The 63577-nt window shown below is 40.4% G+C and overlaps 1 protein-coding gene and 1 pseudogene across 4 annotated transcripts; both read right to left on the bottom strand.

Annotated features, from left to right (window-relative positions):
• Nucleotides 1-35112: 35112 nt before the first annotated feature.
• LOC308649279 (claudin domain-containing protein 1-like) lies at nucleotides 35113-36098 on the bottom strand (annotated as a pseudogene). The gene has a single exon. The product of its transcript is annotated as a claudin domain-containing protein 1-like (transcript).
• Nucleotides 36099-38664: 2566 nt separating this feature from the next.
• Nucleotides 38665-61464, bottom strand: SERPINB6 (serpin family B member 6). Of its 3 annotated transcripts, none has more exons than XM_081294680.1 (7): nucleotides 61129-61464; nucleotides 53549-53723; nucleotides 51491-51643; nucleotides 50561-50678; nucleotides 49164-49306; nucleotides 39549-39704; nucleotides 38665-39232 (listed from the first exon to the last, which is right to left on the bottom strand). In XM_081294680.1, the coding sequence occupies exons 2-7, from the start codon at nucleotides 53711-53713 to the stop codon at nucleotides 38828-38830; spliced, it is 1140 nt and encodes a 379-aa protein (XP_081150806.1). In that variant the 5' UTR covers nucleotides 53714-53723; nucleotides 61129-61464; the 3' UTR covers nucleotides 38665-38827. The 3 variants fall into 3 exon arrangements, with proteins under 3 accessions (XP_081150806.1, XP_081150807.1, XP_081150805.1); XM_081294681.1 differs by lacking the exon at nucleotides 61129-61464 and adding an exon at nucleotides 60910-61104; XM_081294679.1 differs by lacking the exon at nucleotides 61129-61464 and adding an exon at nucleotides 60767-60896.
• Between the last annotated feature and the right edge of the window lie 2113 nt (nucleotides 61465-63577).

Genomic DNA, 63577 nt, shown 5'->3' with positions numbered 1-63577 from the left:
GGAATGTGTTCCTTCATTGTACTGGGGCCTTTTGTATTATACTCTTGATATTAAATTAAATATGCCTTGGGGGAAAAAAAACTCTGGAGATGTGGCTCAGTGGTTAAGTGTCCCTGGCTTTGATCTCTGTTTACAAAAATAAATAAATGAATAAACAAGCAAATAAGCAGATAAATAATGCTTGCTAAAAGATGAATATGTATACCATAATATTGATAAGAGAAGGGATCTGAGACATTCTAAATTCAGTTACCAGCATGATGAAGGAAAGAAAAGAGATTAACTGATAGATTAAAGCTAAACCAACAAAGAAAAAAATAACTGCAGCATATTTCTTTTCCATATTTTTAAGATCAGCCATTGAGACAAAATTTTATTCTGCTTATAGACTCAACCAACCAAGAAGCTACAGAAACATGTCTCTACTGACTCTCTTCCTATCCCAGGTCATATCCCTCTTCTCTCTATCCATTGTAGATTTAATGAAAGTAATCTGCACCTCCTACTCCCTGGATTTTTATGACAAAATATCCTTAGGTCTAGTGAACATTTTTCCAGCTGCTACCTGGTAATGCTGCTAGTGACTTAGGGAATTTGCCCTAGGACCAGGCTAGCAACATGCACAGCTTGACAAACCCATGTATTTCGGAGATCTCTCCACCTCAAAATTATAGTTTAACAATATTCACCCCTTTAAATCCTACAATTCAGGTTGTTCACAGAGCTGTACAGCTGTCACCACTGTCTGAGTCCAGAACATTTACATCACTTCAAAACAAATGGGATACTCATTTATAATTATTCTCCAGTCCCTCCTCCCTCCGCCCCCCAAGCTCTGGCAACCACAAGTTCATTTTTTTTCTCTAAGTATTTGCCTATTGAGAGCATTTCACATGAGGAATCATACAGTATGAGGTATTTTGTTACTGCCTTCTTTTACTAACCTGATGTTTCCAAGGTTCAATCCTTGTTGGTTCAAGGTATGGGCATTTATCTCTTTTTGTGCTAGAAAAATACTCATAATAATATTGGGTGCATATATGTTCATTTTTTTTGAAAATGTAAAATGCTAATTTTATTTTTCTGCCTAAAGCCTATCAATTTTCAGGTCTATATACTCTTCCCTGTAGATGAGGGGAAATGAACTCTGCATGTTAACAGGAGTAAAGAAGACAGATTTTTTTTTAGTTATCATTTTAGAGCTATGATATATAATCACATTTTATATCACTCACTTTTCTATTTTATATAGTCTTCACTGTCTTGATAAAGTCACAAAAAGTACTGTAATAAAATACTAAGCCGCTAGATTAAAAAAACAACAACATTACATTCTACATCAATTTTTACCTGCTATCATTGTTGAAATTAAACCATCTGGATTTTAAAATAAGGATGTAAACTTCTGTTCTAAAATGTGACTAAAGACAATAGGCCCTTTGATATTTCACTTTAAAATTACATTGATATTGGATGGGGAAAGGGAAATTTGGCATCTATAATTTTTATTTAGGGAAACAAACTAACAAACCAGCATCAGCAATTAATAATTATACAATGCTTACCAAGTATATGTTCATTTTTAAATTTCATCAATTGGTAGGCAGTTGGATTGTTTCCATAATCTGTCTGTTATGAATAATGCTGCTGTAAACATTTGTGTACAGTTTTGTGTAAATATGTTTTCTTGGATTTAACTTGAATATAAACCTAAGTGTGAAATTTCTTGTTTATATGATAACTCTGCATTTAACTTTAGGTGGAACTACCAAACTAATTTGCAAAGTTACTGCACAAATTTAAATGCCCACTAGCAATGAGAGTTTTAGTTTCTCCATGTCTATTGTCTGATTGTTGCTATTCTAGTGGGCATGACGAGATGTTTCACTAAAGTTTTCACAATTGTATTTCACTGATGCGTCATGATGTCGAGATTCTTCTCATGTTCTTATTGGCCTATTATCTATCTTTCTCAAAGAAATGCTTGTTCAAATGTTTTTGCCTAGTTTTAAGTTGGGTTACTATTTATTTTACTATTCAGTTTTTTAACATCAAATTATTTACAACATGATTTCTGGTTACTTCCTCATCTCTGTGTTGAGTTCTTAATTTTACCAAGGTTAAAATACTTATCCACTGTGTAACATTTCAGGTGACTTCACCATCTCTGTGAGACAAATTGATGGACCCAACTTTCTCCAACTCATGAACTTGGCATGTCCTTCCTAGAGCTGTGTCTCTTTTCCTACCATCTTTACATGTTAAGGGGGCTGCTTCTTTTGTTTTGCCGATTTAAGCTCCTTTAATTGGACTTGATATAACTAGATTTGATAGATTAACTGCAGACTCTTACTCAGGATTGAGCAGTTCTGCAGACTGAAAACACTCTCCTTTTGAATTTGAACCTTATTTGTTTCTTTCTCAGAGAATAACATGTTCCAACCATGACCCCCAAGATTAATGATGACCTGATGTTTGATTTAGATGCTTCTGCATCCAGTTGTAGTGAGTACCATGGCTTAGTTCAACTTCTGTTGCTAATAACAAAATACCACAGACTGTGTCTGTTATGAAAAAAACAAGGGGGGCTTTATTTTGGGTTACATTTCTGATCAGAAGCCAAGGGTTCATATCTGGTTATGACCTACTTGCTGACAGAGTCCCAGTGCGATACAAAATATCACAGAAATAGCCCCAACATATATGATAGATTGATGTTTGGCCAAGGTGCAATTGCAATTCAGGGGAGGAAAAATATGGTCTTTTCATCAAATGCAAATACAAAATATACATAATTACAAAAATCTAATAATTATATTTCTTTTTTAATTTTGCTTAAAATTTATTAATTATTATTAGGAGATATGGAGAAATAACAAAATCATTGTAAATATTGTACATCCAGAATGCAAATAGCTCATCTTTGAAAGGATACAAATTTCTTTCTCTTTTTTTTTTATTAGCTACACATGACATTACAATGATCTTGGCAATTCATACATTTGAAACAATAGGGGTATAATTTCTCATTTTTCTGATTGTACAGATTGCAGGATCACACTGGTCATACAGTCACCTATATACATACAGCAATCATAATGTCTATTCTATTCTGTGGCCCTTCCTATCCCCCCTACCCCTCCCCTCCCCTCCCATAATTTCTCTCTATCCAATCTAATGTGACACACTTCTTTTTTTTTTCTCCTCACAACATCATACATGTATTCTGTTAATGATGAAGGTCTCCTTCCATCTTCCATGCAACTCCCCTTCCCCCTCTTTTTTCCTCCCACCTCTCTTCCCTATTTAGTGGTGATCTTCTTCTCATGCTCTTCCTCCCTATCCCATTTTGAGTCACTCCCCTTATATCAGAGAAGACATTCGGCATTTGTTTTTTAGGGATTGGCTAACTTCACTTAGCATAATCTGCTCTAATGCCATCCATTTCCCTGAAAATGCCATGATCTTGTTATTTTTTAGTGCTGAATAATATTCCATTGAGTATAAATGCCACAGTTTTTTAATCCATTCATCTATTGAAGGGTATCTAGGTTGGTTCCACAGTCTAGCTATTGTGAATTGTGCTGCTATAAACATTGATGTGGCTGTATCCCTGTAGTATGCTCTTTTTAAGTCCTTTGGGTATAGTCCGAGAAGGGGAATAGTTGGGTCAAATGGTGGTTCCATTACCAGCTTTCCAAGGAATCTCCATACTGCTTTCCAAATTGGCTGCACCAATTTGCAGTCCCACCAGCAATGTATGAGTGCACCTTTTTCCCCCCTGCATCCTCGCCAGCACTTGTTGTTGTTTGACTTCATAATGGCTGCCATTCTTACTGGAGTGAGATGGTATCTTAGAGTAGTTTTAATTTGCATTTCTCTGACTGCTAGAGATGGTGAGCATTTTTTCATGTATTTGTTGATTGATTGTATATCCTCTTCTGAGAAGTGTCTGTTCAGGTCCTTGGCCCATTTGTTGATTGGGTTATTTGGTTTTTTTGTTTGTTGTTGTTTTACTTTTTGCGTTCTTTGTATACTCTTGAGATTAGAGCTCTATCTGATGTTTGAGGGGGTAAAAATTTGTTCCCAGGATGTAGGCTTCCTATTCAAATCACATATTATTTTCTTTCTGAGAAAAACCTTTTTTAGTTTGAATTCATCCCATTTGTTGATTCTTGGTTTTAACTCTTGTGCTATAGGTGTCTTATTAAGGAATTTGGGGCCTGCCCCCACGTGATGAAGATCAGGGCCAACTTTATCTTCTATTAGATGCAGAGTCTCTGGTTTGATTCCTAGCTCCTTGATCCATTTTGAGTTGACTTTTGTGCATGGTGAGAGAAAGGGATTCAATTTCATTTTGTTGCATATGGACTTCCAGTTCTCCCAACACCATTTGTTGAAGATGCTAGCCTTTCTCTATTGCATGTTTTTAGCACCTTTGTCTAATATAAGGTAGTTGTAATTTTGTGGGTTGGTCTCTGTGTCCTCTCTTCTGTACCATTGGTCTACCAGCCTCTTTTGGTGCCAGTACCGTGCTGTTTTTGTTCCTATTGCTCTGTAGTATAGTTTAAAATCTGGAATCGTGATACCACCAGTTTCATTCTTCCTGCTTAGAATCACTTTAGCTATTCTGGGTCTCTTATTTTTCCAGATGAATTTCATGATTGCTTTTTCTATTTCTGCAAGGAATGTCATTGAGATTTTGATGGGAATTGCATTGAATCTGTAAAGTGCTTTTGGTAATATGGCCATTTTAATAATATTAATTCTACCTATCCATGAACAACATAAATCCTTCCATCTTCTAAGGTCTTCTTCTATTTATTTCTTTAGGGTTCTGTAGTTTTCATTGTACAGATCTTTCACCTCTTTTGTTAGGTTGATTCCCAGGTTTTTTTTTTTTTTTGAGGATATTGTGAATGGAGTAGTTGTCCTCATTTCAATTTCAGAGAATTTGTCACTAATATACAGGAATGCCTTTGATTTTTGGGTATTGATTTTATATCCTGCCACTTTGCTGAATTCATTTACTAGTTCTAGAAGTTTCTTGGTTAAACTTTTTGGGTCTGCTAGGTATAGGATCATGTCATCAGCAAATAGTGCTAATTTAAGTTCTTCTTTTCCTATATTTATGCCTTTAATTTGTTTTGTCTGTCTAATTGCTCTGGCTAGTGTTTCAAGAACTATGTTGAATAGAAGTGGTGAGAGAGGGCATCCCTGTCTTGTTCCATAATAATTATATTTCTTTTTTTGTTATAATAAAAACACAATGAGAAAACAAAAAGTTTTGATAATTGGAATTCAGTAAAATTATAAAAGAAGGAACCAGAAATCCAAATGCATGCCTCACTTTGGAGCACCTACATTTCTTCTCCTTTTGGGTGTGTATCCTGCTCTATTGTTTGCTTCCTTTGAAAAATATTTTCTACTTGTTTGTCTTGTGATGCATCCTGAAATTTCTTTCTGTGGTGTAAGTCAAGAACCTACGTGACCTGAGTTGAGGTCCCCTTCCCCCTGCTGGGGAAATCCTCAGGGCTTATCTGTGACAGATGCATGATTTTGGAAAGTATGTGAGTGGAATGATGCAAAGAAGGTTGAAGAAATGGATTTCAAAAGAGGAATGTTTTGAGTGTAATAAATGTGCTTATTATCTTGATGGTGGTGATGGTTTTACTGGAGAATACAATGTTGAAATTCATCAAATTATACAGTAATTATATCAGTTATGCCTTAATAAAATTTTAAGAACCTATTTTAAAAATTAGAGGAGAAAATGAAACAAAAACTTTCAGTTACAAGCTTTGTGGTTCTGTGGATTTTTTTTTTTTTTTGCCAAATTCACTTGGCTGTCTTCTCTAACTGCTTGGAATGTGTGTCCCCTAAAATGAATGTGGTCTTAGGGGGAACATGGTCTATCTTGGTATATTTTGAGTGAAAGCTGTATTACAAACAGCATTTTAACAGGTTGTAAACTGTGAGTCCAAAATAAGAACCAGGAGAAGAAACTGTGCAGCACAGTTCATAAAAGTAAATCAGGCCACTATTACCAGTGTAAATGGTAGTTTCCATGGGAGTTAAAAGTGGCATAACATTTTAGAGACAAGCTTGGAAGAAGCTTCAAAATGTACTCAACTTTTATCTCCACAACACCATTTTCAGGAATATTATTTTAAAAATACAAAGGATATGAGAAAATATTTAGGATATTCATTATAGTCTACTACCTAACACAAATCATTGTAATCATCTAAGTTGTCTATAAGTAACTAAAAAGATGATGGAAAGTAAGAAGGAATAGAGAAGAAAGTGGGAGGAGCCATGAAGAGAGCTAGGAGGTCCACTGTTTTCTTTTGTCATTCCTGGTGCCTGCACCAGAAACCTCAAACATGTGCCAACTAGTTGTTAAAACAATGTATTGCTATTAAGTTCTAGGTGTGCAGAGACATGACTCACTCAAGGGTATCTAAAAGGCATATCAGAAACTGGCACTAATGTGGCATCCAGAAAAAAAATCCTGAGAATAAAGGGGATCCAGAGAGCAAATTCCAACAAGTGGCTGAGACATATGAGGAATTTTTCAGATGCTAAAAATGGAACAAGTATCACATATGTGGCAAAGAAGGACATGGTATAAATCATTTTCATAGTCCATTTGAATCTGAATTTATATTCCAGAATCCAGATGATGACTTCAGGCAATATTTGGGTTCATGGGACCCATTATCATTACACTCATTTGAAGAACATTTAGGGGGACCAAAAGGGAGCCCTGGAAAGCAGAGGCCAAGTTGTGGCTGGTTTTTCTCTACTTTCAGGGGATTAACACCATTTGGGTGTGGATTTTCTGGATATGATACAGCCTATATTTCATTTGGCTCTCTAGATCAGAGGGTACCTCATTCATTTCCTTCCATGTCATTTTGAGGGATGGGATGGGCAACTTCTAATTCACATAAACTTCTGCAAAACTAATAAATGACATAAAAACCACCACAAAGAGAATTGTCCAGAGTAGTGAAGAAAGAGTAGAAGTTAGAGAAGATGGCCAAAGTTCCTAATGAGCAATAATAAGGAGTAGCTGTTATGCAGGATAACGTAGTTCAACCCACACATGTAACAGAAATGTGAAATTATCACCAGCACCATTTGAGGATTAACAGGAACTCTTTTTGGAAGATGTTGTTACAGGACACTGGCTTGCTGAGAAGCTGAGGGAGTCTCAGAGTCCCCCTCTTTAAACCCCAACTCTTACAATTGTGCCAGAAAGATTTCAGACATGTCTCTCAGAGTAACAGGTATGAGTTCATTAGAAGGAACAGAAAAAGGGAAAAGGAGACACTCTGTCTTGTGAAGGGGGGGCCCCTCAGAAAAGAAGGATGGCACTCTTCTCTTGCCCTCCAGTTATATTGTGGGATCTCAGGGAAGTATATGGAAAGTCCCACCCAGGTTTACCTCTTGAGTTTTCACTGAAAACAGGATGACATCAGATTTTAAAGTCCCCATCATAACAACTCTAGGTCACTTTGGTCCAGATTTTATGATTAGAAAGAATTATCCTTATCTCCCTGAGTTCTGGAATCTGGTCTGTATAATGATCACAAATGTTCCCCTTTAGGGAACCTTTATTTTCATTTCCTGCCTGTATTTCTCCTACAGATAACAGATAGTATGCTGAGGAATGGAACATAGTCTGATAACTTAGGCCAGGAAGGACTGGAGGCAAATTGATTTTTAAAAAATAAAGCACTTGGCAGTTGGCACAATGGACACAGATAAAAGAATTATTCCCTTAACCTTATATTCCTGCTGCTCACATCTCTTTGTTTCCTATCAATTTCAAACAAACTTGACTTTTATGTAATTATACCTAAAGTATTTATAAGCATCTCATCAGAGCCCCTGCTGCTATCCCTGAGAAGCTCCTGAGAATGTGAACATTAATGTGCATAGCCTGGGAAGGTTGGTATGTATCTTTTAATTACAAAAAAAATCCAAAACCCATTGATTAAATTTGTATTTTATTTATATATATATATATATATATATATATATATATATATACATATATATATATACACATATACATATATATGTAATGTATATACCCACATATACACAATGTACAGTGATGGAATACACATCACTGTAAGTAGAGAGCTAGTTTGGAGAGCAGAGACAAAGGTCACAGATCAAAATTCTGCTGGTTGAAGGAGAAGAGTTCAGCAATCCTCTGAACAGGAATGGAACCATGTTTCTGGGGAGAGAACAGAAGAAAGATGAGAGTTTTTAGGTCATTGCATCAGCATCCCTCTTTGCCACCACACACCAGGCCAACTGCCTGCTGTGGAGCTGTCGTCAAGTCCCCTGAGATCTACGTTCATTCCATTCATACACAAGGAAGAAAGGAGAGAGAGGAGGCTTCCACTTGCATCTTCCCCTCCCCTTATCACCTGGGCCTTCACACTGCATTACAGTGACAGCTTCCCAGACATTAACTCTATCCCCAGCCTCTCCTAATTCTATTAAGTGGCAGATCTCATACTTGGAATGTGGCAAAAGCCTTTTGAACTCATAGGAGAAACCAGGTAAATCAGGCAGCCCCTACTTCAGCATCTTGTGCAATGTTATGCTAGAGCCGCCTCTTCTCAGTGGCCAGAGTTGATTCTTAAACTCTCAGGAGTTGGTTGCTCCAGTTGTAAAATGTTTAGCAATCGAACATCAGCCATGGTGGGAGCACTTTCACCACAGGAATCAGTCATCATTATCAATCAGGGCTTCCCCTTCACCCGGAAAGCAAGTTGGTTAGCACATTACACTGATCCACTACCTCCCACCTCACAAGTTTACTATCACCCTAAAAAATCTTTCTTTTCCATTGTGGAATAGGTCTTTCTCTTCTCAGCAAAGAGGGATATCTCACATGTACTCTAGACCTTTCATACTCAAAGTGTGGTCCATGGACCAGCAGCATCTGCACTATGTGGAAACTTATTAGATCAAAAAACTCAGGCTAAACCCCAGACCTACCAAATGAGAACTTGCATTTTCACAAGACCCCAGGAGAATCATGGATAAGTTTCCTAGGGTTGCCACAACAAAGCAGCACAGACTAGATGCTGGCTTAGAAAACAATTTTTTTTTCTTTTCAAAGCTCTTGAGGCTGGATATCTAAGATCAAGGCGTTGGCAGGGTTCCTTCTAAAGGCTGTGAGGAAGGATCTGTTCCATGGTTCTCTCCTAGGCTTGTACCTTCCTGCTGTGTCTATACATCGTCTTCCCTTTCTATTGTTCTATGTCCAGTTTTCTCTTATTAAAAAGACAGCAGTTATACTGGATGAGAATCCATCCTGCTGACCTCATTTTAACTTACCTCTCTAAAGACCTTATGGCCAAATACAGTCACTTCCTGAGGTACTACAAACTAGGACTTCAATATATAAATGCTAGATGGTGGAGGAGGCTCCAGGGTCCTTCAAGGCCTGAGCTAGCTAGTGCAGGCCTGTGGAAGCTCCTGGTGTCCACAGGGCAGAGGTGGAGGACCCCAGAAGGCCCTGGAGAGCAGGCAATGCTCTGATTCTCACTAGGCGCTTTGCTGGAATACATGGACCGCTCTAAGCCCACAGGGATTCAAATGTACATTAATGTTTGGGAAACAGACTTGCTCAACTCATGCCTTCTCTTCCAAGACTCATGTTCATTAATTATTGGACTCCACACTAGCCTTTTGCTTCAGAATAAAGGATAATGTTCTGGTATATTTGGAATTCTTTCATAGGCCTCATCAATATTCATTCTGACCAACAATTCCACAATGAGACACTCTACATACACAGGCTCACTGAAGACAAAAGGTATTCAGCCAGTACTATAGTTTGAGCATTCCCTCTCTGAAATCTTGAGATTTTCCAAATTCCAAAACTATTTAAGCATCAACATGGTACCATGAATCTGATGATTCAATGTGCATAAATATTGTTTCTTGCACAAAATTATTAGAAAATATCATATAAAATTACCTTTAGGCTATGTGCATAAGATGTTCATGAAACAACTGATTTTCATTTTTAGACCTGTGTCCCATCTACAAGACACTTCATTGCATACAATAAAATATTCTAAAATCAGAAAAATATCTGAAATTTGTAAAACTTCTGAACACAAGAATTTCAGATAAGGAATATTCAACATGTAATAATCCTAAAATGGAAAGTCTTCCAATGCTTTTAGGTGGATAGACTTGAGCTCAGCTGGAAACCACACAGGGACCTATTGCTCAGAGCTCATCACGGCAAGATGGGTGTTGTCACAGAGACAAAAAGCAACCATACTCAGTTTTTCCCCACATGGGGCAGTTCCATGACCTGGTGTATACCTGTCTACATGCTCCACTTTAAATTCAGCTTCAGAATCATCTGTACTATATATTTCTCCTGAAAATATGAAATTAAAATCAAACTACTGAAAAATGAGCAGTTTGCCAATAAGTATATCTTTATCTGTGGTTTGGATATGAAATGTCCCCCAAAGGCCCAGATGTCTAAGTTTTGCTCCCCATCCTTGCAAAATTGGAGTTTTGACAAGTGGTGAAAACTTTTTCTTTCCTTTCCTTTATACTATTTTATTTTTATTTAAAAGCTCTCCCTGTTCCCCAGGTTGGCCTTGAACTTCTAGATGTAAGTGACCATCCTGCCTCAGCCTCCAAAGAGCTAGGACTATGGGCTCCTACCACCACATCTAGCTTCAGGTGGTAGAACATTTAAGAAGTGAGGCCTGCTGGGAGGAAGTTAGGTCACTGGGGCCATGCCCTCCAAGGGGATAGTGGGAATCCACCCACTTCCTTGCTATTTCCCAGCTGCCATGAAGTTAACTACTCTCCTTCCCCATGTATTCCAGCAGAGTGCCTAGTGAGAATCAGAGCGTGGCCTGCTCTCCAGGGCCTTCTGGGGTCCTCTACCTCTGGCCTGTGGACACCAGGAGCTTCCCTGCAGAAGGTGGTAAAAACTGGCTAGCTCAGGCCTTGAAGGACCCTGGAGCCTCCTCCACCATCTAGATGACATGAGGGTGGCAATGACTTGAGGCACCCAGCACCCCACTGACTACAGGTCTCCTGGCCCAATCCTGCTCTTCCCAGCACAAGCCACTGGTGAGGGCTTGGAACCTTTGGTGGCAGTTGTGGCAAGGCGTGGCGTGGGTGGTTCGGAATTCTCAGAGGGTGGCCAGGGCTTTGAGGAGGCGTGTAGACTCTGGAGACCTTCGCCACACACTGAGCAGTACAGCTGCGCAGACCTGGGCCCTTGGTGACAGCTCCATTCTGGCCCCCAGGTCCTGCACCTTGTCAGACAAGGCAAAGGCCTTAACTGCCCTAAAAGGTGAGTGAAGACCCTGAGGAAGGGAGGTGGAACTCTTAGAGACCCTGGAGCAGTGCCTCTTCCTTCTATCCTAAAGGACCACCATGTTTGGTCAATGGGAAATGCCCACTTTGGGGAAGTTGGGAAAATTTAGAGCCATTTGTAGAGGCCCGTGTTTATAATAGGAAAAGGCTGTACAGCTTGACTCCCAACCTTTTAAAATTTTCGCTACATCTGAACATTCCAGATGTCAGAAGGTTGCCGAGGTATGGCAGAGTTAGATTGGGTGGGTTTATGCAAATACCACACCCTTTTGTATAAGGCACTTGAACATCCACAGATCTTGGTATCAGTGAGGGGTCCTGGAACCAATTCCCTTTTGGATACCAAGGGAGGACTATGCTACTATCACCTCTGCTGCAGCTACCATTACTACCACTCTTGCTCATCCTTCACACCAGGCTCCATCCTCTGAGGATGGCTGTGTAGGCTTTACCAGACACAGATTGTTCTCACTGGGACAGTATGGGCATATTTAGATTTAGTGTGCATATACAAGAATAGTTCCAAAATTGTGGCTTTATTTTAAAAATTGACTAAAAGCAAAACCAGAGGTTAAAGTTCCCTAAATCCAGTTATTTCTACCCATTGGTAAAATTTTTGAGCACATATCTCTAATTCATTCTTATTAAATTATATATGGTAACATTTTAAAAAAATATTTATTTTTTAGTTGTAGTTGGACACAGTATCTTTATTTCATTTTTTATGTGGTGCTAAGGATCAAATCCAGTGCCTCACATGTGCGAGGTGAGCACTCTACCACTGAACCACAACCCCAGCCCATGTGGTAACTTTTTGATATTTTATAAAGGTTGTAAAACATAAGTGTAAATTCAAAAAAATGAAAAGCAAGAACTTTTTAAAAATATATATATATACATTTCTGTGATTATAAAAATATTAAAAACTAATAAGTATAATTGAATAGGTGTTTATCTTAAATCTAGGTTCAGTGCTTTGAAAAAACAGTAATTTGAAGAACTGATTTTAGGTTTCATTTATTTCCACACTTGAATTAATGACTATCACAGAGAAAACCATTCTCAGGAAGATGAACTTATTAAACAGAAAAAAGACATCTGTGGTAAAGGTTTACTAAGCCTTGATCCATGTGCTAATTATGTAGAGGGTTTGTGGATGAAATCCAGCAAGGACAGATTCATTTATCTTCATGAATATCTGTGTTATTTAGCTTTCCTTTACTATAACAAATACCTTGGGTAATCAATTTAGAAAAGGTTTAATTTGGCTCAGTTTGGGAGGTCCTAGTCTATGATTACTTGGGCCTATGGCTTTGGGTCCATGGTGAGACAGCATATCATGGAGGAATTGAATGATAGAACAAAACTGATCACCTCACGGCCTGAAGCACAAGAGAGAGGGGCAGGCTGGGTTTCACTATCCCCCTTATGGGCACATCCCCAATGACCCAAAGACCTCCCAGTAGGTCTCACTACCTCTCGATAGTACCACTCTGGGACCAAACTGTTAACATATGGGCCTTTTGGGGGACCTTTAAGATCCATATTATAGAAATATCAATTATTTGGAAGCTAATTTTTAAATGTTGTCTTTTTCCATGTTTTAATTGTTTGAAATCCACCAAGCCTCTTATTTTCAGGTTCATGTGAGTGTGGGGGTGAAGAAACCCAACATCTACAGAGTAGGCTGACAGAATGGAGACCCAGGGAAGAGCTGCTGTTGTGGTACAAATCCAAATCCCATGGGGAGGCAGAATTTTTTTTTTAGACTTTATTGATTTATCGCAGTACTGTGTTAAATCCAGGGGTTCTTTACCACCAGTATACATCCTAAGCCCATTTTTTATTCTTTGAGACAGGGCCTCACAAACTTGCCCAGACTGACCTCAAACTTGTGATCCTCCTGCCTCAGACTTCTGAGTTGCTGGGATTAGAGATACTGACTGAAAACTTTATTTTTTTAAGAGTAGTTTTAGGTTCATAGCAATATTGAGCAGAAGGAACATAGAATGTCCACATGTCCCTCCTCTCACACCTACACAGCATCCCCATTATCAACACCCCCCATCAGAGTGGTCCATTTGTTACCATCAATGAATATATATGGGCACATTGTTATAACTCAGATTATACCTTAGGAGTCACTCCTAGGGTTGGACTATCTATGGATTTAAATAAGTGTATAATGACAGGTACCCACCATTGTAGTATAATACGGAGTCAATTCACTACCCTAAAAATCCTCTGTACTCTGCCTCGTCATCCTCCTCAGACCCAAACCCCCTGGCAAACACTGATCTTTCTACCATCTCCATGGTTTTAATTTTCCCAGAGACAATAGACTATGTAGCCTTTTCAAATTGACCTTTTTTTTTAGTAATATGTGTGTAAGTTTCCTTGATGCCTTTTCATGGTTTGACAAGTTATTTCATTTTAGGGTTCAGCAATATTCTATTATGTGGTTGTTGACCTCAGTCTTTTCCTCTTAAGGACTTCAGCTGATTAGATGAAGTCCATGCGCACTGTGGAAGGCAATCTGCTCATATAAATGTTAATTATATCTAAAGAATACCTTTACAGAAATAACTAGATGGGTGGCTGACTGACTTTCCGGGTATGATGACCAAGTTGACACATAAAGTTAATCACACAGAAGGTGGGTCTCTGTTTCTCCTCTCTCCTGTGGTCTCTGTGTGACCACCAAATGAATCTAAAGGGAGAGAAAAAAAATGATCACAGCTGTGTTTTAGAAAGGTTCCCAGGCTGCATTATGAAGAGTACATCATGGAAGACCGCTGTCATGCGCAATGGTGAGAAAGAGGAAAGATGAAATGAGATCAAGGCAGGCAGGATGCAGAGACCTCAGCCACCAGTGAGAACACAGTCCCCAGTGAAGTCCCAGCTTCTCTTGTGTCATTCATAGGTCTTCAACCAAGACTTGAGAGTATCTGTGTCAAAGATAAATAAAGCCAGTTAGGGTTTTAATGAACAATATACTACACAATACAATAGTTACAATAGTGAAGAGGGTCCAGCATGAACCAAATTCAACTTTGTACAACAATGACCGGGTATTTTAAAGGGAGAATTGAACTAGTGAGGAGGGAGGACGTGGGAAGGGCTGAGGAAGGAAAATGAAAAATTACAAAGTTAATGGTCCAAGTTCAGGTTCTGTCCTCCCACAGAGACTGAGACAGAGGCCCTGTCCTTCCTGATGATTGCATTCCAAAGCAATGGCTTTCAGGTCCTTGAGAAACATACTCCTGGGTTGTAGGAGATGCACACTTCTATATCCCAAGGGACAGAGGAAAGACTCACAAAAGTAAATCCCTCAAGAAAGGGAGGACAGGCCCTCTCATCAAATGTTAGCTGTAACAAATGGTGAATTCTTTGAGCAGTCTTGAGTTTTCTGAGGTGGGTACTATAAGGGGATGGGCTGGGTTCATCCTACAGATATGGCCTTGAACGGTTGGAAACCATGTGAGTGTTTGTTCAAGTCTTTTAATGTGGAAAGAAGACAGCAATAACCAAAATCACATGTGCAGTTTTTATAAGCCATAGTTGAGGCCTAGGTGAGAAGGAGGTTCAGCAGAGCCTGCCTGCTTGGTCCAGAATAGAGTCTGTATGATTCACTGCTGCTCATCCCTCAGTCAACCTTGGACATAGTTTTGCCAATTCCCTCAGCTTCAGATTTTGCAGATCTAAGGAAACCCTCAGGCTGGGCTTCCAGCGTCTCTACCTCAGACTTCTGCTGGCCCAGGGGAGGAGTGGAGCCAGATAGCATCTGAGTGCCCAGGATGGGTTGAAATCCCATGACTCCCTGTGGTGAGATGAAGAAACCTCATGCCTGAAAAAGAACAGGTAGGACTAATCATGAAGCAGCATATGTGGCTTCTAGCTAGGTCCCAACCTTTACATTCAATAACTGGCCCTGTTGTTCAGCAACAGTCACTCCCTATATCCCTGTGTCTGCTCTCCTCATGAGATTTCCATCAGGCTCTCATGGTTTTGAGGAAGCATGAGGTAAAAACACATTCACCATGTTAATTAATCCCAGGCGAACATTACAAACTGCAAGAGTTATAATGCGTGCTAAGGGGATGGTTGACTGTGCTCCTTGTACTTCCCAGAAGAGAGGGAAGGTGGAGGAGTCTTTGTGATTTAATCAGGCTCCCATGGAGAGTCCATGGAAAAAATAAGTCCAAGGTCCCTATCCTCCTTACTAGAACAGACCTTTTTCTTTCAAGTCCTGTGGTTATAATATTTTCCCAAGACAACCAAAGTGTTCTACATATTCAGTGAGGGAAGAATATAATTATGATAAGATATACTGATAAAAATCAGGGGCCAGAGTAGAGACACAGCTCAGTGGTAGACACATGCTTAGCCTATGTGAGGCCCTGGGTTTCTTCTCCCCTACCCCTGGAGGAGGTGGAAGATGAGTAGGAGGGAAAAGAGGAGGAAGATGTTTCTTGGTAGAGAATCTTTAAGGAATGGAATTTTCATTTTCTCCAAGAACAGCCAGGCTAAATAGCTCATTCTACATAATCTGTGATGCTATTTTATAGATGTTAAATTGCTATTTCAACTTGAAATAATATGGGGTGTTTGATGCTGATTTGATTGAGTTCAATACACCTGTACTAAGATATATATTGAATTCTCTTCTCTCATCATACCATTTCTCTCTATTCAAATGGTTATAGAAACTTCTTAAATTCCACCAGGCCAGTTCATAGAGTTGATGCATCATTTATTTATTAACTGCTGTTCTTTTTTGTTCTCTGCCACAATTAAGTTAATACCGTTCAGCATCAACACAGTCTGAAAGTTGAATCCTCAGCTATAAAGTGGTCATGTAGATAATCCAAAACATGCTAATATAAAAATGTTTACAAAGTTCCCTAAATGAGAGCATGCTGTTAGAGAGAAATGATGGGAACTTATCACTGACATAGGAATATGAAAAAGAGTGGGTTCCTCAATTTGAACGCATCATATAGTTACTTCATTGGATTTTGTACCTGAAGGAAATTGTGAGAGAAACAATTCTCACGTGACACCATGAGATGTCTGTCATTGTTATTCTCTCTATTAATTCTAAGAAATACCTGGAGGTGTCAAATGACAAGGTGTTGGATGCTAAAAAGAGGAATCTGTTTTATAAATATGTCCACTACTTTGGGGGTGCCTTGATTGGGTGTATGTACTATAGATAGAAAATTTAAACAGGAAATGTAATCCGCACATTCTCTTGGAATACAACATATCAACAGGATGACCATACAACTTGGTTTGTCTGAGATCTCAGTTGTATTTATGACCATGGTGTTCTTCCCATTTCAGCACTGGACATGGTTTTTCCATTTTTAATGAAGTATTTTTTATTAATAGCTACAGGAGACACTGTGGCAGATCTTTACAGCAGTCCCCTTATCCATCAGAGGGATCCCAGGATCCTCAGTGGATACCTGTAGCCACAGATAATATTGAACCCTATAGATACCATGTGTTTTCTTTAGGTCAAGGATTTCCATCTCCTCACTTAAATGAATGACTGTAGAGCTTCTCTTTTGTGTGTTTAACTATACAGTGTGGATCCCCTGGACAAAAGGATGATTCACATCCCAGGCAGGACAGAGAAGGATGGTGTGGGATTTAACATGATACATAGAATGGTGCTCCAGTTTAAATTTAAGAATTGTTTATTTCTTGAATTCTCCATCTAATAATTTTGAAACCTGGTTGACTGCACATAACTTAAACCACAAAAATAAAATCCATGGATAAGAATTACTACTATACTTGTGCTTCAAATTTCTGCCACAGTGTTTCCTAAGTGCATATGAGATACTGGTGCTGCACACCAGCCTGCATGGGACCCAGGCTACAATAGGCTCAGGGCCAACCCTCCACTGGCAGGGCAGACACACACCAGAGCCCAGCCTCTTGCACAGCACTGTCTCTTCCACCACCAGACTACTGCGGGAGCCCAGACCTGGCCCAGATCTACCCACACTGACTTGTGCAGGACCCAGATCCAGGGTAGATTCGATTTTGCTCCCCACCCCCATCCCCACTCCCTGATGACCTGGGAGCCTAAGCCTAACCCACTTCCAACTTGGAACACTGTAGTCATCTCCATAGCCTTCCCCACACAGTAGCTTATAACTTTTTGATAGGAGACAGGGTCTACGAGCAGCTGCATCTCAGAGCAGGCGTCCCAAAGACAGTGTGAAGCCAACCCTTTCAGCCCCATCTCTGTAAGACATTGCTTCCATCTTGGGCCACCTTAACTATTATCTTGATTTACCTTGGCTATTGCCATCACCACGTTTAGCATACATTGAGGGACACCAGCAGAGTCGGGAAGCCCAACATAAAGGTGAGGTACAGACAATCTGCATCGGCACTGCAAGAATATAAGGAAGAAACTGTAATATCTCAGATCCATGCTGCCAGAAAGGAAGACACATACACAACATGCAACATGAAAAAAAACAAGGGAGGAAAGTGCCCCAAACAAGCCAGCATACTATAATAACAGAACCTGTGAACAGCAAAGATGATGAAATGTCAGAGAAGGAGTTCAGAAGGTTCATAATTAAAATGATCTGTGAATTAAAGAATGACCTAAATGAGCAAATACAGGCAAAAATTGATCACTCCAACAAAGAGATCAGAAAGCAAATAGAGGTAGCAAAAGATTACTTCAAGAGGGAGAGACTCTGAAAAAAAATAAATAGTCAGAAATTCTTGAAATGATGGATACAATAAAACAAATAAAAAACTCAATAGAAAGCATCACCAACAGACTAGAGCACTTGGAAGAAAGAACGTCAAATAATGAAGACAAAGTTTACATTCTGGAAAATAAAGTTGACCACACAGTGAAAATGGTACCAAATCATGAACATAACATCAAGAATTATGGGACAGCATCAAAAGACCACATCTAAGTGTTATTGGGATAGAGGAAGGCACAGAGTTTCAAACCAAAGGAATGCACAATCTTTTCAATGAGATAATATTGGAAAATTTCCCAAGCATAAAGAACAAATAAGAAAACCAAATACAAGAGGCTTAGAGGACACCAAATGTACAAAATTACAACAAATATACACCAAGGCACATTATAATGAAAATGCCTAGCATACAGAATAAGGATAGAATCTTAGAAACTGCAAGAGAGAGGAATCAGATCACATATATGGGGAGACCAATTCATATCTCAGCAGACTTTTCAACCCAGACCCTCAAAGCCAGGAAATCATGGAACAATATATACCAAGCTCTGAAAGAAAATGGATGCCAACCAAGAATCTTATACCCAGCAAAACTAAGCTTTAGATTTGATGAAATAAAAAACTTCCATGATAAACAAAAGTTAAAAGAATTTACAAATAGAAAGCCTGCACTACAGAACATCCTCAGCAAAATATTCCATGAAGGGAAATGAAAAATAATGACGAATATCACAGAAAGAGGGATTACACTAAAGGAAAATCTAATCAGAGGAGAAACCAAGTCACATTAAACACCAAAAATAAACAAAAATGACTGGGAACACAAATCTTGTCTCAATAATAACCTTGAGTATTAATGTCTTAAAATCATCAATCAAAAGACATAGACTAGCAGATTGTATAAAAAAAAGACCCACCAATATGCTAACTCCAAGAGACTCATCTCATAAGAAGAGACATCCACATACTGAAGGTGAAGGGTTGGGAAAAATTGTACCACTCATATGGACTGTAGACACCAGCAGGGGTTTCCACTCTCATACCAAATAAAGTAGACTTCAAGCTAAAGTCAATCAAAAAGGACAAAGGAGGATACTACATACTGCTCAAGGGAACCATACACCAACAAGACTTAACAATTATAAATATATATGCCCCAAACAATGGAGCATCTATGTTCAACAAACAAATTCATCTCAAGTTAAAGAGTCAAATAGACCACAACACAAAGATTTTGGGTGACTTTAACACACCTCTTTCATCATTAGATAGATCTCCCAAACAAAAGCTCAACAAAGAAACTATACAACTCAATAATACCATCAATAACTTAGACTTAACTGACATAAATAAAAAATTTCAGCCTTCAACGAGAGAATATACCTTCTTCTCAGCAGCACATGGACCCTTCTCTAAAATAGACCATATATTATGTGACAAAGCAACTCTTAGCAAATAAAAAAAGTTGAGGTACTACCCTGCATTCTATCAGATCATAATGGAATGAAATTAGAAATCAATGATAAAATAAGAAATAAAACCCACTCCAACACCAGGAGACTAAGTAATATGCAAAACACATCAAGGAGGAGACTAAAAAAATTAGTGGTGAATGAGAACACAGATACAACATATCAAAATCTCTGGGACACTATGAAAACATTCTAAGAGGAAAGTTCATTGCATGGAGTTCATTCCTTCAAAGAAGAAAAAGTCAACAAATAAATGACTTAACACTACAAAGCCCTAGAAAAAGAAGAACAAATCAACACCAAAAGCAGAAAATAATTAAAATCAGAGCTGAAATCAATGAAATTGAAACAAAAGAAACAATTGAAAAAATTAATAAAATAAAAAGTTGATTCTTTGAAAAAAAATAAATAAAATTGACAGACCCTTAGCCATGCTAACAAAGAGAAGGAAAGAGAAAACTCAAATTACTAACATACATGATGAAAAAGGAAATATCATGACAGACACTACAGAAATACAGAAGATAATTAGAAATTATTTTGAAAACTTATACTCCAATAAAATAGAAAATATTGAAAGCACCAAAAAATTTCTAGAGTCATATAATTTGCCCAAATTGAATCAGGATGATATACCCAATTTAAACAGATCAATTTTAAGCAACAAAATAGAACATCAAAAGTCTACCAACCAAGAAAAGCCCAGGACCAGATGGATCCACAGCTGAGTTCTACAAGACCTTTAAGGAAGAACTAATACCAATACTCTCCAATTTATTTCAGAAAATAGAAAGAGGCAGTACTTCCAAACTCATTCTATGAGGCCAATATCACCCTGATACCAAAATCAGGCAAAGATACATCAAAAAAAGAAAACTTTAGACCAATATCGTTAATGAACATAGATGCAAAAATTCTCAATAAAATTCTGGCAAATTGAATACAAAAACATATCAAAAAGATCCTGTACCACAATCAAGTGAGATTTATCCCAGGAATGCAAGGTTCCTTCAACATATGGAAATCAATAAATGTAATTCATCACATTAATAGACTTAAAGGTAAAAATCATATGATTATCTCAATAGACGCAGAAAAAACATTTGGCAAAATACAGCATCCCTTCGTGTTCAAAACACTAAAAAAAACTAGGGATAACAAGAACATATCTCAACATCGTAAAGGCTATCTATGCTAAGCCCAGGCCAACATCATTCTAAAGGGAAAAAAATGAAAGCTTTCCCTCTAAAAACTGGAATAAGACAGGGATGCCCTCTGTCACCACTTCTATTTAACATAGTTCTTGAAACACTGGCCAGAGCAATTAGATGAAAGAAATTAAAGGGATACACATAAGAAAAGAAGAACTCAAATTGGCACTATTTGCTGATGACATGATTCTATACCTAGAAGACCCTAAAATTTACACCAGAAAATTTCTAGAACTAGTAAATGAATTCACCAAAGTAGCAGGATATAAAATCAATAAATCAAAGGCATTTCTGTTATCAGTGACAAATCCTCTGAAAGGGGAATGAGGAAAACTACCCTGTACAATAGCCTTAAAAACAAAAAAAATACTTGGGATCAACTTAATGAAAGAAATAAAAGATCTATATAATGAAAATTACAGAATCCTAACAAAAGATGTCAAAGAAGACCTTAGAAGATGGAAAGATCAACCTTGCTCTTGGATAGGCAGAATTAATATTATCAAATTGACCATACTACAAAAAGCACTATACAGATTTAATACAATTCTGATCAAAATCCCAATGGCATTCCTCATAGAAATAGAAAAAGCAGTCATAAAATTCATCTGGAAAAATAAGAGACCCAGAATAGCTAAAACAATCCTTAGCAGGAAGAGTAAAGTAGATGGCATTACTATACCAGATCTTAAACTACAATACAGAGCAATAGTAACAAAGATAGCCTGGTATTGGCACCAAAATAGACTGGTACACCAATGGTATAGAATAGAGGACACAGAGACTAACCCACAAAATTACAATTATCTTATATTAGACAAAGGTGCCAAAATCATGCATTGGAAAAAAGATAGCCTTTTCAACAAATGGTGTTGGGAAAACAGGAAATCCATATGCAACAAAATGAAATTAAGACCCTATCTCTCACCATGCACAAAACTTAACTCAAAATGGATCAAGGACCTAGGAATTAAACCAGAGACCCTGTGTCTAATAGAAGAAAAATAGGCCCATCATGTCGAATTCTCCATCATATCATATTAGGCCCCAATTTCCTTAATAAGACTCCTTTGGCACAAGAATTAAAAATTAAGAATCAATAAATGGGATGAACTCAAACTAAAAAGTTTCTTCTCAGAAAAAGAAACAATTTGTGAGGTGAATAGAGAGCCTACATCTTGGGAGCAAATCTTTACCCCTCACACATCAGATAGAGCAGTAATCTCTAGGGTATATAAAGAACTCAAAAAGCTAAGCACCAAAAACACAAATAGCCCAATCAATAAATGGTCCAAGGATCTTAACAGACACTTCTCAGAAGATGACATACAATCAATCAACAAATATATGAAAAAATGTTCATCATCACTAGCAATTAGAGAAATGCAAATTAAAACTATCATCTCACTCCAGTCAGAATGACAGCTATTATTACGACAAACAACAATAAGTGTTGGCAAGGATGTAGAGGAAAAGGTACACTCATACACTGCTGGTGGGTCTGCAAATTGGTGCAGCCAATATGGAAAGGAGTATGGAGATTCCTTGGAAAATTGGGAATGGAACCACCATTTGACCCAGCTATCCCTCTCCTCAGTCTAAACCCAAAGGAGTTAAAAACAGCATACTACAGGGACACAGCCACATCAATGTTTATAGCTCAATTCACAATAGCTAAAATATGGAACCAACCTAGATGCCCTTCAATAAATGAATGGATAAAAAAAATGTGGCATATATACACAATGGAATATTACTCAACAATAAAACAGAATAAAATCATGACATTTGCAGGTAAATGGATGAAGTTAGAGAAGATAATGCTAAGTGAAGTTAGCCATTCCCAAAAAAACAAATGCTGAATGTTTTCTCTGATAAAAGGTGGCTGACTCACAGTGGGTAGAGAGGGGGAACTTGGAAGGAATAGACAAACTCTAGATAGGGCAGAGGGGTGGGAAGGGAAGGGAGGGGACATGGGGTTAGAAATGACAGTGGAATGTGATGGACATTATAGTCTAAAGTGTGGGAGACCATCCTTTCACGTGACTAAGTTTCCTCCCTGGCTGGGTGTGAGGCGCTCAGTCACTTTTAATGTGGCAGAGCTCTCTGCACCCTTCTTGAGTTCGAGAGCTTGTCCATGTGGAGACATGTCTCACCACTGCCCCAAAGATCCAATCATTGCACCTGACCTTGCAACACTGCCCCCCTTGACCTTCATTGGATGGGATTTCCCCAGAATTCTTTGTTCCCCAATAAAAGCCCTCTCCCTAGCATGCTCTCTTTCTCTCCCTAGCCTCTTCAGTAAAATCTCACTGCCCCCCTGGGGAGCTTGAGGCTGAAGATTCAAGGAGCTGTCCTGGAGCTGGTTTAAAGGTAAAAATTGTGTCTGTGTCTTTAATTTAAACTCCCTGCGGATTTTCCCACGATGCCGAACCATTCACACCATCTGTGCTGGCCACGGACTAAACTAAAGTACATGTATGAAGACTCAAATTAATGTGAATATACTTTGTATACAACCAGAGATATGAAAAATTGTGTTCTATGTGGTGTAATAAGAATTGTAATGCATTCCGCTGTCATATATTAAAAAATCAATTTAAAAAAGAGAGAGAGATTAATGCTGACCTTCAGGCAGGGTCCAATCAAAAAATAAAATCACATCAGTTATTTGACCAGAGGAGATTTCATATAAAATTGTTCTTTAGGGAAAGGAGAGAAGTGGCATGTGAAAGGGGGAGGCAGCTGTAACCTCGAGGCCACAAACAAGTAAATGATGAAAAGTCTGGGGTCTCCGAAGACCAACATACACGCACGTACAGAGTTCAGGCTGATGAAAACCCTTTTGAAGAGGACAAAGCTGCCATGGGAACAAGAAGATGACCACTGGCAAAGGCATGGTCAGGTGGGGCAGCTGGCCCACAGAAGTTGTCTGTCATAGCAGCAGGGTGTGGGCTGGCTAGATGGAGCTGTTTTGTACAAAACAATTTGCCAAGTAGGCATACAGTTGCTTGAGGTTGCAGCCATTGTGACTACAGAAATGGCCATCACACAGGGACCACGTGAGGGTGTGGCTAGAGATGGTCATCATGGATTGCTGGGCTTCAGCACTGAATAATCTGGGCAGGGCCAGAATCTGGAAGGGAAGTGCTTTTCTACTATGTCCTCACAGTGTCTCACTAGTGCCTTCTATTGACAAAACCCTGCATTGTGACAGCTGGTAAAGTGAGAACCTTCCAACTCCATTTTTACAGACAAGCCAAGGAAAGGTGGACTTAGAACTGAGAGACAATAAATTGATGACCAAAGCAACAGTGCACAGGGTCTCACTTTAACCTGTGGTTGAATACAAAAGGTAATCAGATAATCTGTTTTTACCTCACTGACACTTTCCTGAAATCCCACACTTCAAAGTCAGCATATAAAGAATGAACTCACTGATACAAAATTATATGCTTGGTCATGAGTGTCTGAGTACAAGTAAGTCTTCTAGACTCTAGTACTGGGAAGAGAATCATTTGATGCTGCCTTCCTGGTCAGCCACTTGCCTGTGCTGTTACTCATGCTGTGGACTTGTTACAGAAAATACAGAATATAGAAAATTATGGCAGTGGAAAGAGACAAGCAGCACTTGGAGATGTAAAGAGCAAGGTTCATTCACCACCAGTGTGAACTTAGTGGAGTCTCTTCCAAAGGCTGACCACTGCCCTTTGTTCTCAGCATCTTTTATACAGTATACACTTCCGAGTTTCAAGACTTTCTCATGCAAGTAGCCTTGAAGTCTCCTCCTTTCTCCAGGCAGCTCTGGTTCCTTCCATAGCTGCTGAGCAAGCATGATTACAGAAGCAGAAACTAGCAAGTTGCAGCTATTAACAGAGATAAAAGGAAATATCTTAGGTAGGAGTTTCAGCTGCATTTTCCCCCATCTTGATGGTCAGAATGCATCTGCTGCCTGTAGAAAAGATCAGTTTTACCACTTGTTGGTATTCTCTCATGAGTAATAGATGAGAGGCTGTCTCTCTTATGAACAACCCACATGGAGGCAGAGTCCACTCACACAACTCCAAGGACAGCATGACATCCAAGACAGCATGACAACTCTGGAACATGCCCATTGGATAAGTAAGCATCCTCAGTCCCATGATGAGCAATCCCACTGGCCCCACTGTCCTCCTTCCAAAGATCTTCCCTCATCCCTCCCTTCTCTGCCCTCCCTCCTCGGCTCCACTTCAAGATGCGGAGTTTAGTGAACATCTTAGTTTCTGCCTCCCAGAAAATTTTCCTGAGACTCATTCCTGTTGGTTTAGCTTCCCACCTTAACCAGACAAATGGAAATCAGGCTTGTTTTGCCCCAGATAATTCTTGTCCATAAGAAATATGTCTCGTTAACAAATTAACATAAACCAGTGTTTATTGTGAAAAGCCAAGTATGGTTCTAGATACAGCCTATAAGGTCCTTGCTTAGCATCTGGACAGCCATCTTAAGTGACAGCCACCATTTTAAGAAAATTTCACTTTCCTGCCCAAGGGCATTTCTGAGAAAGGCTCACCACTCCCTCATACCAACCCAACCCTTCACCGCCCTCATTAGGACCTCCCTGGCTCTGATCCCTGAGCCTGCAACATAAAAGTCCAGAACCCCAAGCCTGTTTTGCCTCTCTCCATCTATGGAGAGACGGCCTCTATTTTTCAGTTCTGACAAATAAACTCTTGAGTGTATCTCTGCCTGGTCTCCGCCTTTCATTTCTCGCTCACCCATCTCCCGGTTCCTCACTTTCCTTTCACAGCCAATAACAAAGTGCACAGAAGAGCAGAACTTGCTCTTCAGAAGTTTCTATCCATAGAATATTGCTCAATGAGTCTAGGGTGGTGGACTGGGGTCAGGGCATCAAGACAAAATCATGCTTTATTGTTGTGGGGTCAACACACCTGCCTTCCATAGCAAGGCGATGAGAGACCAACAGGACGTGTCCACCCATTAGATAAACAGAGTTGACCACCTCAGAGGCAGCCCAGGAAGCCATGTGTCCATAGTGCATCATGCGGGCCCAAGGCAGATCATCCCAGCCTAGATACCAAGTTAAGGACGGTGGGTTTTACTCTGAGCAACATGGGAACCTGCACTAGTTTTCTAGGTGGTGATTTGAAAAAAAAGGACCACAAAATTGAGTGCCTGAAAACCAGTAAAATTGCATCCATAAGAGGGATTGACATCTGCACTCCTGAAATCCTGCGTACTCCCTGTCCAATACTTTTAGCAACAGTCATGAGATGATTTTGTGTGGGAGGCTGTGCGGAAGGTGCTGAGGCACCCACCACTGCTGCAGGCAGGCCCACCCCTGCCCACCGGCTCACCTCTTTCTTCTCTACACACAGTACCAAGAAGATGATGCCATAGAACACTGAGGCCTCCCCCGCCTTCTCAGATGTGATTTCTCCAATCGTTGCCACCCACCCAGTGCACAACAGGCAGGGAGGGATTCCTCCTGGCCAAGGTCACAGCTAAAAGTCATGTCTACACTGTCTCCAGGGGAGCTGGCAGCTCTCTCTTAAATCACTGCTACCTTAGAAGCCCCCATTTCCTTGTTGGAATTAAAAATGTCTTTTTTTCTAATGTTAGAATTTACACTTGGGAAATCTGTTTTCCCTTAGGGCTGGAAATGTCACAGTGATCATCTGTTTGAAACCTGAAAAGTAAAGCAAATAATCACAGTGGCAGAAAATAAGCTGGTACTTATTATCAGGCATGTGGATGTTTCAAAATATTTAACTTTGAACATTTAGCATGGAGAAGAATGAACTCTAAACCCTGGACTCCATGTGTCTCTGTCTGTCCTTAGGATGTTGAAGTTTTACTGCTCACCTCTATGAAGGTATATTTCTATTATCCCAAAGTTAGGGCTTTTTACTCTCTTCTTTTGCCAGATGGCACTGCTCAAATAATTTTCAAAGTGAATATTTTAGCCTTCAAAAAGAATAAACATGAAATGGCATGGATGGAGAATTATGCCCATTTCATTTCATTCACTGTTTTGTTAGATGTATAATTAGAATACGTCATCAATCTGGACATTTTCGCAAATATTTTTATCAATCTCCATGTTCTGATTCACTGAACAGTCTGCTCACTGTGGTATGACAATGTTTTTTAAATTCTTTTCCAAATAAAAAATAATCTTTCAATGACAATGTGCTTAGATTGTAAAATGCACATACTCTCTCTCGGGCTCTTTTCAATAATACAAACCAGTAGTACTTTTGCTTCCAAATGTCTTTAATCTTCAATGTTACTAGAACAGTATTTGTGTACTTGGGGACAGAGGATTTTTAATTGAAACCCAAGCCCCACCACACTAATAAAACATTTGTGTGATTTGGCAATTGGAAGGTTATTGAAAGGAAATTCAGAACCAGATCTTGGTTCATTTTAGAAAGTTAATAAGCCTTAGCCTCATTTGAGAGATAGGAACCTAGAATAATTTTAAAATCATATACTTTTACATTCTATGTTCCAGGTACTATTCTAAGGGATTAACTTGGAATAACTTCTGATTCTTATAATCTTGGGGATAGGTGCAATTATAGTATCCATTCTGTATATTTAAAAAATGAAGGATAGAGAAGTTAAACAACTTTACTTGTCTAAGGTCACATCAATCACAAACACTGGTGGCAGATTTTGGAGCCCAGGGTTCTAGGGCCAGAATCAGGATGAAATGCAGCCATTTGCTCTGAGATCCCAAGAACTTCCTGGCTTAGTTGTGACAGATCTTAATCCCATCCATTTTCTACTTCAACTAACGCTTTAGAGAATCACAAGGATCTTCTTGGATCTGCCTCTTCCCAAAGCATCCATCCAGTTGCCCCACTGGTTGGGCTCTTGAAGCTTCCCTATTCTGCATGTGTTCACCATCCCCACCAGCTGGATTGTGACAGGCTGAGGAACCCTGAGGAGTCTTATAGATCTTCCATGTGCCTGCAGAGTTGAGTTTGGGAAGGGTACCTTGGGTGCTCAGGAGGGCCCTCCTCCCAGTGTTTGACCAGGTCTGTAACAAGCACACATAAGACTTCTCTTAGGCCTCTCCTTCCAACCTCCCAACTTCCCCATCAAAGCCCAGAGCCACTTGATCTGGCAACATCTGTCTGTCCTCCAGCATTCCTTCTTCATTACTGTCCTCTTTGAAGGGGGGAAATGAGGTAGCACACAAAGTGCCACCATCTTTCTATCTTTCCAGAAGCTTTCTCTCCCAGCTGACCTGACTCAAAGCTCTCCAGTCTGACACCTTTCAGACTTACCCCCTCTTTATGTTGAATTCCCATTCAGTTAGAGCACACCCTGTCTCCTGGCTGTCTATCTTCCTCTTATCTGACATAGGTGCACAGAATCATTTAGACTTTTAGAATTTTGTCATCAGGAACAAAAGCTGTTACAGACTAGAGTAGGCTTGGTGATGGGATAAGACAGAGTTCTTCCAGGACCACATGGATGGGGGAAAATGTAAATAGTTGTGAGCAGTTTTAGATGTGGTTCTCAAAGTGTAGTCCTAGCACCAGTGGTGTTAGGGAAAATATGCAAAAATAGGGAACACTGGCATTGGAAAGAGAAGAGCAGCCCTTGGAGATGCAGAAGAGCTGCAGGCTCAGCAGAGCCTCCTCCAAAGGCTGAGCACTGCCCTTTGTTCTCAGTATCTTTTAAACAGTACAGACTTCTGGGTTTCAGGACTTTCTCATGCAGGTAGTCTTGAAGTCTCCCCCTTTCTCCAGGCAGCTTTTGTTCCTGCCACAGCTGCTGAGCAAGCATGATTATAGAAGCAGAAACTAGAAGGTTGCAGCTATTAACAGAGATAAAAAGAAACATCTTAGGAAGGATTAGCTACTTCAGACTATGTATGAGAAGCTATCCTTTGGTAAACTCAATGGAAAACTATAGTTTAGACACATAGAAAATACATATAGGGAGGGGCTGAGGTTGTGGCTCAGTGGTAGAAGGCTTGCCTAGCATGCATGAGGCACTGGGTTCAATCCTCAGCACCACATAAAGATAAAATAAAGATATGTGTCCACCTAAAAAAAATACATACAGGGAAATAGAAGTGGAAGACTAGTAGAAAAAGAGACCAAACTCTTCTGCTACAATGGTTTTTTTTTCACTCATTGTATAGTAAACAATCTCTAACCACATATTTTGTTTAAAATACGAGGAAATAACAGCAACTCCTTTAAAGATTAATAGTGTTTTGGTTTTAGCACCGGGGATAAAACACAGGGCCTCATGCATGCTAAGCACATGCTCTACCACTGAGATACACTCCCAGAACCAAGTTAGTAATTATTTATAGAAATTTTTTTTTCCAAAGACAACAATCTAACCCATGTGGCAGCAGAGGATATATTTATATATGAGTTTGTATAGCACACTTACCGTTTGATCAACTGTGATTCTAAAATAATTTCTAAATTAATTTCTAAATCTGTTTGCTGCTCCTACCCAGCTCAGGCAGATGAACTAAGATGGCACGTGTGAATTTGCAGGCACAGCAAATAAAACAGACACAATTTACCTTTACACAAGCTTCAGGTCGGCTTCCCCCACTCTTGGCCTCAGGCTCTCCAAAAGGGAGAGAAAGAGAAAGTCATGAGAGGTTAGAGAGAGAGAGAGAGAGAGAGAGAGAGAGAGAGAGAGAGAGAGAGAACACGTTAGGAAGTCAGCTTTTATTGGGGAGGACTATTATTCTTAGAAACTTCTATCCAAAAAAGGTCAGAAGAGGCAGGACTACAAGGGAACAAGTGAGTGTAACTCAACCCTAGGGGAACTTTCCACAAAGAAGACCTCCTTGCAAGAGCATGAGAAGAAAGTTACCTCTAGATAGGGAAGAGAGGTGGGAGGGAAAGGAAGGGAGAAGGGGAGTTGCACGGAAGATGGAAGGAGACCCTCATCGTTACACAGAATACATGTATGATGTTGTGAGGAGAGAAAAAAAAGTGTGTCACATTAGATTGAATAGAGAGAAGTGATGGGAGGGGAGGCGAGGGGAAGGGGGGATAGGAAGGGCAGCAGAATAGAATAGACATTATGATTGCTGTATGTATATAGATGACTGTAGGACCAATGTGATTTTGCAATCTGTACAATCAGAAAAAATGAGAAATTATACCTCAATTGATTCAAATGTATGAATTGCCAGAACTTGCCTAGCATGTGTGAGGCACTGGATTCAATTCTCAGCACCACATATAAACAAATAAATAAAGGTCCATCAATAATTAATAGGTTTTTTAAAAAAATGTATGAATTGCCAAGATCATTGTAATGTCATGTGTAGCTAATAAAAAAAAAAAAGAAAAAAGAAGAAGACCTCCTTCTATCCAGGCGGTCTTGGACCAGGTCATAACAAATGCAGTGGTTGGCCAGAGCCTGAGGCATCAGGACTGGAAGGCGTGGTCATTCAGTGTGGCTCCACACATGTGTTGTTTAAAAAAAAAAAAAAAGTGAATCTACCCTTTGGTAAACTCAATGGAAAATTATAGTTTAGACACATATGGGCTCCATTAACTGAATTTATGTTGTGAATTGGCCAAATAAAGCTATTTAACACATGCTTTACCCATCATTTATTTTTTATGTGGTAATAACCCATAAAGTCTACTTTCTTTGCTACTACAATATATTGTTATTAATTGTAATTATGATGTATAATAAGTTAATTTTTAAAATAAAGCCATCTTCATTACCTTCATCATCCACTTTATTTTTAGGTGTCCTGTTTGGACACACTACACAGGCAGCAAGTCATATGTAGATGTATGTAGGTGTCATGGAGGTTTCAGACCCTAAATAAATAAATTCTATGTTTTCAGGAAAATGTGCAGATGATTCTCTAATCTGATTTCTCTGTGTGCTTAGCTTTTCTAAACCTGAGAAAGGAAATGTTATTTCCAAAAAGGATATGTTCCATGACCTGTACATTCAGAGGAGCCAAAACACTTACTTTCACCATTCATCTTCCCTCTAGGAGAGGGCACATCTGCTTCCCAGAATGCCCTGCAGCTACAGCAGACACACCAGGTGCAGAAACTAGAGCCAGAGGGATGGGGTGGGGAGGGGCAGTTTCCATCCTGAGAGAGCCACAAGAGCTAAATTCCAGCCTGCCTTTGACCAAGAAAGTGCTTATTTTAAGTGCTTACTTAGGAAATTCTGGGTTTTGTTTTTATTAAGAAATGGTAAGTTTTCCTTAGAGACATTATTTTCAATGTGGCTGTAATTTGAGTTAGATTTGTGCATGTGGCCAGTCCAAACAGCCTGAATAGACAGGATTACTGCCACCAATGACTGACCTTCCTTCCAGAAAGTCTCCAAATGACAGAAGAATGAATCCAAACTATTCTCTTTTGTTTACCCTTTTCTTTAAGTGCGTGTTTTATGTCCCTTGTTCCACTGTAGGGCTGAAAACACCGGAATCCCAAAGGAAGAACTTAGAGGACTCAACGGAGACATTTTGGACATTTGAGTACTCCAAGGATACAATAGAGGGCCACCCCATACCAACCAGCTGGGGGACTATGTAGGATGTGTTGCATGTCCCTGCACAGGTGGCTTTCTTCAGATGTTTTATGAGTTCTTTTCTTCACAACCAAAGTCACTCTCTTCAGATCTTCTCCCAAGGAATGAAGATAAAGGGAGTGGCCAGCTCCACCTGTCCATTTCTCTTTATTACCACATTCCTTTAGAAACCTTATCTCACTGAAAGCTTTTCCAGGCACTCAATACATGCATAATTTTATGATTGTGAATTTTAAGAAAATGAGTAACATACTTTCCCTTGACATTCTAAAAAATATCTAAATAACTATGAGAAGAATGGATATATATATATATATATATATATATATATATATATATATATGAGAGTCTGGGAATGTTTTTCAAAAGATGAGAAGAAAATGTATCAAAACTTTGTAGATAAAATACAATGTTAGAAATGATGTCTATGTCAAAAGGTTGCTATCAAAATGAAATTCAGATATGTGAAGGGGTTTGCATTTGGCCTGACTAAAACAAGAAAAATAAACTCATCCATAAGTGGGCCTAGGGGATTGGGGGTCAAAGCTGTGCTAACCATTTGTGTTTAATCATCTTGCCATTACTGTGGCAAACTATCTGAGATGATCAACTTACAAAGAGAAAAGGTTTATTTTGGCTTAGTTTCAGAAATTTCTATCCATGGTTGATGGACCTGCTTTTAGGCAGTATATCATGTCAGGAGCTGATGGAGGAAGCTGTTCACTCATTGTGACTGTTGAGCAGAGAGAGATAGGAAGGGGCCAGCATTCCAATAGCTCCTCCAAGGTTATGCCCTCATGACCTAACTTCCTCCAGCTAGGCTTAACCTCTTCAATGTTCCACCCTCCCAATAACCACCACTATTTTGAAACCAAGCTTTTAAACCACAGAACTTGGAGGATAGTCCAGATCCAAAATATACCTGTAAGATTGAATTGGGATAATTTGTGCCTTGAGTGCCACATTCAGTATCCATGTGGAAATCTGAACCCATGTTCCACCTGATTACAGTTTTGCCCTTTGCCCCAAGATGTGAACTGAGGGAGGGGGAGAATGAAAGCTGAGCCTCAGGGTAGGTGGAATATACTTGGCCTCAACCCAAGATGCCATTCTCCTTTCCCAGACTATGTACTATAACTAAGGAAAGAATAATCCCAAGTCCAAGTACTTTATTTTACATGAGTGTATCCAAAAACAGGCATCTCACAGCCTGGCTTTGGCTACCACATGCATGTGACAGCCATTCTTCTGAGCTCAGAGTGTGGTCCAGCCAAGAACTGGGCTTGTACTGATTGCTGGGGCTTAGTCACTTCAACAAAGAGTCAACTGAAATGACATGAAGTCAAAGAGAGGGACAAAAGGATAGGAGTGATAAGAACAAGAAAACATCTTTGCATATAAATTTAATGACTTATGGGGAAAGAACAGACCCCCCTAATTACATGATATTTAAATATATCAGAAAGGCTTATTTTCCTGTGGAGTTTCAAAATAACATTTTTCTGTTTATACATGAATACAAACTGTTACTCAACTTTGTGTCACTGTGACAAAATGCCTGAGAGAAAAGGTCGAAGGAGGAAAGGTTTATTTTGGCTCATAATTTCAGAGATTTCAGTCCATAGTCATTTGACTTCATTGTTTCTGGTCCTGTAGTGAAGCAGCACATCATGGCAGGGATCCATGGTAGAGCAAAGCTGCTCAACTCATGGTGGCCAGGAAGCAAATAGAGACAGGAAAGAGCCAGGGACTCGAGAGAGCCTTCAAGGGCTCGCCCCCATGGACCTACATCCTCCAACTAAGCCTCGCCTTCTAAAGTGTCCACCGCTTCTCAACAGCCCATTAAGCCATGAGATCAGAGCTCTCACGATCCAATCACCTTCCAAAAGCCCCAACTCTGAACACTACTACATTGGAGACCAACTCTTCAACACATGAACTTTTGGAGGACATTTCAGATCCAAATCATAGCAATTATAGAAAATTTTAAAATGAAAAACATTCGTAAAATTAAGGCACAAATCACCCCCAGTGTCCCAGTGTCTTTCATAAAAGATGGAGAAGCATTTTTAGGTGATTGGTTTTTTCCCCTGATATGTAGTCAAATTCTGAGTGAGGCCATTTAATAGACCACCAAAGTAAAGTAACCCAGAAAGTACCAAAAAGCCTCTCAGAGTAGGACACTTATTGCTTACGGGTCTCTTACTGTCATAGGTCTGTAGCAGATAGGACCACTGATATTCACCTTCATAATTTAGTACTGTCATGGCCCCCTGGTCCTTATCCCAGAGAAAGGAAAAAAGAGCACCTTGATCCCTGGATGGTTACAAACTATTCCGCTCAGCTACCACCAGCCCTGGGCCCCTCCTTCCCCCTAGCCAGACCCTTTGCAAGGCTGTGTGGACATTAGGCTGTGGCTACCGGTGGTAGCTCTGTGACACTCTCTGCAGTGGAATTGTTGCCAGAGATGAAAACTTTTTTTTTTCTGAGTCTCTTCTCATTTTTATTTTTTAAAAAAGATTTAGGATATGGGAAGAAATAACTAAGTTACTTTATTTTTTAAATCTGTCAATGCTACAGTAATTGAATAAATAAGATTTTTTAAAGTTCAATGTTTATAGATATTTATTAAAAGTGAATTATAAGCCATTAAATAATGATGATATACACCAGGAAGGGATTTAAGCAAGAAAAAGGCATGTCATTTCACCACAAGAAATAAAGACCATAGCTGGAGTTTGATAGCCACAGCTTTAAATCTTTTTTTTTAACATTTTTTTAGTTGTAATAATAATATCTTTATTTTATTTATTTAGTTTTAATGTAGTGCTGAGGATCGAGCCCAGTGCCTCACACTTACTAGGCAAATGCTCTACCGCTGAGCCACAACCCCAACCTAGCTTTGGATCCTGTGGTAGAATTCCCAGCTCTGTCAGGTCTTTATGGTAGAATCTTTCTTATGGTTCTTAGCTGGAATAAATAGAAAGCAGTTAGGAAATTTCTTGCCCTGTGATCCTAACAATGTTAAAAAGAAAGCACTCTTTTTAACAAGCCTGATGTGGAAAAGAGAAGGGAAAATTACAAATGTTTGGGTGGCACTGAAAATCCTACGAAGATGGGCTGGGGTCGTGGCTTGGTGGTAGAATGCCTGCCTAGCATATGTGAAGCACTGAGTTCAATTCTCAGCACCACACAAATTTTTTAAATAAATAAAATAAAGGTCCATCAACAACTAAAAAATATGTAAAAAAAAAAAAAAAAAGAAAGAAAGGAAAGAAAATCCTATAAAGGAATTTGTTGGTTTTTTTTTTTTAAGCAATACAATAAAATAAGATTAGCCAGTTTATCTGGCTGAATTAGACTTTTCTAGTTACAAAGTTAAAATTTCAAGTAAATACTATATTTTTCACTTCTTGTAGATGATGGACATGGTATAGACATAAATAGCTGCCATATTTCACATCAGGTGAAGCTATGTGCCAAAGTTTACCAAAAAAAAAAAAAAAAGGATCTTAGATAATATTCCATTTATAGGGAGTTTTTGAAAATAGCACTAATATGCCTGGTTGATTGGCTATCTACAACATCAAAGTGAACATGAAATTCTAACAATAAGAGGTTTACCAAAGAAATTTGTTGATGGCACAGTGGTTACTACGCTTTTAGTGGAAAGTCTAATAGACATAAGCAGAACTTAGTCTGGGTCAATTTCCCACAACCAATTTTCTGTCACAAATTTGTGTCAAATCTCTATTTCTTTCTGTCTAGACTTTGAACCTAGATTAGTTTGAGAAATGGAATCACTCTGAGGAAACTACATAAATTTTAGTGGTATTTAATGTAATTAAGTGGTATGTGTGTGTGTATAAATAAAATGGATGTTCAGGATAAAATGGTATATCAAAAAAAATGAAAACATTTAGGAGGGAGGCAAGGGAAAACATCAATATCAAAAATATTAAAAATGGTAAATGTAAAGCAGGCAGCATCCTATTCACGCCACCGGATATGTCTTCATTAAGTGTACTCTTTCCAGTTTGTGTGAACAGCCCAGATGAATAGAAGAGAAGCCGTGAACTGTAAGGGAGTGGAAACACAAGCCAGGTATAAGGACCATCCCGATTCACCAGACACATCCTTAGGTAGCTCTAGATTGTGCTGGAGTAGGCCAGCAACCAAACAACTTCCTAAGCCCAGTGTACTCAGACCTGCCAGGGATGGAGAATGCCCTTGGCATGGGGGGATACGAGCTTCAGCAGATACAAGCACAAAGTCCAATCCAAGCCCCAAAGCACATCAAACCTAGACTAACAAAAGGGAAAAGGAACTGGCACTGCCAAAAATAGTTCCCAAGTAGATCAATTCCACTATTATGTTTTCGGGATCAACAAAATTTCTCCATGAACTGCTCATTTAGTATAAAATGCATGCATTTTGTCACCTTATCAAATTTTGTCACCTTATCAAATGGCTGTCCTTTCTGGTGGAGCATACCAATGTGTGTTTGGGGGTATGGTGATACACTGTCTCCATACTGTGCCATTATATCAGAAAAGTGCATCATTATAAGTCTTTTCATCTGCCTCATCACTAATGAAGTCTTCCCAGAGGCTTTTATTCAAATCACTTGAATCAATTGAACTGGAAATCAATATTCATACCCAAAGTCTGTGCCAACTGCGGCTGCCATGTAGGTGGTGGAAATGAGGCTCAGCACACAAGGAATTAATTATAAATGCTTTAGTGAAACAGATATCCACTCTGGCATTCAGACTGCCCACCTGTGTCTTCTTGCTCCACCAGCTTCACCTTCAGCTCAGAACACAGCACCCTACTCTCCCGGTACCTCCTCTGAGGCACTTCCCCCAGAGCTCACCCTCTTCGTAATCCAAGAAGGGAACTTTTGATTCAGAAACGGTGGAAACAAAACTGAGCCAAGTTTGGGAAGCACTTGCAGGCAGGGCTTTAATTGTGGAATAAGTAGGACTTCCACTGAAGGGAAACAGCATGATGGAGGAACCAGACAGCTTCCCTAACAAAGGGAGATGGAAGGTCTTAATTGATATGCTGGGGGGGTGTGCCTAGGGTCTGGTAATTTCCCACCTGCCCAGAGCATGGTTCCAGTTACATTTTTTTTATCAGATTCAGACACCAGGTAGTATCAGTAGAGTTGTCCCAGGATTGGCTGAGCTACTCTTGAAGCTGCTACCATCATCTGTGCAAATGTCCTGGCCTTGTGGCTTGATCTGGGTCTTAGAATAGCAGAGAAGGACCTTGGATGCTTGTGCTGCTACAGCTGGTGGAAAAGCACCAGGGTGGCAGAGTAGAGGAAAACACATAGCAGCTCCCACCACCAATCAGTATGTCTACAAGCAGAGCTGAGTGGAATTGACCCAAGTGCTAAGGCAGCAAAGGGGGCAGAGATTAGTATGAAGACAGAGATAACCAGCCTTTTCATTCCATCCCAGTCACCTATCAGACACCTACGGCAGGCCCAATGAAGTCAGTGTTTTCAACAGAAGTGGCCCACAGGTCCCTGAAATGTAACCTAGGCAACCTTTATCATTATAACCCACATCAGAGGTGTTATCTACAGTAAAGCTACTAGGAAAACAATAACGTATCCACCCAGCTGTGTGACCTCCAAAATTAGTGATTTTTAAGTTGACTAGGAACAGGCAAAGCTAGCGGGTTTGTTTCAGTTATTCCCCTAGTAATAATTCCATCTTGTGCAAATATTCAGCTTCTGTTTTCATCAGTCTTGATGACAGATCTGTTGAAAGGAACACAAGAGTAGAGAAAAATATACTATGCTACTACAGGGGGTGACAGTTTATTATACCCAGGAGTTTCTGTCATTGTCCCAGCCTTTTGTCTCCCCAAGTTCTCAGAATCATCATGTAAACTGATCATGCCCCATGTTCAAGTCCTTGTTCCAAGACCCTTGTCTTAATTCTTCAGAAAATACCAAGTGTTATACAGAGGAGGGAGAAGGATGCTATTGTTTGACTGATTTGTCCCCAAAGATTTCTGTTTGCCACAAAGGCTTAGTCCTCGTGTGGAGATACTGAGATGGGGGAAGCTTTTAAGAGGCAATCAGGTCATGAGGGCACCACCCTTGGAAAAGATTAATGCAGGTCTCATGGAATCGGGTTAATTCCTGTAAGAATGGGCTGTTATAAGGGAATTTGGCACCTCCATACTCCACTTGGCACTTATATGCATCCTCCCAATGCTATGATCTCAGTTACCATGAGGCCCTCTCCAGAGCCAAGCAGAAGCCAGCACCTTGCTCTTGAACCTACAGAACTGTGAGCTAAACAAATCTCTTAAAAAATAAAGTTCCCAGTCTCCAGCATTTTGTTATTGCAACAGAAAACAAACTAAGACAAAGGGTAAGTACCAAATCAGCAAGCACTTGCACCCCCCACTTTCCTTTCCTCACCTCAATCCTAATTTCCATATTCCCTGACACTCACCAATTCCATTCTGTCACCACAGCTTGAGTACCATAGGTAAAGTGGACCTGGTGCAGAATCAACATATGAGTAGCAGCAGTGAAGTCAGAGGGGGGCAGTGGAGGTCCTCCCCACCATGCCTTGGAAAACAGAACCTGGCCCATTGGTTTCCCCTGTATTGCTGAATGCTACAACTGCATTTCCAGCAGGTAACGTTAGTGGCTGCAGAAACCATGGCCACTGTTTTTTGATAATATTTGCCATGAAGAAAGTCACCTGGTATAGACTCACACAGTTGTTAGGTTATGTCTCTGACCCCTGGCACAATTTGACCTGTCAAGGTAAGGGGGCAGTGTGTGTGTGAATAGACCCATGACCCACCAAACCACAGGGAAGTAGAGATGCACATGCAAAGGGACTGATTTCTCACTGGGCCTAGTTACCTGCTCTCCCACTTCCATGGAGTCTTCTAGAGAACTCACAGAAATTTTAGAATTTTTGAGCTCCCCACAGGGGGTTCCTGAGATGAGCCCTCACCCCTCACCCCTCCTCACAGCTCTGCATTCTACTCTAGACTCCCACTAAAAATGAGATGAGATTTTCATGCCACAGTGGAGAAGAGAGAGGCATCACTTATCTTCTTATGCCTGGAGAAGGGCCAACGGTGATGGCAGTTATCTGCCCACAGTGAAGCCACAGGGTCCTTCCCAGCTGCAAGGGGGTAGGTGACGGCTCATCCCCGGAAGGGATGAATGAACCCAGCAGCCAATGTGACCACAGACCCACAGAGAAGGGCACTTTCAGGTCCTGGAAAAACATCTTACATGCAAACAGTAGTTGACATGGGTATCCAAAATGGGCCCTTTATTTCTGAATTGTTACACTGCACTGATAAGGTCACTTGGGTCACAGGCACATGGTGGAGTGTCGGAAGAAAAGTGGGTCAGAGGGTGAAAGAAGAGGACTGCACCCAGGGATGACTGTTTCCTCATGGAGAAGAAACTCGGCCGCAGAACAGAATCCCTCTGGTCCTGCTGTGCTGGATGAAGAAGAGGAAGGGGTGGTCTGCGCAGAATCGCGCAGTGAACCTCATGCACCTCATCATCATGATAGCGGCAGTGGCGGCTGCAGCTTCAGTACCCTCCTCATTGACCTCCACAAAGGACTTGTGCACGACCTTGGACAGATGCAGGTCTCTCCTGGATGACATTCCAGAAAAGTCTGCCCTGGCCTCATCGAAGGCATCGGTCATGCCCAGGCTGCGAAGGACTTCCTCCAAATCATAATTTTCCTGTAGCTTAAACCGAGGGAGGAAAACCTCCACCTCCTCTTCGTCCATCAGGTCTGGGCTGGTCCACTCTATGTATTTCTCATAAGTAAGTTCCTTCTCCACCTAGAAGGGAGTTGAACATGTCAAGACCGAGCTCATGCTGTCACACAGGGCCACGTGCAATAATGGCGATGCTACACGTTGTGATTGCGAGCCTCACCTTGGCTAGTGGTAACCAAGTTAACTAGACAGAGCTCAGGGACAGCTCAGCAGGAGACCTTACCAAGCATCTGCAAGGCCCTGGGTTCCACCCCCAGCACAGATACAAAAAATAAAATAAAATAAAAAGCTAACTGGGAACTGGAGAAATAAGCTACATCAGAAACCCAAATGCCCTTCCCTTGCCATCACGGCCTCGTTATGGCTTAGTGCTCCTTACCGTTTTCAAGTCAATGTGTTCATCGGGCAGCATGATGATCATATTCAGCTCCTCGCTGACATAGGGAAGGACCAGAATCTTGGTGAATATTTCCCCTATATAGGTCATTTTAAAAGTAGACTTCTTAAACATCATTTGCACAGGCTTCTCCTCATTCTGTAAGGAAATGGACAACTGTTAAGTAGAAACATGACCCAGCTGGCACAGTGGACTAATTCGACAGAGGCGGCCCCTGTGGGCCCCAGGAACACTCTTGACCCAGCTTCTAGGAGAGGCCATGAGGTTCCTCCTAAACCCCTGTTATGGTTAGACACCAAGTGTTCCCAGAGGCCAGTGTGTTAAAGGTTTTATCTACAGAGTGGAGCTATTGGGAGGCGGTGGAACCTTTAAAAGGCAGGGCCTAGTAGAAGTTAGATCATTGGGGCAAGTCCTTGGAGGGGACTGTGAGACCCAAGCCCTTCCTCTCTCCTTCATTTCCTGACTCAGGTGACCAGTTTTGCTTGATCAACTGCTCCCAACTCTTCCATCCACCCCCCCCATGCCTAAGAGCAAAGGGTCTGCCTCATCATGGATGGGAAACTTAAATTTTGAGCTCAGATGTCCCTTTTTAAGTGGATTATCTCATTATTTGGCACACTGAGAGAATGCGGACTAACAAACTGCCCAACACCAAGGTGCCCAGACTCACACACAGCACCTTTCTTGGTGACTTCACCTAGTCTCATGACTTTGAACTTAATCCACGAATTTACAGTTCTAGCCAGGTCCTCTCCCCTGGACTCCAGGCTCATGTATAATACTGGCTGCTTGACACCCACACTTAGACCAAAAGAAAGTCCTAGTGTCACACATGACTGTGGGCTCCTTATATCCTCTTCCTGCTCCACCTACACCTCTGCCCATCACAGTTGGCAGTGACACCATGCATCCAGTTGTCAAAAGCCACGGTGCGTCCTTGCTCACGTCTTTCTCTTACACTCTGCATCTCACTCCTTAGCAGATTATGGTGGCTCTACCTTTGAAGTACAACCAAAACCTCATCTGTTGTTCTTTCTTCCACTGCCATCACCCTATCCCTGGAACACAGAGATGCTCCATCCCTCAGAGGAATCCAGTGAAACATAAGTCAGATCACACCCCTCTGACTGGACAACCTTCCATGACACCCCCTCTCCTAGGAGCAAGATCTGAAGTGCTCAGTACATCCTATAATCGCAACAGCTCATCTCCCATTCCTTGTCTCTCCTCACCTCCTGCTACTCTCCCTCTGCTGGTTCCTACACTCACAGGGGGCTCTATGGAAAATCAGGGTCATTCTATCCCTCCCCTGTCCACTCATCCCTAAAACCTAGAGGGTACAGCCTTTCCTCTTCCTGGTCTTTACTCAAGTATCACCCTCTCAGTGAATGCTTCCTTGATAGACCTGACCTGCAACTATACACCCAACCACAGCTTCCTGTCTGCTTCCTTTGTGTCTCTGCAGCATTTACCACTGCCTAATAACTAATAATATCTTATTTAAGCTCTGGTCTCTCCCTCAAGAAAATGTAAGTTTCATGGGGCAGACATGTTCAGCAGGTCAATACCCGGCACATCGTAGGCACTCAATTAACATCAGCTGAATAAATGAATAAACAAACTGATGAGCAGAAATAGCAAAGGGCCATCCTCAGACCAAGAGAAAAAGACAGAGGACAGTGACCACATCCTACCCTACAATACTGCTTAATTCATGAGTACTCCATAGTTGGATACCAGCAGCTACTAAAATTTTGTTTTTAATTCCATGCAACAGGCACAGCTGAGGGAGCTCCCTAGTTCTCTGGCACAGCACACCATTCTAGATCAAATGGAGTAAACCAAAGACATATCTGCTGTCACTTTCTGTCTCTGCCTTGTCGAACTTGCCTGAACTAGACCTCAGCCACAACACTCTCCTGCCCTTGGCTCCTCAGACATGTCCTTGGCCAGAACTTGGCACACTTTTTCCATAAGTGGGTGGACACTAAATATTTTGGCATTTGTGCTACAGACAGTTTCTATCCTAACTACTTGATTCTACTGTTGTGACACATATAAACAAGTAAGTATGTGTGTGCACCAACAAAACTTTATCTGATAAACTTGATATGGGCCAGCTTTGACGCACAGGCCTGAGGGTGCTGATCCCACCTTATTCAATTTCTCTGCATTCCCCTCCAGAACCCAAGGTCTCCAATCTTATAATAAAAAAGAATCCAATCTTGGTAATTTAATGACTCACTAAATATATAATTATGTAAGCTTTATTTCATTTACAAATGAGGAATTCAAATAAAAATACTTATCAACTCAAAATCCATGTCCCTGGAGACACCCCTGCCACACACTCTGTGGGCTGGTACAGTCAACCCCTGCTGCAGCTCCACCCTCTCCCTCTACTGCAGAAAGCAAGGTAAACTGCTTCACCGCTCTGTATTGAGCAGAAGCCACGTGAGAGCAGTTCTGGTTTCCCTCTGAATACAACGGCAGAACCTCCAAAGAAGGCCTTTTGCTCTCCATCATCTGTCCTTCCTGCTCCATCCTGCCTGGACAGTGGAGGCCGTATCTGAGCCCTCCTGTGAGCACGAGGAAGAGGCCACAGGCTGAGGGGGCAGAGCAGGGAGAGCTGGTTCCCAAGAGCCTCACCCCAGTGCCACATCAGCCCTAGGTTCTCCTCTGCTGTAGGCCTCCTGCGTGGTGAGATGAGCTGTGAGATAAACTGCAGAGATCTGGGGTTTCCGTTGCTTACAGTTGAATGAAGCCCTAACATACATCTTGTTAAAGATGAATTTCAAGGAGAAAAAAAATCATATTTTGAGGGGAAAACAGGACAGTTCATTTCAGAATAAATCTCAACACAAAATGTATGTCTTGAAAAACTGAAGGTTCAGATCCAAGTGGACGAGGAAGATCTAACTTATGGTCAGCGATCAAGAACACATTAGTCCATCCTGTCTGCTTTGCAGCATGTAAAAAAACAAAACTCTATAATTAAAAAAGACTTTTAAAAAATTGGATGCTGTGAGAGAAAGACACCAGGCCATCAGCAAACAATACCTTCCAAGCTGAAGGTGGTTAAACTCAAGAGTCTAATTCTGTGTATGTATCCCTTTGCTTGTTTTTAAACAAAAATATGTACTGGTGTTATCCTTACAAACAAAATAAGACTGAAGATCAGTGATTGGTTCAGTATTTCCTGAGCACCAGCTACATACAAGTCAGCATTTATATGACAGCCATCTGCCCTGGGATGGTTTTCCAACAAATGTAAAAAGTACTTCAACCACTGCAATGTCTTGGAGAGACCAGCAGAGGGCGTAGTGACAGCTTAGCTAAAAGGGCAGAAATCAGATAAGGCTTCCAGTGGGGACAGGACTGTTAAGAAAGAAGTGTGGTGGTGTCCCAGAGGCAGAGTCCATTCACCTGTCCCACACCACCACAGCCTATGGGGCTCCTTATTCACCAAAGCTTGGCTCCACAGCCCAACATCATGATACATATATGCTTGAGGCTGCCATTGCTATGAAACTGACATATCAACGTTTCTATCAAGAGACAACAATAAGGACCTGGTAAGATGTCACCAAGGATGCTGTGGCCTGGCTGCACCAGAGGTTTCTCTACTAGGGTGCTAAGAGTTATCCTGTTGCTGAAATAACAGGGAATCTTGCATGGGATTGCCTATCTTTATTTCTCCTACTAACAGCCAACTTCTTATGATTACACTAGTCATATAATCTAATACCTCCAGATTATCTCAGCCTACCTCATAAACACCTCAGCCAACTCCCGCAAGCACCCTTCCACCATGAAACTGTAAACCATTACGCAAACCTGCTGACTATATGGTTGAAGATAACCAAACTCATCATTTCTGTTTATAGTGACAAAACTGTAAAATAGAACAAAAATGTAAAAATAGAACCTAACTGATCCATGGCTGTTCATTGAGTGCTATAATATTGAAATCTCTCTCAAAAGTGAGATATTGGTAACCTGTAGGCACACTATAAGACAAGAGGGCAGAAGCTGTAATACCTCAGATCTACACTGCAAGAGAGGAAGACACATAGACATCATGAAAAAATAAGGGAGAAAAGTGCCCCAAACAAACCAAGACACTGTAACAATAGAATCCATAGACAGTGCAGTAGGTGAAATGTCAGAGGAGGAGTTCAGAATATACATAACTAAAATGATTTGGGAAATAAAGAATGAGCTAAGTGAGCAGATACAGGCAAAAATCAATCACTCCAACAAAGAGATAAGCAAACAAATTCAAGTGACTATCAATCACAAAAAAAAAAACACAGAAATCCTAGAAATAATAAGCCAATTAAAAAACTCAATAGATAGTATCACCAACAGACTAGACCACTTGGAAGACAGAACTTCAAACAATGAAGACAAAATATATAATCTTGAAAATAAAGTTGACTTCACAGTGAAGATGGTAAGAAACCATGAACAGAACATCTAAGAATTATGGGATACCATCAAAAGACCTAATTTAGGATTTATTGTGATAGAGGAAGGTTCAAAGATTCAAACCAAAGGAATGCACAATCTCTTCAATGAAATAATACCAGAAAATTTCCCAAGCATGAAGAATGAATTGGAAAATCAAATACAAGAGGCCTATAGGACACCAAATGTACAAAATTACAACAGATCTACACCAAGACACATTATAATGAAAATGTCTAGCATACAGAATAAGGATACAATTTTTAAAGGCCGAAAGAGAGAAAAAAATCAGATTACCTATAAGGGAAGACCAATTCGGATCTCAGCAGATTTTTAAACCCAGCCTCTCAAAGCTAGGAGATCCTGGAACAAAATATACCAAGCGCTAAAAAATAATGTATATCAACCAAGAATCTTATATCCAGCAAAATAAAGCTTCAAATTTGATGATAAAATAAAAACCTTCCATGATAAACAAAAGCTAAAGAATTTACAGAAAGCTGCACCACAGAACATTCTTGGCAAAATATTCCATGAGAAGGAAATGAAAATAACTATGAAAATCTGCAAAGGGAAGAACTACAGTAAAAGAAAAGCCAACCAATGGAGAAACCAAGTCAAGCTAAATACCAAAAATAAACAAAAATGACTGGTAACTCAAATCATATCTCAATAATAACCCTAAATGTTAATGGCTTAAACTCACCAATCAAAAGACATCGGCTGGTAGAATGGATTTCAAAAAAGACCCAACAATATGCTGCCTCCAAGAAACTCATCTTATAGGAAAAGAAGCCCACACACTGAAAGTAAAAGGTTGAGATAAAATATACCATTCACATGGTCTATGTAAGCAAGCAAGGATTTCCATCCTCATATCAAATAAAGTAGACTTCAAGCCAAAGTTAATAAAAGGAATAAAGATGGACATTTCATACTGCTTAAAGGAAACATACATCAACAAGACATAACAGTTATAAATATATATGCCCCAAACAATGAAGCACCTACATTCATCAATCAAACTCTTCTCAAGTTCAAGAGTCAAATAGATCACAACACAATAATTCTGGGTGACTTTAACATACCTCTTTCACTACTGGATAGATCCACCAAACAAAAGCTAAACAAAGAAACTATAAACTCAATAATACAATCAATAATTTAGACTTAGCAGACATATATAGACTATTTTATCCATCAATGAGCAGATACACTTTCCTCTCAGCAGCATGTGGATCCTTCTCTAAAATAGACCATATGTTATGCCACAGGACAAATCTTAGTAAATACAAAAATGCAGAGATACTACCCTGCATTCTATCATACCACAAAGGAATGAAATTAGAAATCAATGATAAAATAAAAAATAAAAACTACTCCAATACCTGGAGACTAAATAATATGCTATTGAATGAACAATGGGTTGCAAAAGATATCAAGGAAGAGATTAAAAAATTCTTAGAGGTAAATGAGAATACCAATACAACATATTGAAATCTCTGGGATACTATGAAGGCAATGCTAAGAGGAAAGTTCATTGCATGAAGTTCATAGAAGAAAAAGTCAACAAATAAATTACCTAACACTACATTTCAAAGCCCTAGAAAGAGAAGAACAAATCAATCCAAAGCAGTAGAAAACAGGAAATAATTAAAATCAAAGCTGAAATCAATGAAATTGAAACAAAAGAAACAATTGAAAAAATTGACAAAAAAGTTGATTCTTTGAAAAAATAAATAAAATTGAGAAACCATCGGCCATTCTAACAAAGAGAAAGAGAGAGAAAACGCAAATTATTAACATCCATGATGAAAAAAGATATATTATGATGGACACTACAGAAATACAGAAGATAACTAGAAATTATTTTGAAAATTTGTACTCCAATAAAATAGAAAATATCAAAGGCATTGACAAATTTCTAGAGGCATATGATATTCCTAAACTAAATCAGGATGATATACACAATTTAAACAGATCAATTTCAAGCAAGGAAATAGAGGTCACCATCAGAAGCCTACCAACCAAGAATAGCCCAGGACTGGACAGATACACAGCTAAGTTCTACAAGACCTTTAAAGAAGAACTAACACCAATACTTCTCAAACTATTTCATGAAATAGAAAAAGAGGGAACACTTCCAATCACATTCTATGAGGCAAATATTACCCTGATTCCAAAATCAGACAAAATCAAAGAAAGAAAACTCAGACCAATATCTCTAATGAATATAGATGTAAAAATTCTCAATAAAATTCTGGCAAATCAAATACAAACACATATCAAAAAGATAGTGCATCATGATCAAGTAGGGCTTATCCCAGGGATGCAAGGTTAGTGCAACATACGGAAATCAATAAATATGATTCATCACATCAATAGACTCAAAGATAAAATTCATATGATCATTTCAATAGATGCTGAGAAAGCATTTGCTAAAATACAGCATCCCTTCATGTTCAAAACACTAGAAAAACTAGGGATAACAGAAACATACCTCAACATTGTAAAGGATATCTTTGCTAAGCCCCAGGCTAACATCATTCTAAATGGAGAAAAATTGAAAACATTCCCTCTAAAACCTGGAACAAGACATGGATACCCTCTGTCACCACTTCTCTTTAACATAGTTCTTGAAACTCTAGCCCAAGCAATCAGACAGACGAAAGAAATTATAGGGATACGGATAGGCAAAGAAGAACTCAAATTATCACTATTTGAAGATGATATGATTCTAAACCTATAAGACCCAAAACATTGTACAAGAAATCTCCTAGAACAAATAAATGAATTCAGCAAAGTTCCTGAATATAAAATCAACACCCATTAATCAAAGACATTTCTGTACATCAGTGACAAATCTGTTGAAAGGGAAACTAGAAAAACCACCCCATCTATCTCAAAATAAATTTAAAAAATATTTGAGAATAAATTTAACAAAAGAGGTGAAAGAACTCTACAATGAAAACTACAACACGTCAAATAAAGAAATTAAAGAAGACCTTAGAATATGGAAGGATCTATCTTGTTCTCAGGTAGGCAGAATTAATATTGTCAAAATGACCATACTACCAAAAGCACTATACAGATTCAATGCAATCCCAATCAAAATCCCAATGCCATTCCTTATAGAAATAGAAAAAGCAATCATGAAATTCATCTGGAAAAGTGTAAGAGATCCAGAACAGCCAAAGCAATCCTTAGCAAGAAGAATGAAGCTGGTGGCATTACTATTCCAGACTTAAAACTATACTACAGAGAAATAGTAACAAAAACAGCATGGTATTGGCATCAAAATAGACCTGTAGATCAATAGTACAGAATAGAGAACACAGAGTCTAACCCCCAAACTACTGTTATCTTATATTAGACAAAGGCACCAAAAACGTACATTGGAGAAAAGACAGCCTCTTCAACAAATGGTGCTGGGAAATCCACGTGTAACAAAATGAAATTAAACCTCTATCTGTCACCATCCACAAAACTCAACTCAAAGTGGCTTAAGGACCTAGGAATTAAACCAGAGACCCTGTGCCTAATGGAAGAAAAAATAGGTCCAAATCTCCATCATGTCGGATTAGTCCCCAACTTTCTGTGGTGCAAGAATTAAAACCAAGAATCAACAAATGGGATGGATTTAAATTAAAAACTTCTTCTTAGCAAAAGAAACAATCAGAATGGAAGAAATCAAAGAAAGATTCTACAGAAAATTCTACAGAATGGGAGCAAATCTTTACCACAAGCACATCAGGTAGAGCACTAATCTCTAGGGTATATAAAGCACTCAAAAACCTTAACACCAAAAAAAACAAATAATCCAATCAATAAATGGGCCAAGGAACTGAACAGACACTTCTCAGAAGAGGATATACGATCAATCAACAAACACATGAGAAAATGTTCAGCATCTCTAGCAATTAGAGAAATGTAAATCAAAACTACTCTAAGATTTCATCTCACTCCAGTCAGAATGGCAGCTATTATGAAGACAAACAAAAATAAGTGTTGGCGAGGATGTGGGGAAAAAGACACACTCATACATTGCTGGTGGGACTGCAAATTGGTGCAGCCATTCTGGAAAGCAGTATGGAGATTCCTCAGACAATTGGGAATGGAACCAATATTTGACCCAGCTATCCTATTCCTCAGTTTATATCCAAGGGATTTAAAATCAGCATACTACAGGGACACAGCCATATCAATGTTTATAGCAGCACAATTCACAATAGCTAAATTATGGAACCAACCTAGATGCCCTTCAGTAGATGAATGGATAAAGAAAATGTGGTGTATATACACAATGGGACATTATTCAGCATTAAAAGAGAATAAAATGATGGCATTTACAGGTAAATGGATGAAGTTGGAGAATATAATGCTAAGTGAAGCAAGCCAATCCTAAAAAACCAAAGGCCAAACGTCTTCTTTGATATGAGGATGCTGACTCATAAGGCAATGGCGGGGGGAGCATGGGAGGAATGGAGGAACTTTAGATAGGGCAAGGGGGGGGGAGGGGAAAGAAAGGGGCAAGTGGGTAAGAATGATGGTGGAATGAGTTAGACATCATTACCCTAAATACATGTATGAAGACGTGAATGGTGTGAAAATATTTTGTGTACAATCAGTGACGAAAAATTGTGCTCTATGTGTGTAATATGAAATGAATTGCATTCTGCCATCATGTATTACAAATCAGAATATATGAATAATTTACTTTAAAAAAAGAGAAAGGAGTGTGAAGGTACTGAAGAGAATGGGGAGGATCCAGGTCCACGAGGACCCTCAGACACCAAATTTGGAGTTTGAACTTTATCTCAAAAGTTCCGAGAAGCCAAGAAAGACCTAAAGTTAGCCTGAGAGCTACACCATCAGATTTGCCCTGTAGATTAACACACCAGAGAAAGTAGGGCAGGTGACAATAGGGGGGTGCCAACAGAACCCTTGGTGTCATATAAAAGGAGGATAAGTATGAAAGCAAGGCCCCAAGGTTTCAGGGGGTCCTTGCTGCAGGGCTACCCTACGCCATGCAAGACACAGGCTCCATGTGGTGGCCTTCATGATCTAGAAACCAACAAACACAGGCCCTGTGTCTGGGAATCTCCTTTGTTACTATGCAACATTCACCTTGCTGACTTTAAATGGTCTCTCCTGGGTGAGCTCTTTGTCAAACTGTTTATCCCAGTTTCCTTTGAAGTAGATGGCATTCACGAGAACCAGTTTAGTGTTTGTATTCAATGAACCTGGAGACAGCAACTCTGCAATTTTATCTGAAAGGAAAAATTAAAGAACCAGTTAGCTAAGAGTTTTCTGATGGGTGCATCAGTGATGATACGGAGAGGGGCCCACCTCCTCAAATGGTCAAGCGCAGAGATAAAGGATCACATATGCCCCAAATAATATAAACAGATATTTTTCATCAAAACAAAGCAACAGTCCTGGCACCAAGAAAAAAAAAAAAACTTTAAAGTTCTGGCAAGAAAAATACCATCATTTGAATAAAACATAAAGTGAACAAGTAGATATCAGTAAGTGAATTAAAGGACTGTTTAAAAAAAAGGATTATAAATTTAAATTTTTGAGGCGCCAGATATGTTTGCCCTTATTTAAACACTGCATTACACCACACACACACAACACACACACACACACACACGTATGTATTGAAGCATAACAGTTTTGTTATTTTTAGTACAATTTTTAACAATACTATTATTATCAACTAAAAATATTTAAATTTTTTAAAAGATGACTGGTTACAAGATGCTCTTTACAAATGTAAAAGCACAGTTTACCCAGACATGGTGGTACATGCCTATAATCCTACTGGCTTGGGAGGCTGAGGCAGGAGGACTGTAATTTCAAAGCTAGCCTCAGCAACTTAGGTCCTAAGCAACTTAGCGAGACCTTCTCTCTAAATAAAATATTTTTAAAAGGACTGGGGATTTGGCTCAGTTGTTAAGCACCCCTGGGTTCAAAGCCTGGTACCAAAAAAAAATTTTTTTTTAATTTTACATTAACTTACATTAAAAACCACAAGTAAATGAAGATACTGCTAAGCAACTTGCAATAATGCATGAAAACTGTGGAGCATGAGCCCACACTACAGAGGACACAGCTGAGACCTGTCATGTGAATTTTTCCTTTGGTGAAAAGAAAGAACAGCCAACAACAAAAAAATTTAAGTGTGGATTGCTGACTACTGGAAAACATCATGGATACACTGAGAACAGCAGAGAGAAGAAGCTAGAGAAAATGTCATCCATTGACAGTATTTCAGCAGCAGATTTTAAAGTTATTTCAAGAACAAAAATATCATTCTTCATATTTGACAATCTTGTTAAGGAACTGAAAATAAGACTGATTAAAATACTTAAAAAAAGAACAATAGGATGAGACTGTAGCTGAGTGGAACAGCATCTGCTCAGCATGCACAAGGCCAAGGGTTGGATCCCCAGCACTGCAAACAAAGCAAAAACAACCCCATCATCAACAGAAACAACAAATAAAAACTATGTTTTTACCTTCTGTCTTTTTAGCTACCCAGGTGTTTATGTGTTTTCTGGACTCCTCTGTAGCATTCAGAAAGTCAAGCTCTTCCATCTCTGCTTGGTAGAATTTCTGGCAGGAATCTTTAAAAGACTAAATCAGAACGACATAATTGCATGGTTCCAAAAATAATTAACACCAACAGTGTACTTCTTTAATGTACCAAAGCACAAAAATCAAAAATGTGCAGATTTAAAGATGTAATTTACAAATAAATATGTAGAATGAACCTAAAATCCACCTTCTCAGTTCTTGGCCATCTTTAAATGGCCCAAGTATCAAATAAACTTCATTGCATAAAGATGGCTGGATCTTTATGGGACTTGCTAAGCCTCAAGAGGTAACTGGGAGGAAGCTGGGATACAGTTACTGTGGAGAGAGTGCTAACCCAGCAAGAGCTCAGACACCACTGCACTCTAGAATGAGAGAGGCTGAACACAGAAAGTAGAACACAGGAAAGCAAGCCATGATGATGACGATGATGATGAAGACAACACTGAAGTAGATCCGAATACGCCGACAATTGAAGAACAAAAGAAAAAAAATGCAAAACAACATATGTTGGATAAAGGCACAAATGCAGGAAAAATTACTACAAAACAAAATTTCTACATGTGCAGGAAGAACATATCAAATCCACAAAAGCTCTAATTCTGGGAGGGATGATGGGTTGTGGGAAAGAGGTTGATGAGGGCTCTTCCTTTGCTGGCCCTATTGCATTCTGCACAAAAAATATACTCACGTGTGACTTGAGTAGTTTTCTAATTTTTTAAATGAAAGGGTGTGAACAAATACATGAGTAACCAGAAACCTGAGTGAATTCACAGCCCAGGTCTTTCAGCTGCACCACGAGTCCCCCTCCTCCCCACCACCTTGCTTCATCAAAAGCAGCGAGTATGACTTACTGAGACGAAATCATAAGACTTTTCTCCAAAGAGCCTGTTGGCTGTTCTAAGCAAGTACTGTGTGTCCGTCTTGTTCACTTCAGTGAGAAGGGACTGGAAGCCCTGGTGGACATCTCCACCTCCACTGCTGCTGCTTTTATTTAAAGAAAGTACCTGAAATCAGAAACACAACAAAAACACACCATTGCAGTAGGCCCTGACTACAGGGAACAAGCAAACTATACTAAACTTGGCCTAAGAACTGTGCAGATTCTTACCACCAACCAATTAGAGACAAAAAGTATCTTGAAAGCTCATTCTCCAGTGTCCCTTCCAGGTTCCTTCTCTGTACCCTGTCAGTATTGGTCTGAGCAGAAATGGCTCTCCACAATGCAGGCTCTTTGTAGCTATAGCCTAGCTGGAGACGGGGCTACCAGCCAGACCTCCCATCTCTGCGAACATAGACTGCTCCTAAAAGTTGTAAGGTACAGTTTTTCCCACCCTTAGGTCTGGAATGGCTCTAACCAACAGAATTCAGCAGAAGCAATGCTGTCCAGGCCTGAGCAATTAAAACCCCTAGCAGCTGTCACATTCACTCTTTTGTACCCTGCTGCCATGATGGAAGGAAGTCCAAGCTATCCCCTTGGAGGATTTGCTACACACAGGCTGAGTTGCCTGGAAGAGAAACAAGATGCCAGATGTGAAAGAAGACTCCAGGGACCTTGCAATCCAGCTGCCCATTGCAATAGTAGCATGAATGACCCCAACTGGCTTATATAACAGGGAGCATTAAGAACTGCCTGTGAGGCCACCGAATCTGAAAAACAATCCACCATTATTATATCTAGCCAGTAAGTTTGGGGGTGGTTTGTTTTGCAGCAACAGATAACACATGCAGCAATGCAGAAGTGTTCTAACATAATGAAAATATAAAAAACGTGGTGCTGGATTTGGACATGGCAGTTGGCAGAGGCTGGAGGTATAGGGATGAAATTACTACTGCAGACTACAGAAACAGGGGCTTGTGATATGGTAGACACTGCTGGGGAAATAAAATGTTCACCTGCAGCACGAGGTAAGATAGGGCACGTTCCCAACTCCCACATCTGCCTAAGATGCCCGGGAAGCATGTACCTTCCTTTTAGCTGCCTAAGTTATAGAGTATGGGAAGAGAGAGATGAGCCAAAGAAAAAATTGTTCCATTTTCAAGCAGAATTTCAAGGAACTATTTCTAACCCAGGTCTTGATGGGTAGAACATAAAGGTGTTTCTTATCTCGGAGCTCCCTCTCCATTTGACAAAATGATTCTCAACATAAGAAATGACCTCAGGGTAGAGCTCAAATACATGGCCTCAGGAGCAAGGTCAAGATCCACTTTGTAAAAACCTTGGGACAACAAAGGTAGCATCTTGTAGACCTCTAGACAAAGGGGTTTCTAAGCAACTCAAGGGCATTGTCCCACAGCACCCTTACTTCCAACCCAATACACAGTCTGTTTCAAACAGGCTTGTGCATTTGGCTTGGTCCAATGCAGCAGGCTATTACTTGAGACCCAGAAATCCTATGACGGTATTAAAGGAGTTATAAAACCTTGTAACTAAAAGGTGAGACAGTTCAAAGTGAAGAGAGGTCCTTGAACCCCAACTCTCTTTTGGCAGGAGAAAGGCTAAGAGAGAAACAAACATGAAACATGACCCATTTTTTCTGGAAAAGGACGGGAGTTGCCAAGCGCTAAGCCAGAATGCACAGGGGAGTGCCATGGCCTGACATGTGGAGGACCAGGAATGCTTCCCAGGAAACCCAGGTGGAGCCAATCAAGGAATATTCTCACCCTGAGGGAAGAGGAGCCTGGCACACACACCTGGCTGGGTTTGGAAATTGCTACAGTTCAGGGACTGCAATGTGCTCACAGGGGTGCTCAGCAGGGGTAGCATGTGCTTCTTGTCAACTCTCCATCCACACCCCTCTGATACCCTCTGATGTCCATCCACAGCAATCCCTTTGGGATTTGAAGTGTGGAGAATCAGCTCAATTGACAACTATCAGCATTTACTATTACTCCCAAAGGACACCAGGTACCTGAGCCATCTGGACTGCGGTGGTTCCCTTTGCCCCCAAGAGGACCATGGCCAGGGCCGAGGAGATGCTGATGGGTGAGTAAAACACATTTTTTGAACTATCTTCACCCAGCGTTTTCAGAAGGTTTAAGGCAAAGGTGCCACTTGCTTCCAACAGAGGATCCATGATGTCGAGCCTGGAACAATGGACTTCAGATCAGTATCACATGAACACAGGCTCACAGGCCAACTGCACGTTCCCTCCCGTTAACTCCACTGCTGCTGTGGTGCAGTAAGCAAACAGACACACACAGAACTCTGAGGGTCTCTTTTGAGGTATCAAGATCATTTTATGTCCTAATATTCAATGAAAAAGAAGAGTAAAATTTAATACTATGATCCTGTTGTGTGAAGACCTGTGCATGGGCAAAGTATAGATGGGACACACGCACCACGTTACTGCAGTCACTTCCTGGAGTGGATAAGAGAAAAGGTGATTAACTTTGGCTTCCACGTCTGTATTCTTTGTGTGTTGTAAGAGCTTATTGTGTCATTTAATTTGAAAACCATTTAAAATTATAAATTCACTTGCAAAGTTAAAAAGACATGACACACAAGTGTTTTTATAATTTGGGAGCGTTCCCCATTTTAGGGTAATCTAAGCCTTAAAATAAATATGGGAAATAAAACCACATGAGACCCTTGTCTCCTCTGAATCAAATACCCACCCATCACCCCCAACAAATGAGGGTGCACATACAAGCATGCTCAACAGGACACCACTTAACCCTCAGTTCTCCTTCTAGGAAACCTATGCATGGGACAATATCTGTGGTCCACTGAACAAGGTCCCCAGACACATCCAGGTCCTAATCCCTGGAACCTGTGAAATTTCCCTCATGTGGCAAGAGAATTTGCTGCTGTGATTAAGAATGGACCATTCAGGTGGCCCCCAAATAGAGTCACATGTAGTTTATAAAAGGGGTTGTCAACCTGAGTAAAGAGAGAGAGAGAGAGAGAGAGAGAGAGAGAGAGAGAGGCTCTCTAGAACAAAAGATTTCCATTCAGAATAGAAAAGGGTTGCAAACCTGGTGGGAAGACTATGAAAATCAAAGATGCATGGGAGTAAGGGTAGGGAGAATGAGACCAAGAGAGAACTTGTAATGACAAATAAGAGCCTAAGCAGCCAGGCGCTGTGGTTCATACCTGTAATCCCAGTGGCTTGGGAGGTTGAGGTAGGAGGATTGCAAGTTTAAAGCCAGTCTCAGAAACCTATCAAGATCCTGACTCAAAATTAAAAAAAAATAAATAAAATAGACTGGGAATATGGCTCAGAGGTAAAGTGCCCCCAGATACAATCCCTGGTACCAAAAAAAAAAAAAAAAAAAAAGTCATTGGTCTCAAACACCCTTGCTTTATGGCAACAACTGGGCCTTAGAGGCCCATGTTCAATTTTTCTAGTCCAACAATGGGTAGAAAAACTAAAAGATACATAGAAAACAGACAAAAGGAAGGACATGGAGAGTGTCATTTTAATCTGAAAGTCTCATGCCTTATGCCAAAGTTCTGCATGTGTTTCTTCCCAGGTCTGTCACTCCCCAAGCCAACTGAGCTAATTTCACTCCCAAATTTCTGGGCAATCTATCAATCTTTCAGTTGATGGAAATTCATCCACTATGAAAATTACCTTGTGCACTGTTGATTGTCTTATGTAAGAAACATATTAAGCAAAGAGAGAGACAATATTTTAAGAAACATAACCTAGGGTACTTCCAATGTGACTTACCAGTCACTTAGCAGAGATCATATCAGTCTAAGAATCCTGAGAATTCCAGACCATCATACACCATTTTGTGATCATCACACTGAAGTCCTCCTCACATACCTTCCCATGTCCACCCCTCACCAAATTTTCTTTAAAAAAGCCCGAGAACCCCCAAATCATCTCACTCTCAAGATGACTCACATTCCCCCCTGAATGTCTATATTCCTTGCTTTCTTAAATAAATCTCTGCCTCAGACATGTTCTTCAATCCATTTCTGCACATCTATCAAGAACCCTACTCATCTTAAGTTGAGGTCCACCCCTCCAGAAACTCCTTAGACCTCTTCCAGTGACAGTTTAACCTATGTCCTTGTTTCTTTTAATGAAGGAATTGTAAAGTACAAAATCTGAATACCAGAGAAGGAGATGAGTACTGGTGCTGATAGAAAATACAGTTGCTGCTCAATTCACAATAGCCAAACTATGGAACCAACCTAGATGCCCTTCAATAAATGAATGGGTAAAGAAACTGTGGTATATATACACAATGGAATATTACTCAGCAATAAAAGAGAATAAAATTATGACATTTGCAGGAAAATGGATGGAGTTAGAGAATATCATGCTAAATGAAGTAGGCCAATCCCCAAAAACCAAAGGCCAATGTTTTCTCTGATAAGTGAATGCTAAACCAAAATTGGGGGAGTGCGCATGCGATGAGTGATGGAACTTTGGATGGGCAAAGGGCGGGGAGGGTGCATGGGGGTAGAAAAGATGGTGAAATGAGACAGACAGCATTACCAGAGGTACATGTATGATTGCATGAATAGTGTGACTTTACCTAAGTTAAGCAGGTCTATAATGAGCTGCACAGGACTTTACCTCCAAAGTTTTGAGGTACCAATTCATAGCTTCCCTACCTCCAGCTCTGCTGTTAAAGAACTTTCCTGACATTCGGACCCCAGCTCCATCTATCTCACAACACCCCGACTCTTTCAAGCTTAGGAAATCTTATCCACATCCCTGATATACAGAAATGTCCTAGTGATGTGTCCTTCTCTGGGCCCAGTTCATTCTTTTTGGTGGAGATTTGGAGGGCCCTTTCAATGTAGCAATTTAAAAATTTCTCCTTTCTACTCAGGGAAAACAAATTAAAGTGCTTTCTCATTTCCTGCAGAATCTCTGTTCTCTGCTTTTTTACCTCCTATTTGTCAGGAACTAACACTCTTGGAATGAACTCATCTAGGACTTTCCAACCTTCTGAATGTCACAGCACACACAAAGAATGATACTAGTACTATACTTTGGGACAAGGCTACTTGCTGTAGAGGTGTGCAGCTCAAATCTCCAGCCACCAGGCTGCCCCCTCCAGCTGCCCTGAGTTGGAGAGGTCAACACCTTGACAATATCCCAACACACAGTGAAAAGTTCTACTCAGACCTTTTACTTCTCTTGCATTTTCTGTAACAATTACATTTTGTCCCATTTTCTGGAGAAAGACCATTGTCCTCCAATCTTTCTTTCTTTTTTTTTTTTTTTTTTTTTTGGCTAATATCAGTTGTTACACTTTTTAATTTCCAAGGACTGTTTTTCTCTGATGTCCTTGGTTCCAATTCCTCAAAGAACATCCACTATAATTCTCTTGAGCTTCTTTTGCACCCTGCCTTGTCTTTCCCTGGTGTTTTGCTATTGTTGTGGTGGTGGTGGTTGGTGATTGTTTTATTCTATGTAGGTTTCTGTTTCATGCTTAGTATTCCCAAAAGTGCCCACCAAACCCTGGGTGTCAGTTCATATTTAGGGGAAAACACAAAAGGCTGCTGGAAATTCTGTTTACACAAGTGGGACTTGTCCGCTGGGGGCTTTTCTGCTGATGTGATCAAGGAGTCACAGTAGCTTTTTCTGCTGAAGAATGGCAAATAGAAAAAAACCCTGGTCTGGCTGCTGGCTCTGATGTGTAAATAGCTGGAGTGGGGGCTGGGGTGCTTCTGCTGGATCCCTCTCCCCTCATTTCAGCCCAGTGCTTTTCTCATCAGTTCTTGCAGGGCTGAGACCTACCTCCTATCACGGGCTGCTAGGGAAGAGGGGGGCTGCCTGGTTGCCAGGGCAGAGGGGATGGCATCTGAGGTTCAAACCACTCCATAAACAGACTTTCTACCAAGGGGCCCTACTGCCACCTGCACTTCACCCTCCCTCTCCAGGGACTCCAAGGTTGAGACTGTCCTCTCCTTCTGGGCTGCTCCTCCCTCCTCCCTCCACAGACACTGAGCTCCTTCCTCTAGCCACTTTCCTGCTCAAAACTCTGCTGGCATCTCTTGTCCACTGCTCAGTTCCTCTCTCCTTGTCTTGTCCTTGGTTTTAATGATTTAAAGGGCTCTTTGCCTGTTGGGTTAGCAGGGTTTTGTGGAAAGAAGAAGATGAATACACATGGCCACAAATATACCAACTATTTTTGTAAGAATAATAGAACAATATGTGAATGCTGAAAAGCCACATTTCTTGAGTTATTATTTAGTCCCTCTTTTGTCATATATGTGTCCAAGCATTAAATCCCATGTATTAAAATCTTTATTTGTCCTGAAACATAAATTTGAAAATAACCTGGAACTATGACATAATCATAAAACAATTTTCATTTTTACTTTGCAATAACATATAAATCCTTAACAATAAATTATAAAAGGATTAGAGTTCCAATCCTAAAAAGAGAAAGTAATCCAAATTCTAAGAATTTTACCAATCACTAAGATATTCCAAATAATAAAGAAAATCATAAGCAATCTAGTGAGATTTTTTTAAATGAGGTCTTTCTCTTACCTATTCATGTTCCAGTAACAAGGATACACATTTCACAGATGGCATTGCAAACTCAGTGCCTAACTATGGCCTTTCCAGTGCCTACTTCTACAGCTGCAGGAAATAAGATGTGGACACTTCATACACACACATAGACACACACACACACACACACACACACACACACACACACATAAAATTCATACACATTTCAAAATTACTCACTGCTTTGAAAATAAATAAAAACAATTTTATAATTGTTTTTTATAAATTGTTTTATAAATAAAAACAATTTTAATCATTGACATAAAAAAGAGATTAAGGCTCTCTTAATGAGCTACTTTATACATATTTTGAACATCTAATAAATCTACCCTAGGGTTATTTCTTCCCCCGAATCATGACCAGTAACTTTGAGCAGTTCATGTTCACAACTGAATTTATTCAATTGATCAAGTCCAAAAAACTTTTAAGGTGTCAATCTTTGATTGTGTTCTTGATTTCTTCGACTAACAGTGTTTTCATTTCCTACCAAATGTAACCATGTAAAGTCAATTTAAATGGAAACTTGCGTTCCTGTTTTGTCTCTGCTTTGCTTTACTGTGCAGTTGCAGGTGTGTCTGGGTATGTGTGGTTGTGTGTAATTTCTTTGAGCAGTAGATGCCTAATAGGTAATAATTAGATATTATTTTCTTCTTCTGATGTGTTCTTGTCCCAATCCCTGACCCAGCCATCTTAGAAACGTAAGGTGTGTGGTCTTCCATGTGATCCTACAACATCCACCTGGCTACTCTCATGGGCAGATAGATATAAAAGGGGAAATATTAATGCTGTTTGTTCTAATTTCATTCTACTGTTAATGGCATGAGTTAAATGTAATAAAATGCCTTGGAATGGAATCTTAATTATAGTAATCCCTAAGTATATGAGGGCACAGGACCTCCATAGCAAATCAAAACCCTCAGATGTTCAATTACTTTATATAAAATGATGTAGTATTTACTGTAACCTATGCCCACCCTCCTGTATTCTTCAGATCATCTCTAGATTCCTTATGTCAGCTAATACAACGTAAGTGCTATATAAACAGTTGTTAAACCATATTGTTTAGGAAATAACAAGGAAAAAAGGCTGCATATGTTCAGTAGAGAATCAATTTTCCTCCCAATATTTTTCATTCACTGTTGATTAAATCTGTGGATAGGTAACATGTGGATATGGAGTGCCAACTGTATTTTGCTTATGGAACCAAGTACCCCCTTTGTCAAGGCACCAAATCATAAGGGATGCAATTACTCAGGGGTAGTCATGAAACTCTGGCACATACCCAAGATATACTGATAACAGCAGTCATTCGGGGTAATCACAGTACATGTTACCGAGCCTCAGCACTGCAATGCCCCACCCCTAGGCCTTGAATCCAAAAGTTCCTTAATTCATCTGAATTTATCCCAGCAATTCTAACTCATAGGAGGAAGGAAGCAGGCAGCCAGGGCAAGTTCCTAACATCAGTATAACTAACTGAACCCCACCCAAGATGAAAAACCAGACCCAGCTTCCCCCTGGTATCTGAGTATTTCTCACCCCATGTGAATGTTAATTTTCCATGAAGTCTGTCAAAATTGAGCTTAAGGTGCCCTTCAACAGGTGAATGAATAAAAAAATGTGATATACATATGAGATGGGATATTACTCGGCCTTAAAGAAGAATAAAATTATGACATTTGCTGGTAAATGGAGCAGGAGACTATCATGCTAAGTGAAATAAGCCAATCCACAAAAACCAAACTCAGAATGTTTTCTCTGATATGCCAATGCTAATTCACAATAGGAGGTGGCTAGGGAATAACAGTTACTTTAGATTAGGTAGAAGGGAGTGAAGGGAGAGGAGTGGGTATGAAGATAGGAAGAACAGTAGAGCGAATCTGACATTATTACTACCCTCTGTGCACATATAACTATATGACCAGTGGGATTCTACAGCATGTATAACCAGAAGAATGAGAAATTATACTCCATTATATATAACAAAGTGCACTCTACTGTCTTGTATAACTAAAACAAAAATTTATTTTAAATTTGAGTTTAAAGGGAAAGGAGAGAAGGAACTAATTTAAATGCCAATTTTATCCAACACACAACCCTAAACATAAGTAAAACTTTTCCCATATTCTCTTATTTAAAAAAAAAAAATTGTAGGCGTAGACAGACAGGATGCCTTTATTTTATTTGTTTATTTTTACATGGTGCTAAGGATGGAACCCAGTGCCTCACACTTGCTTGGCAAGTGCTCTACCATTGGGCAGCCCCAGCTCCTCCCCATACCCTCTTATCCTTGAAAAGACCAAATCTTGTAATTTACTGCCTGCAGTACATTTAATTAAATAAAAAAAAACAAAACAGATCCTTAACAAGTTCTCAAACGATCCTCCAGAGGGGAGACCACGGCTCCTGCACGGGAAAGACGCTGAGGGACCCCTCTCCCGCCGCCCCTGGCACCGACCCCTCGGCCTCTCACGCCTCCAGCCCTGCGGGTTCCTAAGGCCCAGCTCCCTGCGTCACGAGCCCGCGGTCTCCGGGTCGCCAGGAGGGAGCGGTCACCACGGGCCAGGGCCTGGCGGAGTCACCTGTGGGCTCGCGATGGGCTGGGATTACGGGTGGCCGCGGGACGAGCGGGGTCACCTGCGATCCGGGATCCCGGAGCTGCCGCTGGGCCGGCTCCGCGCCGCCCCCATCCCGCTGCAACCGCCGGTCCCTCGGTCGCTGAGCCTGCGCGACCCGGATCCGGGCGGTCCACCGCGGCCAGATCCTGCCCACAGACTCACCGGGTGGCGTCGCCGTCCGCGGCGGCCGCGGGGATCCAGAAGGGGAACCTGAGCCGACGCTGCCCCCGTGCCCGGCACCGCCCCACTTCTCCGGGCGCAGGGTCCCCGCGTCCCAGCCCCGCTTGTCCCCCGCCGCCACTCCCGGCCCCAGGCGCTTTCCCCGAATTGGAGCGGATAACGGACCCCCGCGTGCCACGGCGGTTCCCACCAGACACGTACCCCAGACTCTCGGCGCCACGGCCCACGGCGAGCAGAGCAGAAGGAAGAAGATGTCCCGGCCTCCAGGCCTCAAATACCGGCCGGGCGGGGAAGTGGGCGGAGTCCCGGGAAGGGAGCCAGGGCGCCGCGGGGACAGCAGCGGCCTTCGGCCACCGCGGGAGGAGGCGGGGAGAGAGAAGGCAGGGCGGCGACACGGAGGCCGCAGGTGTGCAGCAGGTAACCACTGCACTTTAACCCCAGTCCTGCAGGCGGTCTGCCCCGCTGCGGACTCCACCCGTGCTGGGGGGGCCGTGGGTCCTCTCCCGTAGCAGGGTACGAACTTCATTGCGGCGGGGACTGGAATGGCGGGTGAAACCACCGCCTGCTGCTCCGGGAGGTTTCCAGCAGGGGGCGTCAACGCGCACCCCACCAACCTGTTTACTGTGAATAAGTAAGAATAATATTACTTGATAATTAAGTACCAGCTCTTAATGGGCATAAATGAGTGCAGAAAAGAAATTTTAAATGAGAAGGAAAAAAAAGTTTAATTCTGGGACTGAAGGTAGAGCTCAGTGGTAGGAGCGCTTTCCTCGCATGGAGGAGGGCCTGGGTTCCATTCCCAGCTATGGAAAAAAGATAAATGAGCAAAGCTCTTTGCTCATTCCAAAGATTCCAGTACTCTGAATGAGACCCCAAGGTACTACTGACAAATAATGACAATGAAAAAAAGATGACAATGAAAAAGGTTTAATGCTTGGCTAATAACCCTCCGTCTTCCTTTTAAAAATTGTTTGTTTGTTTGTTTGTTTTTCTTTTTTGGTACCTGAGATTGAACCTGGAGTGTTTAACCACTGAGCCACATCCCCACCCAGCCCATTTGTTGTTGTTGTTATTTTGGTTTGTTGTTGTTGTTGTTTTGAGATAGAGTTTCATTAAGTTGCTTAGGGCCTTGCTAAATTGCTGAGGCTGGCTTTGAACTTGTGATCTTCTTGCCTCACCCTCCTGAGCTTCTGATATTACAGAAATGTGCCACTTGCTCAGCTTCTTCTTAGATCTTAGCATCTCTTTATGTATAAGCATTATTAGTGCTTTGTGATATAATTCCTGAATCACACCCCCCTCGACACCCCCTCCCACTTATCTGTTTTCTGACAATGCTTTTGGTAACTATGGCATACAGTTTTTCATGAAGTCAAATTTAGTGACTTTCCTTTATTTGTTTCTAGGCTTTGCGTCATGGTTAGAAAGTCTGTGTCTAGATTACCAAGTTCACCAATTTTTCCCACTATTTGTATGGTTTCACATTTAGATTGCTGGTTCATTTAGAGTTTATTCTGGCTTATCAGAAATATAGGTGGGACTTTAACTCCATTCTCCTTGAACAGGTTCTTGATCTGCTGCATTTGTCTGTCTTGTTCTGGGGCTTCAGCCTCTTGTACTGTGCAGCTATTGGTTCTTCCAGCTCTCTAGCCTGCACATGGCCATTGTGGACTATCCAGCTTCTGGTCCTGTAAGCCAATCTAATAAGTCCCCCTTTTATAATTATACTTCCTGTTGATTCTGTTCCTCTAGAGAACCCTCATACAGGGGGGGAAACTGTGTCTACACTGAGCATATGTGGTATAACAATTATCTACCAAATATTTACTTTGTATTGGGTATTAAAAGTGATCTTGAAATGACCTAAATATATGGGAAGATGTATAGACTCTGCAAATACTATTCCATTTTATATAAGGGACTCAAGCACATGCAGATTTTGATGTCTGCAAAAGCGCTATCTTAAATCCATGAAGGATTGGTTCCAGGACTATTTCAAATTTGAAGGATTGATTCAAATTATTTAAATTAAAGAAATGTTTACAAGTCACATAGGTTAATAACATGAAGCTCAGCAGCCTTCTACAAACCTTTTTCAGCATAAAGTTGCTTAACACATCTTTCCCCCTGTGTATAAACACAATCCTAACAGGCTCATGATGAAAAATAGAATCAAAATTTAAAATATCAGGTTTTTAATCATATATGATAGGAATACACAATTGGAGAACTATTCTAGTGAGTTAGTAGTTCTGGTGTTCATGTGACAAAGGCCTGGGGCTTGATTTGTCTATAATCCAACATGAAAATCAGTTTGAACTGGTACCACCTGAAATGCTTATAGGGCCTTTCTTCCTCTTTTTAGCCATTTACTATAGGGGGCAGAAACAGGTGCTGGAAATCTCTTTTTTTGTTGTTTTTCTATTTTGGTTCCTTTTTATTTGGTTTTTGTTGTTGTTGTTGTTTTCATGCTAGGATTGAACCCAGGGTCTCCTGAATGTTAAGCACAGCATGGGCTCTACCACCAAGCTGCACCTGCACAGTGACTGTGATGGTGATCTTTAATATGACTCTTGGCAAACCAGTTTCCAGATAAAGGATAAAGGTTACCACTCATGATAAAGAGTAAAGGTGGGGCTGGGATTGTGGC

The sequence above is a fragment of the Spermophilus citellus genome (assembly GCF_964194105.1).
Source record: "Spermophilus citellus genome assembly, chromosome: 5".
In the NCBI taxonomy this organism is placed as follows: domain Eukaryota; kingdom Metazoa; phylum Chordata; class Mammalia; order Rodentia; family Sciuridae; genus Spermophilus; species Spermophilus citellus.
This window is presented reverse-complemented; position numbering and strand designations above follow the sequence as displayed.

Coding starts and splice junctions, on each gene's coding strand:
- SERPINB6 (XM_081294679.1), bottom strand. CDS start 60,819: ATGGGGGCGGCGCGGAGCCGGCCCAGCGGCAGCTCCGGGATCCCGGAT. Junction 53,724..60,766: donor TCCGGGATCCCGGATCGCAG/GTGACCCCGCTC, acceptor CCATTGTTCCAG/GCTCGACATCATGGATCCTC. Junction 39,705..49,163: donor GACCATTTAAAGTCAGCAAG/GTGAATGTTGCA, acceptor ATTTCCTTACAG/AATGAGGAGAAGCCTGTGCA.